The 63190-nt window shown below is 40.6% G+C and overlaps 1 protein-coding gene and 1 long non-coding RNA gene across 4 annotated transcripts; both read left to right on the top strand.

Moving 5' to 3' along the window:
- Positions 1-2628: 2628 nt before the first annotated feature.
- Positions 2629-20039, top strand: ERI1 (exoribonuclease 1). 3 transcript variants are annotated; one of them, XM_036457178.2, is made up of 7 exons: positions 2629-2899; positions 6625-6803; positions 8267-8477; positions 9753-9836; positions 13271-13380; positions 15226-15340; positions 18943-20039. In XM_036457178.2, exons 1-7 carry the CDS (start codon positions 2792-2794, stop codon positions 19183-19185), a joined length of 1050 nt encoding a protein of 349 aa, XP_036313071.1. In that variant the 5' UTR covers positions 2629-2791; the 3' UTR covers positions 19186-20039. The 3 variants fall into 3 exon arrangements, with proteins under 3 accessions (XP_036313071.1, XP_036313074.1, XP_036313073.1); XM_036457181.2 differs by lacking the exon at positions 6625-6803 and having other exon boundaries at positions 2631-2899; XM_036457180.2 differs by lacking the exons at positions 2629-2899; positions 6625-6803 and adding an exon at positions 6992-7074.
- Positions 20040-28603: 8564 nt separating this feature from the next.
- LOC118729765 lies at positions 28604-39818 on the top strand. Its single transcript, XR_004991257.2, has 2 exons — positions 28604-30089; positions 39263-39818. It is a non-coding gene; the product is annotated as an uncharacterized LOC118729765 (long non-coding RNA).
- Positions 39819-63190: the final 23372 nt, after the last annotated feature.

Raw genomic sequence — 63190 nt, 5'->3', positions numbered from 1 at the left:
AACACAAAGTTAGTGTTTAACTAACAACTATAGGGAAATAACACAAAGTTATTTCCCTATAGTTGTAAGGGAAAAATACAGTCCAGTTAGGAAGACACAGGTAATATCAGAAGTAAAATAACTGTGTTAGATTCCAATTGTATCACATTCACTATTAGGGAATTATATGTCCTCATCCATTATCCCGTGGCTTGAAGTGATCCTGTATTCATTATTTTTACAATAATGCTGAATAAAAACAACCCCAGTGGCTATAATAAGCATCTATTTTTCTTCCTCAGAGGCATGCAAGTCTGCTGAGATGGCTCTTCTTCAGGAGGTGGCTTTCCTGGGCTTGTTGGAAAAAGTCTGTTTCATCCTGCTGAGTATAGAATTCTAAGTAGACAGTTTTGTTTTGAACTTTAGGGTTATCATTTCATTTTTTTTTGACTTGCATAGTTTCAATGAGAAGTTATGAAATTTCTTATTATCAGTTCTCTGTATATAATGTACCTCTTTTAGATATTCTCTTTATCAGTTTTTCACTAGTGTGATTATGATTTACCCTATTGTTTCCTTTATAGTTATTCTACTTGGGTTTCTTTGACCTTCTTGGATCTGTAGTTTATATACTTCATTAAATTCGCAACACTTTTCCCCATTACTTCTTCAAATATTTTTTTCTTCACCCTCATCCCCTTTCTGGGGCTGTAATTAGCATCTTGTATATTGTCCCATATATCTTTGAGGCTCTGTCTTTTTTTCCCCTCCAGTCTATTTTGTCTCTGTACTATATTTTGGATTGTATCTATTGCTGTTTCTGCAAATTATCTTTTTCTGCAGTGCCTGATGTGCTAATCCTCCCACCCAGAGAGTCATGAAATTTCAGGTATTATTCAGCTCCAGAAATTCAACTTGCTTTTCATTGTAAAAACAAATACACACACACACACACATTCCTGTTTCTCTCTTGCCATCTTTTCCTTTAAATACTTGAGCATATTGAGCGCATTTATAATAGGTGTTTAAAGTCCTTGTCTATTAACATCATCATTTTTGTCCTTTTTGGATGGTTCTATCACCTATGCGATATATTTTCTTATTCCTTGGCATGTCTATTAGTTTTTGACTGGATGCCTGGTATATTGAATTTAATGTTCTTGAGTCAATCCTAGGTTTTGTCCCAGCCTTTTGGAGGGAATTAGACATATTCAACTCTGGCTGTAGGGAACTCATGATTCCTAGTCCTGTGTGAGCTCTGAGAAGGGTTTGGCTTATTGCTTCCCCAAAATTGTTCTTTCCCGGCCTTGTGGAATTTCCCCATGACGTAGTCACTGATTTTTATTCTAATAAAGATTCAAGGGTATTGATACATAGATTTCTGAAACTCTTTCTCCATGAATTCCAAGTCATAAATTCCAACCAACTGGCCTACAAAACCCCTAAACTCATCCCATTCTTCTCAGCTCAATAAGACCTCTGTCTTCTCAGTTTCCCTCAGCCTCTGAGTCCCTCTGCCCTGCCCCTTAGACTGGAAATTACCTCTAGGTGGAAAGCCAGAGTCAATTCCTGTCAAGAGAAGAATTGACAGGAGTGCCTCAGCCATGAAGACAGAAGAGAAACAGTCCAGAGATGGAAGACGCTGACAACACCTTGCTACACTAGCAGACAGGAGCTGTGTCACTGAAGGATGCCCAGGACCAAACCAGAGAGGGTCGGATCTGCATCACCACCATTTGTCCACCACCCAGATCTGAAATACCACGGCTGACATGTACACATAAGGAACTGTGTGACATTGAAAGTGGGACTCAAAAGAACTGTTGGTCCAGAAAGGAACTCACTACAGACTGACTCATTTGCCTCACAGCATAACCATGATGGCTTGTCTCAATTTCGGTTCTTATAAGGGAATTCCTTGTATCACATGATCTCACGCATCTAGGGGAAATAATGAACAACATAAATTTGATGAACAGAAACAGACCTGGAGACAGAGAAGCAGGGATCAGACTGTTGGACCTCAAAGGGAAGGTAGGGGAGGATGGGGGTAAGGTAGAGAGATCCACCAAAGGACTTATGTGCATGCATATGGGCCTAGCCAGTGGTCATGGACAACAGGGGGGTGAGGGCATACATGGGGAGGGGTTTGGGATGGGAATGGGGGGATGAGGACAATTATGTGATACCATAATAAATAAATAAAAATAAAAAAAGAAAGCCAAGGTGATAGAGGGGTCACTTTGCTTCTTTTCTGTGAGGTACAACAGTCCAGACTGCGTGTTGCCCATGGTCTGAAGACAGTTGTTTCATACAATATGTTCAGGTTTTGTTTCTTTCTTTTTTTTTTTTTTTTTTTAGTTGTCCAGACCCATTTTTCCTTGTTGTCCCGAAGAAGAAGTCTTTTATTTGCTATGTTTAAAATCCACCTCCCCTCCTCAGAAAACGTTGCTGGGATCATTTACTCTGTGGTACCCTCCAATGACGGGGGTAACTTCCATAGGAGCCCGCCTCCGCGTGGGGGCGGGAAAGCCCGTCTCCTCACTCGCGAGCGCCTCCTTCCGCCTTCCGCCCGCCCGCGCCGGCCCCGACGCCCGCGTTCCCTGCGCGCCGGCTCACTGCGCCTGCGCGGCGTGCGGACGCCGCCGCGCGCTCCCGGAAGTGGGAGGTGTCCGCCCGAGTTTGTGTGGCCGCGGCCGCGGGAACGCCAGTCGGGAGTTTTTCCTCGCAGGGAGGCGAGGTCTCGGAGTTTGGCACCGTGAGCGCGAGCGAGTGTCGGTCTCCACGGTCCGCTTCTCCAGGGACGCCCGGCATGGAGGCTGATCCGAGCCCGCAGCCCGGCGGCAAGGCCGTGGCTCCCGCGCGGCAGGAGGCGCCGCGGTCCGAGCCCGGGGAGGAGCCGCAGCCCCGACATCCCGAGGTGAGCAGCCCGCCCGCCGCCCGCGCGCCCCTCCCTCCTTTCCTCCCCCCCCTCCCCCCTCCCCCCTCCCCCCTCCCCCCTCCCCCCCTCCCTCCCTCCCTCCCTCCCTCCCTCCCTCCCTCCTCCTCCTTCCTTCCTTCCTTCCTTCCTTCCTTCCTTCCTTCCTTCCTTCCTTCCTTCCTTCCTTCCTTCCTCTTCCGCTTTTTCTGTCCCAGCTCCGGGAGCCTTTCCTCGGGGTGGTTGTCCCGGAGCTCTTGCTGGTCCGAATTGCCTTCTGGGTGAGAGTCCACAGGCACGTGAGCTGGGGTTTGAGAAGTTGAGTGGGAATTCCGATCTAAACGTGCTGTGCAGCCCCGACCGGTGTGGTTCAGTGGATAGCGTCGGTCTGCGGACTGAAGGGTCCCAGGTTCGATTCCGGTCAAGGGCATGTACCTTGGTTGCGGGCACATCCCCAGTGGGGGGTGTGCAGGAGGCAGCTGATCGCTGATTCTCACTCTCTATCCATCTCCCTTTTTCTGTGTAAAAAAAAAAATCCATAAAATATATTTTAAAAGATAGATACAGAGACAGTAAAGCAACAGACAGACTGTCAAATGACAGCAGGAAGGTTAGGGAGAGGTGGGGGAGACAAGAGATCGACTGAAGGACTTGTATGCATGCATATAAGCATAACCAATGGACGCAAAAGTCTGGGGAGGGAGGGCATGTACGGGAGTGGGGGGAAGGGACAATGGTAAGATATGCACACAAATACTACCTTAATAAAAAAAAATAAACATGCTGTGCACACTTGCTGTAGTCATTCTGCCCAGCCCGGATCGGTAATAGTCAGGCTGTGTGTTTTTCTAAAAAAATCACATTATGTCTATGTCACTGGAGACCTTTGGGCCCGTCTCCTTCCAGCCTTTTGTGTCTGTTAGAGCTTCGTCCTTCATTTTTTTTTTTTTTTTGTCCATTTATTACTGTCCCATGTAGACCCACGTGTGACTCAATTTCTTAATGATTTCGACGGTTCCCTGGTAGTTACAGTGGCGCAATTGTAAAGACGGACTTAAGAGCTTAGTTATTCATCTTCTTGAGTGCATATAGTTATTTTGACCCGCCCTGCAGAGTGTAAAACAATCTAATAACTAAAATTCATCATTTCCTGTTAATAACGAATGAATGTTGAGTGGCTCATAGAGTGAATGCTTACTTGCAGGAGGCTTCCTAGCGAGGGCTGCTTCCACCCTACTGTTGTGGAGCGAACGCCAGTGAATGACCACTGGAGTCCAGACCAAATTAAAATTTAGGGAGCCTTTAATGCCGGCGGGCTGACTGGTCTCCTTTCTCCTCACACAGAGTCCAGAGGACAGCCCCAACCGTTTGTGAACGACCGTTTTTAAACACATCCACTACACCCTGTTTAAAACAAAACAATTTAAAACCAAGTAGTTTTTCTTAAGCATGTCATTTACAGGGTCCTGGCGCCTGGTGGGGTAACTGCATCCCCTTATCAGGAAAGTTGACAGTGATCTATCTTGTAAGGCTTACTGGCCTCCTGTTCTCAAGAGAACTGACAATAATTTATCCTATAAGGCTCTTTTGTGACTTGTAGCTGGGATTTATGGCCAAGTCGACTAGGAGGAAGCAGGCTCAAAAATTCCCACTCTCAGCTAATTCTCCAAGTAGCAGCTGGAATGATCTTTTTCAGTTTACCCATCTGACTGGGTTGCTCCCCTCCTCCTTCTCTTGTTTGTGGTCCCGCAGGGCCGGGCTCCTGTGTCCATAGTAACTGCTTCAGCACACACTGCTTCCCTCCTGCTCCCTGCCTTGCCTTCTTCCAGGGTCTTGTTGTACTGCCTCTGCCCTGCATGTCTTCCTGGGGTTTTTGCACGGTTACCCCATTCTCCTTTACATGTTACTCTGAAGAAGGTCTTCCAGGGGCCTTTTCTCTAGAGAACATTTCTTCTTTCATCTCATTTCCCTCTTTAGTCTGTGGCACTGTCAACAACAACATCATGTAAGTCAGTTTAAGAATAATGTTTAAAGCTTATTTTAATAAGAGAAGTATAATTGAATATGCTTCATGATATTTCAGTCTAAAAACTTTAAGATGTGGTGACTTAGTAAGGCCTGGGTCTGTGTTCCAGATTGGTTTTAGTGACTGCCATATTTGTTAAAGATCTGTTGTTGGATACTCTTAATAAATGATGATGTGGGTTTTTTTTTTTTTATATACAATATATTTTATTGATTTTGTACAGAGAGGAAGGGAGAGAGATACATAGTTAGAAACATCGATGAGAGAGAGTCATCGATCAGCCTCCTCTTGCACACCTCCTACTGGGGATATGCCCGCAACCAAGGTACATACCCTTGACCGGAATCGAACCTGGGACCTTTCAGTCTCCAAGCCAACGCTCTATCCATTGAGCCAAACCGGTTTCGGCTGTTGTTTTTTTCATTCTCAAGCAGAGTGTTTTTTTATTTTTTTATTGGAAGTTAGCTAAGTAAATTTCCATTATTCCTAATATCAATTGTATTTGTAAATGAGTGTTGCGTTTTTATATTTTTAACAAATAGGTTTAAATTCCATCAGAACTCTTCCTTCAGAAGAGTATTAGTCTAGCTAAATTCTGCTATTTTAAGGGTTTTTTTTTTGTGTGTGTTTTTTTTAGTGTCTGGATGCAGTTTTATTTTTAACATTTTTATTGACTTAAAAGGAAGGGAGAGGGAGAAATATCAATGAAGAGAGAGAATCATTGGTTGCTGTGCCTCCTGTATGTCCCACACTGGGGATCAAGCTGGCAACCTGACATGTACTTTGGAAATCAAACAGCGACCTCCTGATTCATAGGTCTGACACTGAACCACTGAGCCATTCTGGCCAGGTAAAAAAAAAACCCAAAACACCCCATTTTTTTATTTAAGAAAAGAAGAAAGGTTTATAACATAATAATATAGTTATCCTGAATAACTGTTATATGTGACTTTTGGTAATTGTCTGCTTGAAACTGAATACATTTTCTTTTTTACCTTGGGTACTAGGAAATTTTGAATTAGATTCCTAGTCTCTGCTGTTTTTAAATTGGGCAATTTCTGTTAGCCTTGTGAAATGAAGTCAGGTGAAAAAATCCTCAGGAAGGCATTGCTTTATACATGCATAATGTTGTAATGAGTAATTTAAAAATTAGTTTGTAAATTTTAGAATATTGTTAGTGAAAAGGTCTGTTCTATAATCTGTGGTAGTAATAAGTAAAAATACCACTTATTAATAGCCAAGATGGGTATGGTATTAGGAATCTGATACCACATAATCTCATTTAATCCTTATAATAATCTTGCCTAAATACTATTTACCATTACCAATACCAAATGCCATCTGAGACAATTATTATTATACTTTGTTTTATAGATAAGCAAATGGATAACCAGAGGTTAATTAGTAACTGCCTAAGGTCATGCTGCTGGTAAATGGTCAGCTGTGGCTCTGTACTCTCAACATCAGTGCTCTTTCTACTTAGCTTCATTGTTTATGAGGAACTTCTTGACTCAGGAGAGAACACTCTGAATTGTATTGGAAACACATCTCTTCTTATTCTGCCTTCCTTCCAGTGATTGCAACAGGCATGCTTCATTGAACATGGAGCACAAAGAGACACCATCTTCAGAAGTTTGAATCTTTAAGATGCTTGTACTAATTTTAAACTATGTCTTTTTCTTCTTCTTTTTTTTTTTTGTAGAAAAAGCAACGATGTAGATATGATGGCCAAGAAACAAAAGGATCTAAGTTCATTACCTCCAATTCAAGTGATTTCAGTGACCCAGTTTACAAAGAGATTGCTATTACAAATGGTTGCATTAATAGAATGAGTAAGGATGAACTCAGAGCTAAACTTTCAGAATTCAAGCTTGAAACCAGGTAAATAAAATTATAAGCATAGTACATGCTCATCCTAGAAAATCTTGAAAACATTGAAAAGGTTAAAAATAATCTTACCATAAAGAAATAACCATTATTAAAAATTCGAATAACAACTGTAATTTATATTCTTATCTGTACTTGAATCTGTGTGTGCAACTCTTTTTTTCTGTCAATCTTTTAGGAGATTGACTAGTACTGGGAGTTGAAGTATCTGAATATTTTGACAGCCTACCAGTAGTGTATAGGAATATCTATTTTATTATGCCAAGTGTTTTAAGTTCTTTCAGTTGCTCATTTGGTTGCTGGATAATATTTTATAATGTGATTGAATAATTTCTTTTGTCCATATGTATTACTAGAGGCTCAGTGCACAAAATTTGTGCATGGGTACAGTCCCTAGGCTTGGCCACAATCGGGGCTGATCAGGGCCTTCTGGCTGCTCACCAGGGGCCTTCCTTCATTCTGCACTGCTCTCTGGTGGTCAGTGCACATCATAGTGATGGAACTCCCGAGGGGACACTTTGCATATTAGCTTTATATATATATAGATTTTGTAAGGAGGGTTATTTGAAACCAGGTTATTTTATTTTATTATTTTATTTATTTATTTATTTATTTATTTTTACATAATTTTATTGATTTTTTTTCCCCTCTCCCTCCCTCACATCCCCTCCCTCCCCAGAGTTTTATGTCCATTGGTTGTACTTATATGCATGTATACAAGTCTTTCGGTTGATCTATTATCTCCCCCAGATCCTCCTCCCCTCCCTGCTGTAATTTGACAATCTGCTTGTTGCTTTACTGTCTCTATATCTATCTTTTGGTTCATCAGTTTATAATGATCTTTATTATCCACAAATGAGTGGGGTCATGTGGTGTGAAACCAAGTTATTTTAAAAAGTCATTCACCTACCAGAAGTATTTTTTTGTTTTGTTTTGATTTCTAAACTAGGCAAAATAATAGTATGCATTATATATATGGAATGAAAGTTCAGTGCAGCTTAGCCATCTGTGTGTGTGTGTGTGTGTGTGTGTGTGTGTGTGTGTGTTGTGTGTATCTTCAGTGAGATGTATACATACTTAAGATTTTATTAATTTTCTTGCAAAACAAATTATTTTGACTTGGGGTAGGGGGCAGGAATGAGCTTTGGAAACCTTGAAAGAAAAACTTGAAAGTTTTTTTTTTTAATATATTTTTTATTGACTTTTCACAGAGAGGAAGAGAGAGGGATAGAGAGTTAGAAACATCGATGAGAGAGAATCATCAATCAGCTGCCTCTTGCATACCCTCTACTGGGGATATGCCCGCAACCAAGGTACATGCCTCTGACCGGAATCGAACCCGGGACCCTTCAGTCCGCAGGCCGACGCTCTATCCACTGAGTCAAACTGGTCTCGGCAAGAGTTCAGATTCTTGACCATGAAGTCCACCTAAGAGTTAATTTTATTATTTTCCTTAGAGGAGTAAAGGATGTACTAAAGAAGAGGCTGAAAAACTATTATAAGAAGCAGAAGCTGATGTTGAAAGTGGACAATTGTGCTGACAGTTACTACGACTACATTTGTATTATTGACTTTGAAGCCACTTGTGAAGAGGGTAACCCACCCGAGTACATACATGAAATAATTGAATTTCCTGTTGTTTTACTGAATACTGGTACCTTAGAAATAGTAAGTGAGTTGTTATATTTTAATTTTACTTTTAATAGTAGCTATTCTGGGATTGGTTAGTAAGGCAAAGGATCTCAGTTGCTGTTTCAGCTAGAATTAGAATTCTAAGTGGGCCCTTTGCTGTGTGCTTTGTATTAATTTGATTAATAGAAAAGCTATAATAAAATAATTTTAAAGTCTGCTTTCTTCTTTTCCAGTAGCTAAAATTATAATGGCTTTTCTGTTTGCTTAGAACACATATCTGGCTAGACTTCAGAATCTCCTGGGTTGTGAAAAAAAGTGCTGATGCCTAGCCCTTAACTCTGAGATCAGGATTAGTTGTTCTGGGCTGGGGTCCCTGGCGTCAATAATTTTTAAAGCTTCTCGTTAAAATTTTTCTCAACTTTTCCTTTGAAGGAGTTGTGACGATGTCAGGGTTGAGAACCACTGTTATAGGCTAATGTATCCGCTGGTCTCTGAAAATGATAATTTACAGAAATCACCTTTCAACTCAGAACTGGCCATCTTTCTGGTGAAAAGTTTATGGGGAAACAACTCTCATAACCTAGGCTTCTAAACCATCTAAATATATTTGCTTTAGATACTAGTTATCCATGTTACTAGTTCAGGAAATCACCAGGAATTCTCCATAATAATACTGTTCGCCTTGTAAAATCTGAGAGAGAATATATCATAACATTTCATCTATCCAAAAGCTACTCCCAATACTATGAGATATAGAGTCAAATTTTGACTTCAGAGTTCAGTTTAATGGAATCTTAGTATAACAGTAAGGACTATTGAGGAGTAAATGAGAGAGCAGTAATCTGGAGATAATTTAAGTGAAGACTGGTATTTAAATGAATAATAATTTGAAAAACTTTTAGTATCTTGAAGTAGAGGTTGCATTTAATAATAGTCTGACAGTTTTAAAATAATACAAACAAAATTATCTACATCATGTTTCTCTGGAAAATGTTTATTTAAACTTCAGTTTGCCGGCTTGCTTGCAGACACTTGCTTTATTGTAAAAAGTTTAAAACAAACATAATTTTTAAAATAAAAAAATCACAGTGTTTCTGGAGAATTTATCAGTGCTGCCCTAATCAAAATGGAGTATGAGGGGGGAAATCAGAGTGCTTTGGGAATAGGGAAGTACCCTTAAATTGTTAAAATTCGAAGTTCTATGCTACAAGCACCTATAGTTATAATCTTGTGTGGTTGCATCAGGCATGTATCATGTGTCACATATCTGAAGTCATAAAAGCACATTAACTTGCTGTCCTTTTTTCATAGGAAGATACATTTCAGCAGTATGTGAGACCAGAGGTGAACACCCGGCTTTCTGATTTCTGCATCAATTTAACTGGAATTACTCAGGTTATCATTCTATGTTCCTTTTTCAAGAGTTTGCAAGTTGTTTTAAAATTAGTGATTTATTTCATAGTTTAAGTTAATAGGTTTTTAAAATCTATGCTTGCTCGGTAAAGATTTTTCATATTGTAATGTTTAAGAAACAGAAAAGCAAATTTTACATCTAAAACTTTTCTCAACTTTTCCTTTAAAGGAGTTGTAATGATGAATCTAAAGGTTCATTTGTTTGCAGTGTTAGTAAAATAATTATTACTGTGCTGAACTAAAGTTTAAAAAATATATCTGTTTTCAACCTGACTTTATATACAGTATAAAGTGCTAGAAGGCCCACTGCATGAAATTCGTGCAGGGGAGGAGGAGGTCACTCAACCTGGCCTGCACCCTCTCGCAATCTGAGATCACTGGGTCCTAACTGCTCGCCTGCCTGCCTGATTGCCCCTAACCACTCTGCCTGCCTGATCAGCCCTAACCACTCTGCCTGCCTGCCTGCCTGATCGCCCCTATTGGCTTGCCTGCATGCCTGATCACCTCTAACTGCTGCCTTGCCCCCTGCTGCTGCAGCTTCATCCAGAAGGATGTCTGGAATGATGTCTGGAAGGTCGTTTGGCTGTGCAATCTAATTAGCATATTACGCTTTTATTATTGTAGATAAGAAATATTTTATTGATGATTACCTTTATTCTAAGAAAATTTAAATGGGAGCAGATCACCTAGAGATGGAAATAATGACTGATAAGGCCTTATGCCTCTCTTTTGGGAAAATCTTAGTATCTTCAATTATTTAAGGGGTATTTGTGTGACCCTGCTATTGTTCCTGGAAGTTTAATATAGGGTAAAGGGTGAGAATAAATGCCGAATAGGCAAAGGATAGGTTTTGTCTGTTGGCTCAGAGCTCCATCTATGCCCTTCAGGGGAAACTGTATTTCCTAGATGTTCCTGGCAGCTAACTTCTCACTGCGGAGCATGGATGCAGTGGAGAAGCTCTGCTCTCTGCCCCTAACTGGGCTCAGCAGGGGTGGGAGCAAGGACAGTGCAGTCCGCAGGCTGCTGTCTTCCTTGGCAGCACTGTTCCAATGGCAGCAGCAAGTTCTCGGCAGCCTCAGAAAGGCTTGGTCTGGCTCTTTCATCCATGAGAGTGAGAATGGCTTCCTATAGCTATTAATCTCTAACTTCACTTTTTTCTCGCCTTTCCTTTACAATCCTTTGGTAACCAATTCCCAATATTAAATCCTATCTGTTTGAAATACCTAGTGGAGGCTCTATTTCTCCACTGATGCAGGTGAACCCACAGCCCAGCCTATGCAAAGAATAATATGAATGGGGAGGAGGAGAAGGAGGAAGAGGATGAGGAAGAGATCATTGATAAGCCAGAAAAAAAAAAAAAAAGAAGAAATCTTATAATAGGACGTTAGGGACAGCATGCTATGAGTTATTTTTTTTTGTTTGTTAATCCTCCTTAGAGAATATTTTCCCATTGATTTTGAGAGAGAAAGAGAGAAAGAGACATCAATGTGAGAGACATATAAATTGGTTGTTTCCTGCATCTGCCCAAACAGGGCTGAGGATCAAACCTGCAACCCAGGTTTGTGCCCTTGAACCTGAGACCCTTCAGTGGGCAGGTGGATGCTCTAACCACTGAGCAATGCTGGCCAGGGTATGCTATGATTTCTGATGTTAGCAGTTGCAGGTGGTGATAAGGCTCAGAGTACAGCCTTGAAAATAGTGACTGAGATGAAGTGAAAGTATAGTTTCACTGTAATTGATGATCTTTTAATTGGGATGTGATGGTGCTACTTTACGTAGTTCATTCAAATGACTGTCAAAATAAGGAATAATAATTCCAGGATATGAGTTAGGGAAAAGGATGAGGGCATGTCAGACTGTGCTGCGGAGGCTCGGAGCAGGAGCTGTGTGTGTGTGTGTGTGTGTGTGTGTGTATGCGTGTATGCGTGTGTGTGTCTTCTGGGGGCCTGTTGGGAGGGACCAGGCCTGCAAGGGAGGGCAGTTGGGGGTGATCAAGCCTGCAGGGGAGGGTAGTTAAGGTTGACCACGCTGGCAGAGAAGGGAAGTTGGGGGCTACTGGGCCTGTAGGGAAGGGCAGTTGGGGGGGACCAGGCCTGCAGGGGAGGGCAGTTGAGGGGGGGAACGGACCAGCAGGGGAGAACAGTTGCCGGGGGGAATAGACCAGCAGGGGAGAGCAGTTAGGGGCAATGAGGCTGGCAGGGGAGGGCAGTTAGGGGCAATTGGGCTGGTAGAGGAGCAGTAAGGCATCAATCAGGCAGGTAGGTGAGCAATTGGGAGCCAACAGTCCTGGATTGTGAGAGGGATGTCTGACTGCCCATTTAGGCCTGATCCTACCCTCGAGGGGGTCCCTGATTGGAGAGGGTGCAGGCTGGGCTGAGGGACTCTCCCTCCCGCCCCCCGCCCCCACGAATTTCTTGCACTGGGCCTCTAGTGTGTGTGTGTGTGTGTGTGTGTGTGTAGAGGTAATTTTTTTTAGTCTCTGATTTTTGGTTGTATTCTAATGTGGCAGGCCCTTTGTTCATTTATTTAGCTCCTTTGTTAATTTATTTATTCATTCACTCAACAAATATTTGAGTGCCTACTCTACTATTTGACAAGGTACTAGGGCTACAAAGATGGTCAAATCAGTTAACAATCTATATTCAGGAGGAAACAAAGAAGAAACCAGTGGTCACAATATGGTTACGAAGGCTGACAAGTCAGGGTATCATAGGCATCTAAAAAAAGAGGGTTGTCCTGAGCGAAACTTAGTCACGTTGGTGAATGTGGGCCAAGTCACCGTAGGTCAGTAGGTGGAAAAGAATGACTGGGCATTTTAGGTGTAACAGCAGGATTGTAAGTAGTTCACGATGGTTCACAGACATATGCTCCCATATAAACCTAAGGTGGTAGCTGAGGCCTGCCGTGTCATGAAGAGTCTTGTGTTTGTGTGTTTTTTTAATCCTAAAAGCCTTGGGGAGTGTTTGGAGGATTTTAAGTATGAAAGACTTACATTTTAGGAAGCTCAGTTTGGCAGTGGTATGGAGTATGTGGTAGAAAGATGTGCGCTTCGAGATAGATTAGCGTAGAGGGCTATGGCTTTCAGCGAGAATAGATTTCCCTTTTCTCTACTCCAGAGAGTGGTAAGCTACTAGGGTGAGGCCTACAAAAAGAGAACCATTGGGGACTATTTTAAATCTTAATTTTGGGAGGATTATGTGCTTCACTTGAAAGTGGTCCCCTAATATTTGGCTATAAACAATTTTTAATTATCTAAAAAATGAAATGTTAGGTGTAATTCAGCCAAGGAAATCATGAAGAATTTAAAACATTATAGATAAGCCTCTCACTCTGTTCCTTTCCCTCCAGTGTTTGTGTCTGGGTATGACTACATGTAGCTACTCTGATTTTTGTATATTTTACTTTTATATCCTCAGGATCAGGTAGACAGAGCTGATACCTTCCCTCAGGTACTGAAAAAAGTAATTGACTGGATGAAATTGAAGGAATTAGGAACAAAGTATAAGTATTGCATATTAACAGATGGGTAAGTAGGAAAATTTATAATATTTTTACCTACTTTTTAAGATTAAGGATGTCCTTATTTAACTTTTAGAATAACCATAAGAATATTATTTACTAAAGGAAACAATATTTTTCCTTTTGTTATAATTGAAAGCCATGAAAAACAGTCTACTCCAGGACTGGAAGGCTAGAAAAAAAATACATATTAATATGTAAAACTAAAACTATTTTCAAAGGACACTTGCTTGCTCAGAAAAGTCCAACTCTTCAGTCTTGTGTTCAAGGATCTCTCATCAAATGTTTCCCTCCCTGTGTAGCCTAAGGCACCTGCCTTTCTTTTTTGCCTTAGTCAGGCTGGCCCGTGAATCACATGGTTTATCCTTTTCCTATGTGCTTAGCCTCTTTCTCCTGGAAGGCTCTCCTCCTTTACCACTTCCTTGTTGTTATTCAAAGCCTACCACATGTTTACTCTGGACACTACAATTCACATTGGTTTTTTTTTTTCCTTGAAGTCATATAAAAACCTCTCTGATGTGTACCATTCATATTAGCATCTGACTTAATATTCTGATATCTAAACTTTATATACATAAGACTTAGGTTTGCAAAGAGATTAAAAATCCTCTCAGAGCAGGAACTTTGGCTACTTGGTGGTCTTTCGTTTAGCGCTTACTGTAGTTTTGAGTTAAAAATTTGTGCTCCAAAGGCATTTGTGAAATGAAAGACTAACTGGGAAATGAGGAACATCAACAGAAGCTGTGCCAACACAACTCCTCCCATGATGCTATTCAGGTTCAAGAAGGAAGTTCTCAACAGCTTTTATTCCAAACTGTGGACACTGCATTTTTAGATTGTACACTACAGCCATGATGTCACTTCCTTAAAGGATTTAGAGACCTTCACAAAGAACAAGGAAAGAGCATTGCATTTAATCACATTGTAATGACGTTTTAACAATGCACATTTGGGAAAATTTCAAACACGAATGATCAACGTTCCTACTCAAGTATACATATGTTTTTGTTGTAACACAGGGTGTGTGATTCTGTAAAAACCTCACATTCTGGGACAGAGCATTCAAAACCTGTGCAATTAACCAGAGCACTAATAAAGGCAGTAATTGATAACTCCAGACGTAATTTGGACAGCCAAGCAAGCATCTCTGTAGGTGGGGACTTCACCAAAGTTGCATGAGAGGATATTACACATGTGTGGAAGCAATGGGATCCTGGGGACAGGCCCTTATTTTTAATTTTCTAAAATACATTTGCAAGTACAGTAGCTGAATTGAGAGCTGTGTTTTGTTTTTCCTGCTGAAGGTTATAAGTTTGACTGCTATTATTCTGACTCCCTCTGACTAGTAAAGCCCACATGTGGAACCAACACAATTTAATTACACAGGTTGATTAGTATTATGGGAACATACTATAGCAGACGAAATTGTAGTCTAACTACCTGATACCAGCTCCTTTTATCTCTTTCAAGTATATTTTTGTTCATTTATTTTTATTGTATTTCAAAATGTACCCTTACAAAACTTGCCAATATGATAAACCTGACACTAAAAGTAAGCTTAGCAGAATTATTTTAGAATTATCAGGTTTGCCTAGATAATCAGAACCATAAAAATAAGATCACCCTAATAGATTAGTTTGTGGAAAAAATTTGATATACCCACCTTTTTATTTTTTGTTAAAGTTTATTTTTGAATTAATATTTTAGAAGAACAGATTTTAATTTTTTAAGCTCTGTTATGTGTAAGAAAGGTGTCGTATAAATAAAAAACATAAAATGCATTAAAATACTCATTTGTAAAAATAGGATAGCATTTATTTTATCCATTTATTTCCTATTTTTGATTTACAAGTTCGTGGGATATGAGTAAGTTCCTGAACATTCAGTGCCGGCTCAGCAGGCTCAAATATCCTCCTTTTGCTAAAAAGTGGATCAATATTCGAAAGTCATATGGAAACTTTTACAAGGTACAATTTCTATATTTTGATAATATTTTTAAGCTGTTGACAAGTTTATTATTTTTTGTATGCACATTAAGTTAAGATTTACTAGGTGCTTTTCACAGGAAAAGGCCATATAATTAGTTGTTACTTTCAGAATCCAAATTAGTTACGTTCATATGAGTTTAGAAAAGAGAAGCAGTTTTTTCTTTTAATCTGTTACCTAAGTAGATTAATATGATCGTCAATAAAAGATTTGAAACTGTTGGGGTATTCAATATGTGGATTATTTGTGGAACAGTTAATCACCACTGGATTTTAATTTTATCAAATTTAATACTTGTAAAAATTTATTAAATGAAAAAAATTTAAAATATAATATTGCAAAGCTGTTAACAGTTGGCAGTTTTCCACCATGGCCTTTATCAGTACAGGTTTCTGTTCTCCTGAGACAAACACTTTCAACTTGTTAAAGCTATTTCTTCTAATACTGACCTTAATATTCCTAAATTATGTGTTTGTACTATTTCCTGAATTTCAGTTTGAGGTATCTATTAATGGAAGATGAAGATTTAGCTTGGAAAGCCACCATTTTGCATATCCTTCTCCCTGCATCTTTCTTTCTTTTTTTTTTTTAAAATATTTTTTTTTATTGATTTTTTACAGAGAGGAGGAGAGAGGGATAGAGAGCTAGAAACGTTGATGAGAGAGAAACATCTACAAGCTGCCTCCTGCTCACCCCCTACTGGAGATGTGCCCACGGTCAACACACATGCCCCTGACCGGAATCGAACTTGGAATCTTTCAGTCCGCAGACCGACGCTCTGTCCACTGAACCAAACCGGTCCTGGCTCCCTGCATATTTCTGATATAGTTACATTACCTCTACAACTGAATCATTATTCAGTGTTTATATTCCCACTAGAGGCCCGATGCAAGAGTAGGCCTTCCTTCCCCCATGTGCTGGCACTGGCTTCTCTCACAGCTCCGGCTTCATCTGGAAGGTCGTCCAGAAGGACATCCAGAAGGATGTCAGGTCTAATTAGCATATTACACTTTCATTATTATAGATGATGATGGGTTGTGTTCATAGCTTTTCCTCAGACTTATTAATTAACTTATTTAGTTTTCTTATCCTATTCCTTTCCATTCTGCAAATCACCTCTTAGCAACTGTACTTAGAACATCTGGGTAGTCTGTTTCTCTCTCCTTCTTCCCCCTTGCACCCCCCTCCCCCTTTTGGGTAATAACTTCCTGGAGTCTTTAATTCTATTCTGATCTGAACTTTTGTTCTTTTGTTGTTCATACTTCTAAAATCATCTAGGAGATTTCCTTTTCTTCTCTCTCATCTTTCTTCCTTTACTTCTTCATTTTGGTGAAGCACATCCTAAAGCAGGTTCATGAGAAAAGTTGTTTGTTTCAAAATGTTTTTTGTGTGTGGTTTTAACATTTCTTAAAACTGAGAACTATGAGTATAGAAAAGTGGAGTTTGACAGGTTGTTTAAAGTGAAATCCCTTGTAATTTCCACTTGCTCACCCCCTCCCCTTTCCTCGGAAAGCTCCCCCAATCCATACCTTTAATAGGAATCATTTTCTTGCTTTTCTGTACAGCCTTAATATGTATATATTTATGTTTATATCACAAAGGTAGGTTTTGCCTATTTTTGAACGTGACATCATTAGCACCATACTGTTTTGTTTATTTTGCTTTTCCCTCTCAACGTTATGGTTGAGATTTTCCATGTTGTATATATGGCTGTAGCTCATTTATTTTATTGAGAATCCCATTGTGTGACTATACCAGAGTGTATCTGATGCACTTGCCTGGCCATTGGGTTTCGGTTTGAGGCTTTTATGAACAGTAGTGCTAGGAACATTCTTGTGTATGTCTTCTGGTGTCTTTGTGCACTCATTTCTCTAGCTTATAAACCTAGGAGTGGACTTGCTGGGATATAGGACATGTGTGTCATTGGCATTACTAGATAACGCAAACAGAGTTTTCCAAAGGAGTTACATCAATTTGTACGTTTCACCGGAAGAATATATGAATTGCTAATTGTTTCGTGTTTTTGCCAGCATCTAGTATTACCATACATTTAAATGTAAGTCTACCCTCGGAGGTTTGGCTCCATGGATAGAGTGTCATCCTGGACCAAGGGCCCTGGGTTCCATTCTGGTCAAGGGCATGTACATCGGTTGTAGGCTCCTGTGCCTGTGCAGGAGGCAACCAATTGATGTGATTCTCTCACATCAGTGTTCATTGTTTCTCTCTGTCTTTCCCTCTTCCACTCTCCCTAAAAATCAATGGAAAAATATTCTCGGGTGAGGACTAAAAAAATTAAATTGTTGGATGTGTGATGCCATCTTGTCGAGGTTCTAAATTGCGTTTGCTAATTACTTAGGAGGTTGGGCTTCTTTTACAATGATCATTTTGGATTTCTTCTCTTATGGAGTCCTGGTTTAAATCTACCCATTTAAAAACATTGGTTAGTCTTTCCTTTTGTAGTGAGTAAGCAGTACAACTGAAATTGTGAAGATGACCAGCTGATATAAACATTTATATTGTATAAATGGTGTAGGTGATATAAACCATTTATATAAAATGTAAAACCTAGCCGAAACCGGTTTGGCTCAGTGGATAGAGCATTGGCCTTTGGACTGAAAGATCCCAGGTTTGATTCCGGTCAAGGGCATGTACCTGGTTGCGGGCACAAACCCCAGTGGGGAGTGTGCAGGAGGCAACTGATGGATGTTTCTCTCTCATCGATGTTTCTAACTCTCTATCACTCTACCTTTCTCTCTGTAAAAAATCAAAGTATATTTAAAAAAAAAAAGTAAAACCTAACAAATCTTTCTGAGGAGGATATACTAAAGATAGAACAGTGATTCTCAAAAGTGAATTTTAATGAGTGTGTGAGATTTTTATATTTATCTAAATGGAATGGGTATTTAAATAGGCTGAAAAATACGTGACATTGTCTTTCACTCTTTTTTAAAAAAAATCACTAAGGATATGTTTTCCATTGACTTTAGAGAGAGTGGAAAGGAGAGGGAGAGAGAAAAACAAACAATGTGAGAGAGAAACATAGATCTGTTGCCTCCCATATATATCTCAACCTGGGATTTAACCCACAGCCCTGACTGGGAATCGAACCTGAGACCCTTTGGTACACGGGATCATGTTCCAACCAACTGAGCCACACTGGCCAGAGCGTCTTTTATTCTTGATCTTAATTATTTTTCATCCAGAAATGCCAGATATGTTTCGTATTTCTGTTTAGAAGTCATTCAAGTAAAATAATATATTATATGTAAAAAAAGAATTAGTTTGGGTTAAAATGGTAGAACTTCAGTTTAGAACAACACATTTTCTTTCATAAATTATTTGTTAAATTATAAAACTGTAAACTTTTTAAATGTCTTGAGGATTCTACCTGTCAATATATATTTTCAACCAAAGCACTAGAGCCCTGGAGGTTTATATTATTAATTTACTTTAATTAACCAGGAGTATTTGCCCTTTGTTTAACTTTATTTAGCTATTATAATACTATCAGTTTTGTTTTTTTTTTACTTCATAGTCATTGTTAGAATAATAAAGAATTATTTATTGCTTGTTTATTTTTCAGGTTCCTAGAGGCCAAACCAAACTGACAATAATGCTTGAAAAACTAGGAATGGATTATGATGGGCGGCCTCACAGTGGCCTTGATGACTCAAAGAATATTGCCCGAATAGCAGTTCGAATGCTTCAGGATGGATGTGAACTCCGAATTAATGAAAAAATGCATGCAGGACAGTTAATGAGTGTGTCTTCCTCTTTACCAGTAGAGGGCGCTCCACCTCCACAAATGCCACATTCTAGAAAATGACAAGCATTTTTGCCTTTTGCCCATGGATCATTCACTATAACTGCAGTTGCTACAAAGGGGTAGCAGATGAATACTTACTGAAGTGCAAAATTTAAGCACCTTAGATATAAAACCTTATTTACAGTTATAGGTACATATATGTGAACAAATTCTGTGGAGAGGGCATATTGAATTATTTGTCACCAGCACTTTTATATGACCAGTAATTGTTACACAGTAACAGTTCCTTTAGAATTGAATTTTATAGTTTAAGGTGTCTAAGATGTGTTTGTTTTGATTTTAAATGCAAAGGTTTATTGAGTTTCCCTTTAATTGTCATCTCATAGAATTAAAATAAATAATGTATTTCTACATTAACATCATTAGATCAAATTATTTCTTAAATTGCAGAAAAGATTGGAAGGTGGACCTTATATAGCTTTTGGTTTCTAAGCATATTATAGTCCTATTGATTTTTGAAGTTTGTATGTGAAGTTCATCTGTTTGTGGTGAATTTCATAAAATACTTGATACACATATTTGTCTGTGTTTGTTTCAATTTATAATTGTAAGACTTGTGATAGATTATAAGGTTTGGTTAAAAATTCAGTACTGATGACAATGCAAAGTCAGAAGAAAATACCATTTAAAGGACTATCAGGGCTATACTCAGATTTTATAATACACAGATAAATCAGTGGGACTTGGGGACTGGGCTCTTTGATTCCCCTCCTTCTCATGACATATATCTGCCCTAATTCTTAAATCGAAGAGAACATGCTTTGAAGTAGACTTAAAACTAAGGATCATTACTGAATTTTTCATTTGTATTTAACATTGTGAGTGAGATTAATAAAGTCAAGTAGTGCTTTCTACCATGTTTTATGTTTTATTATTAAAAACCGACTTTACATAGTGACTACTAACTGTTAAACAGTTAATTCTTAACTAGTTGTAAAAACAAAAATGTGTTCACAGAATTGAGAAAGGAAAACTCTTTTTATTTAGAAGCTAAAAATATGTATTTTCAGACTTGCATTTATCCCTATAGCTTTCTTGAACAATTTGTTGGCATCTTTTTTTTCCATGGAGCATTTTCATTGACATTGTTTTTTTCTTTTTAAATAATTTCTTTTTTTATTTTAATGATTTATGTGTTATAATCAAATAAATTTTATACAGGATTTTCAACCCTGATGGATAAGATAAAAGTAGGTATTTCCCTTGGTATGAAACTATACACAGTGCTTATGTAAAAGTAGAATCAGCATAATTAGGGAATAACAGGTGGACAATAGAAGACACAGGGCTATATGATGCCCTTAGACAAACTGATGTGGATTATAGTAAAACATCTAGAAGTTTTAGGTTTTTACAGTAAACTGGAGGTGAAATGAATATATGCTTAGATTTTTGAACAAAAAAAAAAAATCACCATATAATATACCATATGATATTACTGAAAGTTTTAAAGAATTCCCTTAAAGTCCTATTGAGCTACTGTGCCATGGCAGAGGAGTAGAGAGTAGTAAATCACATTGAAATGTGGATGCTAGGAGATACATTTGACATGCTCCTTGGGTGATTTTGCCACATTAACCACGTTACCATTGAATTCAAATTCATGTCATGGCAAAACTGGAATTACCTCTCACCAGCTTCCAGAGTGGCTCATCAGTAGCTGAAGCTACAAGTGGGAAACCTGAGAATGGCAAAGAAATATTACATTTCCCTCTTGTTTCTTTTACAGTCACAGTGCTAATTTCTTTGCTGATTTTTCTCTTTTGCTAAGTACCGAAGTACCAAGAAGCTCCTTTTGTATTTATTGTTAAGACCTCAACATTATAAGCTCTTACTATCCTTTGGCTCAAGCAAATATTTTATCTGGTGATGCTTTATAGTCTTAATTCATTTTTTAGACTTTATGCAGAAATAATGAATAAATATAATTGTATATATTTAAAGTGTAAATGTGATCATTTGATATGCATTGTAAAAGGATCACCGAGATCAAAATAGTTAACACATGTATTCACCTCATATTAATTTTCCCCCCCTTTTTTTGGTAAGAATGCCTAAGATCTCAGCAACTTTCAAGGGTATAATAGTGTTTAATTAACCATCGTCACCATGTTGTGCATTAGATCCTCAGAATTTATTCTTCATATAACTGAAAGTTTGTACCCTTTGTCCTACGTCATCCCATTTCTCCCATCCCCAGCCCTTGTTGGTTTGTAGTTGTTTATTGTTTTTGTGGGAAGATGAGCATTGGAACTGCCTATCCCTTCATCTTGCTCACCTCACCTTCTTCTGAACTCATTTTTAATTGCTTTGTTGAGTCTCTGCCCTTCCCTCTAATTGGATATATCTTGTGTCAAGTGGACTTTTGTTTTTAATACATTTTTATTGATTTTAGAGAGGAAGTGACAGAGAGATAAACTAACGATGAAAGAGAATCATTGATTAGCCACCTCCTGCATACCCTGCACCAGATGGAACCCACAACCCAGGTTGGGAATTGAACTATGACCTCCTGGTTCATAGGTCAACATTCAACCATTGAGCCACGCAGGTTGGGCCAAGTGGATTTTTCATTGGATTTGGCTGAAACTGTTAATCATGCCTGTTCTGATGAGATGAAATTAAACAGAGAACACTGCTTTCTAGTTTTTGATTTTTGCAAGGGAAATGCTTAAGAGATGAATGCCATCTAGTGTTTCAGAAAACCAATAATAATTTATTCTTGTCAGGTTTTATTTTCTTCAGCATTGTAATATATACTATGTACTATAATGATATTAATAGTCATTATTTATTCTTTACAAAAAACCCTTTTGTTTCTTCTTTAACAATTAGCTATGTTAATTTTTTGCTCTCTACTTTTCACTTGTTCTGATATGTTTGATACTAGGTTTCTGTTGTATTATTTCAGGTGCATAATCTTTAGAACCAACTGAGTAATATACCAGAGCTCTGTATTTTTTCTTTGGTTTGTTTTGTGTTCTTTTGGATAAAATACTTAAAAACATTTGCTGTGAAAAAATCTTTTTGGAGGTCTTTTTTTTTCTTTTGCACCAAAATAAACCTGTTCACCCTGTTTCTTAGGGACGAGTTTCTACCTGGATTGAAATGAAAAACCATAGGAGTCAGTAACATAAGAGGGATGTGGTATCATTGAAGACTAGTTTATGGTCATTTTTTTAAAGATGGGGCCAGTTGTCTTGCTCTCTTTAATACATCATGATGAATATTATCCCCAGTGATCATGCAAAACAGAGTAGTTTGGGGGAGAGGAAAAGAAACGGTAGTAAACTTGAAGACAGAAGGAAGCAGGCTGGTCAAGATAACTATGTTTGGCGTAGGCTGTAGGTGGGGTCACCAGAGCAACTACCTGCCCTTGATGTGAATAAGCCTGTATGTGCCACTAGATTGGACAGATTGTGTTTTGACGGAAGACTCAGTATCTGAGCTCTGAAGAAGCGTGCATTTCTTGAGAGCAGTGACTAGGACTTCTCCATCTTTGATTCCCACGGTGATTCTAAAAGTGCCTTGCCCATAGTCAAGTTTAGTGCTAGTAAATGAATGACAGGCTTTAAATATCCTTGTTAAAAATTAGAAGTTTCCTCTTCTGCACCTGTATTTCAATCCCCTGCCCCCAGAAAGCTTCCAAAGCCCATAAACTGGTTAATCTGGAGCAGGGGCTGGCAGACTTCCTCCCATAGGCCAATCTGGCCCCCTGACTGTTTTTCTATGGCCTGTAAACTAAGTATGGCTTTAAAATTTTTAAGTGGCTGAAAAAGGTAAAGAGGTAATAATATCGGTATCCTTTACTTTCTGAAAATCCACATCATGCCTCTTCATTTTTATAGAAAACCTACATTAGTACCTGTTTCCACTAGCTGAATGAAAACCAAAGATTTTTGCTTTTATGAGAAAAGCTGTTACCATATTAAAGCAGGTCTTTGGTAAAAGCAAAGTGGCATAATGTGAAATTTTGGGAAGTGGGTATATACTCTTCACTTTATGCCGTTTCAGGTCATGATGGTGTCATAGAAATGCTGTACCTTATCATATGAAACTATGAAATTTCAGTTTTTGCAAATAAAGTCATCTTGGAACACAGCTACCATGCTCATTTGCACGCTGTTTGGTTGCTTTGTGTCACAACATCAGAGTTGAGTAGTTGCAAACAGAGACCATCTGGCTAGCAGGGCAGAAAATATCACTGTCTCCCTTTGCAGACAAGGTTGACCTATTCCTCCCTCTTTGACCTTTGAGCAAAACAAAGTTCCATCAAATAAATCACTGCAGGAAGGATGCTAAGGTACAATAAGAATTTCTCCTAATGTGGAATTCTGCAGGATTATCTCCATTTTACAGATGGAAAAATTGAGGTTCAGTGAGGTTAGCTTGCCAAAGTTGAAGTAGTGTGAGTTTCAAACTTAGAGCAGGCTTAGTTGAGCCTTGCACTTTTACCCTTTGCTGTGCCACCTCCCCTGAAAGACTTCAGCTCATTTGGTATTCTATGAACACATATGTTGTCCTACATAGTCTGGACATCTTCCTGTGCATTTTAAGCTAGACACTCATAGTCTGATTATACTAAATGTATATCAGGAAATAATTTGATGTTCATTCTTTGAATGGAACAAACATACAAATACTGTTAACTTCAAAGGTAACAAGCTTGCAAGTCTTGTTGGAGACGGGTCAGTGGGAAAAGAAAAAGATTTATGTTCTAAAATTTCCCCAGCATGCTGAAAGGACTGTAATGAGTCTATAATGAGACAGGGGTCAAAGGATTTCAGCTTGGCTGATGAGGGGCTGAGGGGTGGAGGTAAATGTTTTTATGAATCGTGCAGCAAGATAAGTAAGAAAGAGGCTGATGTCTGAGGCATTAACTAGATCTGTTTTTGAATATTCTCAAGGAAAATTTCTTTGGGTGAATACTGATAAATCATTGTGGATATAGTATGATCAATGACCAGGATAGAATATATAGAATACTAATTCTTCTTCCTCCATACTGAGCAAGAGATCAAAATAGGAGAAAATGTATGATTTTTCTGTATAGTTGGTGCTGGCCGATGAGTTGGAGATTGAGCCTTCCCCTTTATGTGTTCATTCTTGCCTGCTGGCCCTGCTCCTTCAAACAAACTGGCTTTCCCTTTGGATTTATTGTCAGTGGGACAGTGATTATCACAGGGAATGAAACCTGGGAATTACCTGTGGTTTACCCTCCCCTTTTAGCACAATGACCGTTATTTTTTGTTCACAGTATCCTTGCAACAGGCTGCTTCTATCCTATCTAACAGGCTATTGCTGAAATGGAACTGACTCATCTCTCTTGCTTTCTCTTCTTATATAATATGATTGTTATTTTTTAAAAAAGATTCCTAAAATGCTGCATATTTATCTCAGAAACCTTTACATTTCTCATAGGATAACACACAGCACTCCTTTGGCATTTAAGACCTTCCGCAGTCTGGTTTCGATCTTCCAAGTTTCATAGCAGCCATCTGCTCTGGACTCATCACTATTCCTGTCACTGTCATACCTGCATCACACCTACACCATCCTACTTCTGCCCCAGAGAAACATCAATGATGAAAAACATTGATTGGCTGCCTTCTGCACACCCCTCACTGAGGATCGAGCCTGTAACTCGAGTATGTGCCCTGACCTGGAATTGAACTCTGACCTGTTCACAGGTTGATGTTCAATCACAGAGCCATACTGGCTGGGCTGTTTATTACTTTTTTGTTGTTGTTTTGTTATACTCATTGGTCCCTTAATTTGTACTACACAGATTTGTATTGATCTCAGCATCTTTTCTGTTTCTCCAATGAGATTATAAATTCCTCAAGTTTGGGTTTTCACATGTTGTATCCCTAGAACCTAACATATAAGGGATGCTTGGTTAAAAAGGATTAGTGGTGATAAAATATATTCTATAAGGTCAGCACCTTTTCCTGAAATTGCAGAGGGTAGAGAGCGTAGGTCTTGATTACTCTGATAAAGAGGGAATTGCTGCTGGGGTAGAATTAGAGATATGAGCTGTTCCCTTTCCTGTAATGGTTCATGATGCATTTTTTAGAGACCCCAAATCAATAGAAGAAATGCTTATGTCTATGCTTGGCTTTGCCTCTAGGGGCCAGGAAAAGCAAACAAATGTTAAGCTCTCCTTCCTAGTTACTCAGTCTATGTATGCTGATAAAAAAAGAATTTACTCTTGTATTTTTGGCCTTGAAAGGGTCATTGCTTAAGATTCCTTTTTCTAAAGCAACAGTGATTTTTAAACTTCTTGTTTTTCACAAGCACTCCCTGTGCAAATCATTAAAAAAAATAGTCTTAAAAAAGATATTCTGTTCCTTTGCACATTAAATGTTGTTCTTAAACACTGGCAAAAGATATAATTTCCAGCATAGAATAAACATTGACATTTTTAAAAAGTGTTCATCGCTCTTCCAGATATAAACAGTCCTAATACCATCAACCATACAGAAAATACATAAAGATGTTTAAAGTTTTACATCTTTTCTTTTTCTCTTTGATCTTATGTTTTCATTGCAATTTTCCCACAAGATTTTATTCTATTATGATATAATACCTAGATGGGACCCAAAAATTTATTTGTGAAAATATAGGGTAATATTACTTGCAATAACAATAATAATTTAAATATATATATTGTATTTTATTGACTTCAGAGAGGAAGGGAGAGGGGAGAGATAGAAACATCAATGAGGGTGGATCATTGCTAGACTGCCTCTTGCACTCCCTCTACTGAGGATCCAGCCTGCAACCTAGGCATGTGCCCTTGACTGGAATCGAACCTGGGATCCTTCAGTCTGCAGGCTAACACTTTATCCACTGAGCCAAACCAGTAGGGCTAATAATTTTTTAAAAGTATGTTTTAGTTTGTACTATCACAGAAAGGACAAAAGTAAAGGTAGTAAAACTTATTTTTTAAGGTACTAAAACTTACTGTACAAACTGTTCACTAAATTGAGGAGGTCCTGACTGATCATAATGCTGTCACATTCTAACCACCACCACTAATACCACATGCCTTCTCCGGAGAAGTGTTGGGAATGGGGGACTGGGTTGGAGGATGTGGGCCAGTTCCACTAGACCAGATTTTCATATTGTGAAGTTTGTTGCCATAGGATTTACTATATATTTTTATACCTGAAGGTCATATTGTTTACTACCGTATTTCCCCGAAAATAAGACATCCTCCGAAAATAAGACCTAGTGCATGGAAAGATAAGCCATCCCTTGAAAATAAGACCTAGCGCAACTTTGGGAGAAAAAAATTAATATAAGACACTGTCTTATTTTCGGGGAAACAGGGTTTCATACCTTTTTGCAACTAAAATGACAAAATATTTTTTAAAGGAAGAAGGTCTGGGGGGATAAATGGTGATGAACTTGGCTTGGGGTGGTGAACATATAATACAGTGCACAGATGATATATGGTAGAATTGTGCACCTGAAACCTGTAAATTTTGTTAACCAGTGTCGCCCCAATAAATTCAATAAAAAGGGGGGAAACAAGTCCTCTTTCAATGAGATTAGTTTTTCTGGTTAGTTTATGTGCACTTGGATGATTATGGCACTGCTAGAATGAAAGAGGGGTTCAGGGTCAAATTTTTTTTATGCCTTTCATTTCTCTCTATGCGATGCTGAAAATAGCTCCTAAATAAAGAGATGGGAATGGAAGTAGCATCATTAAAATAGTTTTATTCACCGAAACCGGTTTGGCTCAATGGATAGAGCGTCGGCCTGCAGACTGAAAGGTCCCAGGTTCGATTCCGGTGAAGGGCATGTACCTTGGTTGCGGGCACATCCCCAGTAAGGGGTGTGCAAGTGGCAGCTGATCGATGATTCTCTCTCATCGATGTTTCTAACTCTCTATCCCTCTCTCTTCCTATCTGTAAAAAAATCAATAAAATATATATTAAAAAAATAGTTTTATTCAATTCCTTAAGTTCAGTACTAAAAGTCACATTGTTTTTGGTCAGCTTTCAGTGATCACAATTAGCTTATTGTTCATTTTTGTTGAAAACAGAGAATTGGAAGCTGCCTGACTTTTAGAAGACTGTTATTTAGAATTGTACATTCTCAAATTTGGCCACTTAAACCCAATAGGCTTTACCAAGACTCAAATAATTACTAATTGTACCTGTTAGTTTTTCACTTAGAAAAACTATTTGATCCAGTAAATTAATCCAGTTGGAAAATCCAACCTGCTACCTTCAAAACACCTTTTCAGATATATTTGGATAGGATTAATGTTCTAAATATATTTTTATCATAATATATATTTCATTAAGTATATAATTCATCAAAACCAGATTTAATCCGCTGTCACAAATAACCAACTTAGACTTCCTTTCTGTCAGAAAAAGTCTGACTTAAAAATTCAAATGCTGTGTTAATGAATTTTGAAGAATATTATAAAAATCATTAAGACTATCACAGAACACCCCTTGCAAAAGATTAATCAAAGCAGTAAAAAAATCACAGAGAATAACTGTTTTTTTTTTTTGTTGTTGTTTTTAAAAACAAGATAATACAACATGTTATTTTTCATTAACTGGTGTGGCAACTAAAATCTTAATTTACTTTCTGTAAATAGGTGATACTGATAAGTTCATGAGACTAAGTGGAGCTTCATTGTATTTAGAATAAATATGTCATGATAACATCATGAAAAGCATTTTCTGTACGTTTTATTTAGTGCATCATAAAAATTCTGGTAGTCCTGAAAAGTATTCCAAGTTGTGTTTAAAATTATTGGCATCACTAAACTATTCTTGTTTCGACCATTCAAAAGTACTTTCCGGTCAGTGAGTATGGTAAGCATGAATATTTTAAATTGGGAAAATTACGTATGAGAAAAACTATTTGTAGCATTCTATATTTCTTGGCTGCTTTACTGGTGGGGCTTCCATCAAGAGTGACGTATTTCTTCCCTGGCAGGAATCTGGCAGTGGCAATGGCCCACTTGTTACATAAAAATCTTGACTTCCACAGTACCCCATTTTACCACATATCCCACTTTGTACATCCTAACGATTCTCAAACACCCCATCTCCAAATCTCTCTTAATAGAAATACAGAACAGGGAAGGCTAAGGAGCCCCAAGGAAGCAACTTGAGCCTCGTGAAAACTTGAGTGCCTCTGGTTTGTCGAAGGGAAGAAATATTGTGGATGAGGTGTCCTGTTGTTTTTCACATTGCTCAGTTTCAGGGAAGGGTATGTGTAAAAGGTGAGGATGTTACCTTGCTCCAGGGCCCCCTTGAAGACTGAGGTTTCATGGACAGGGTTAGACATACTCCCTATGAAGACTTTCATAAGTTTTTTTTTTTCCTGTATGTTTGTAAAATGTTTCCACCAGTGATTTGTGTTGTGTTTTTTTCCCCTCCACATTTGATAAAAGCTTTTATTCAGGACTTCCTTCACGGGCACCGGGGAAACTGGGTTAATCTTTTGTAGGGGGAGTGTAAAACAAATGGACCTGCGTGAATGTCAGAGAGCTTATCTGTCAACCAGCCAACACCAAGCCTCTTGAGTTCCCTTTATCTGATAATGTCAAGGAACCTGGGTTAGCATTCTTCCCACCTCAGTCTAGTGCTTATTCAGGCCTGGGCCGTGTTGAAACTGCTCACATGCTAGGTGTATATTGTGTTAAGAAACAGTTCCCGGTGCAGACAGCTGAAACCCAATCGCTCGCTCTGCTGAGTGTCCCAGTGATTACACGGCCCTTCTGTGAGCTTGCGCCAAATGTACAATATAAAGGACACGGTGACCACGGCTTCTCATTCATTCTGTGTGTCCAGGGACAAGAATGTGGGAACGTCAAACAATAACTCAATGATGGTTCAGGAAATTCAGGAAATTCAGGTAAAATATAATAAGTAGGCCTTGGGTCATAAAACTTGCTTGAAGTCCTACATTCCTTATAAAGGCAACTTCCTTCTCTTCTACCGCCAGTTAGTGTGTGGGGAGGAGAGAGGGAAGGGGAGCTTTTGAAAATTAGATGTGATGAAGTACTAATGTAACAATTTAAACATTTTCATAAGTATTTTCCCCCCCTCTTAACTATACAGATTAATGGGACGCAATAAGGATCTTAACGCTGTTTTAGACACCGCCGTTCTTTCTTATGGAAAGGTTATTAATCCACTCAAAGATCACTCTCCTACAACATTTTTTATGGCCTTTTACAAACCAGAGTGAAGTCATTTATTCCAAGGCTCTATTTGACTGTCAGGTTTGGAGAGAAAATTTACTACTTCTGTTCAAGGTAGGAGGGAATAGAATAAGGCGAGCATTCGGGATTTCTCAGGGCAGAGAGGAATCTCTGTAGAAAGAAGGGGAGTTACGTGGGGACTGTGTAACCAGAAGGCTTCATTCAGTGCATGTTCCCCTAAGCTTATGTCCTCGGACCTCACCTTGATTTCTTGTCTTCTGTGACACATAGGATACTCTCACTTCCCTGCAAATGGTCTCTAAAATCTATCGCCCAGACCTCTATTTTGAGTTCCAGAACTTCTTTTCTACCAGCTTACTGGATATGTTATGAGTATGTCCAGCATTTAGAGTTGATATATTAAGAAACAAACACATGGCTATCCCTTCTCCCTCCTCCCATCCTATCCTTCTGCCACCTGCTCATCACTCACACTCAGAATCTGGGGTAAAACTGCCAGTTACCTGTTCTTTATGCTTACGGGGATGCTTCACTTGCCCCCTGCAGGCTGCTGTGGCTTTCTGCCCTTGGAGGAAGCCTTGATGTATTGTCCTTTGCATCTGGAAGGAAAAGTTTGCTCAGGAAGCTGGAGGAAAACCTTATGCTTGCAGAAGGTGACACCTGAGCCTGCTTGAATCAGCCGGTCCTCCTTTTGCTCCCAAAGGTAGGGTCATGTATCTGCCTGGTACATGTCATCTCTGCAGGCTCTGGACTAGTGCAGCCTCTGGAGAGAGAGGCCTGGCCCTGCCCCCTTGTGGTCTATGTTTCATGTCCTTTGTCAGTACAGGTGGGTTGATTCTGCTCTTAGGTCCACGTTCATCTCTTTAGGTTTCTAGCCTTCAGTGGAGAGAGGCTGCATAATTATGGTTCATTTAAAATTTAGTTTTCGACTTCACCACTTGTCATTGATGCAAACCATTTCTGATATCCTCTGGAGCTCTTGTGTCTCCTTAAGAAGTGCTCCTTTAAGACGAGAGAAGAAGGTTTTCCTGTGTGAGCTGTCAGATATGTAGATGGTATGTTGGAAAATTTGTATACTGCACTCTCTCCTAACTGCCCAATTTCAGACTCAGCTTGTGTGGTTCTTTTTGTGACTCGGTTATGACTATTCTGAGAGTTGCGGCTGGCTCCGTCACCTGTCTTGATAAGTATTTTCAGACCCCACTGTGTAGGGCCACTTCTAAATCAGCACAGTGGACTTCCTGGAAGTTCAGGAATGTCTTGTGGAAAATGGGGACAACTGTGGGAAATCTGTTCCTCAGCCATGGCAAGTGGATGAGATGCAAATGGGCCTAGGCTTACTTTCTGTTAGAAACTTTCAAATAGCTGGTCTAGGAAATCATTCTGTACTGGATAACCAGTAAGAGAAGGCTAGGCACTATATATTTAGCTCAGATCAATATAATTATATTGCTTATATTCAGCCAACAAATACTATTTCATTCTAATTGAGAAAGTGAGGTAGCCACTCAGTTATGAGGCATACGCAGGGAACGATAACTAGTTATATAAAGTACCTAGTTAACTAAGCAACTGACTGTAACGTAAGTTTAAAAAGGGACTCAAGTGCAGCCTGGTGTTCCAGAGCATAGGTTTTGGGTCAGATCTGGGTTTTGATCTTGGTTCTGACACTTACTGGTGGTGTGGCTTAGGTCAGTTACTTAACCTTTCTGACTCCCAGTTTTTCCCCATGAAGCATTCTTTGTAGGCTTATTGTGGGAATTAAATGAGGTAATATCTGAATCATGCCCCTCTAGTGAAGAACAGCTGATTGAGCTAGAGTATCGTAGAGTGAAACACACGTAAAACATCTTCCAAATTTTTTAGGGTGTTGTACTAGCATGGCACACTGGATGCATCCCTCAAATTTCCATGATTAAGAGATGAGCACCCCCAGACCCTGGAATAGTACTGAGATTGTTGGCAAAAGCAAAACGTCTTTGACTGTGGGAATAAGGGGATGCGAGGGACAGAAGGGCTGGCATGGGCCAGATTAGCAGGCACGTCCTACATCTGTTCAGTAGGACAGTTCACACCAACCTTCATGTAGGTTTAGGTACCAAAGTGCCAACTCCCCATCATCAAGTGGAGGTGATGGAGACATAAAATGAGTACAATCCACTATGTGGTCAAGGTACGCAGGTGGTATTTACAGGGGCAGAAGCGAAGATCAGGGGACTGAGGAGTCAGAGAAGCTTTCTCTCAGTGGAAACACAAGTTCAGTCTTCAAGAGCAAGCCAGTAGACGTTACAAGGGGTGATCGTTGGCCATGCAGCAGAGAGAGCTTGTGTAAGAAATAAAAACGTGGGAACATAAAACACAACTTGATTCTCTACGATTGTGTTTTCCCAGCATTTTCCCTCATTCTGAAGCCCTAGGCTCTAACCTGTTCTTGACTCACACTGCCGCACACTGCCGCATCATCTGCTTGGCTAACACTCAGCCGGATTTCACCTGGTAAGCACGGTTCTTGAAATTGTGTCTAAAAGTGCTGAACACAGCCGAAACCAGTTTGGTTCAGTGGTAGAGCGTTGGTCTGCGGACTGAAAGGTCCCAGCTTCGATTCCGGTCAAGGGCATGTACATTGGTTGCAGGCACATCCCCTGTAGGGGGTGTGCAAGAGGCAGCTTGTCGATGTTTCTCATCGATGTTTCTAGCTCTCTATCTCTCTCCCTTCCTCCTCTCTGTAAAATATCATTAAATATATTTTTAAAAAATAAATAAAAGTGCTGAACACGAAGCCTTGGAGAGCAGTGATGTTAGCTCCAGCACTGAGCCTGCTTCTCAGATTCCCACCAGACTGGTTCTTCCGCCAGTGCCCAGTGGGATGGGGAGTGCCCCGTCCCACTCACGTATATTTGCCCTGAGATGAATTGCGCATTCCAGCCCTATAGTAATAGCCTCCACAAACAGACAGCTTAAAAGCCAGTCTCTCACGAGTCCTTAGGAGAAAGATTAATGGGTGCCCAAGACTTGGGTTTCATTGGCTCTCCACTCTCATTTATCATCAGAATCTCTGGAGGAATTTTTAGTGCAGAGTCCCCAGCTCCTACTGCTATAGATTCTAAGGTGGAACCTGGGTCTGTATGTAAAAAATAAAAACAAAAATCTCCCACGGGGGGACTCATCCTCAGCCAGATCGGGAAACCTCGGTGGAGAAGATGGCCACTTGCCGTCTGTCCACAGACCCTCGCTGGGGGAATCTGACCCACCGGGTTCTCTTTCCCATGAGTTTGTACTGAAAGCCACTAGTCATCCCGGGCAGAGGTGAGGAGCGTACCCCCTGAGTGACAGCAGTGCTTCTCCCTGTGGACGGAGGCAGTGAAAGCCAGGGAGCGAGGGAGACAAAGAGAGCACACATGGGAAGCGTCCGAGATGAAACACGCAGAGGTGTCCTGGCAGCTCTCCAGGCCTCAGTTCCTTCCTGGGGCCTGGCCACACTCCTGTCGTCGCTGCCATGAGATGCTCCTTTATCCTTATAATAAATTCCCCTCTGTGGCTGCAGCCGGCACAAGCTGGCTTCGGTTACCTGCAATTAAAGAGCCCAACGACTCCGCGTCTCACGAAAATAGCTTCTAGGAAGAACAATCGAGGCATACACTGTCCACGCAGGCCGGGGTGCAGTATCCACTTTCTTCCCAAACGGGGGCTGGAAACGGGCTCGGGGGAGGGAAAAACAAAACACTCTCGCTATTGGGTCGTTTATTCAGCGGTTAGCTCGGTACAAGGAGTGCCCCTTTCTGTGAAAAAGAGAAAGACACTCGATCGTGGGGAGAAAGGAAGCCATGGGAGTAACACCTGGGCCAGCAGGACCCAGAGGCGCCTCCCTCGGGGAAGAGGAACCACAGCCGACCTCGTGGTACAGACGATGCTGAGGCCGAGCCAACCTGCCTTCTGAGTCAGCCCGAGGCTGGCCAGGGTCTCTGAACTGGGCAGAGACTGTGGACTAGTTGGGGTGAGACAATCAACACTGCCCAGGAAAGGAATAGCGAGCACAGCCCCTCTCAGGTGGGAACAGAGGCAGCTGCTCTTTCCCAGAGGGAGAGTCCTCACCCCTCCCGGATGTCCTCAGCATCCCTCTGCCCCCGACAAGGCACTTCAATACTAAGGTGACCAGATTTTAACATTGGTAAAGTGGGACACCATTGACCGTGTGTGTGTGTGTGTGTGTGTGTGTGTGTGTGTGTGTTCTTGATTAAAAATTTGGTCTATATGGAGCAACAAAAATTGTCATAGAATGCAAAAATAGTATTGTAATATATATTTTTAAATTTCAACATAAGTACAATTTACAAATATAATAAATAAAAAAATAATTAAGTCGTCAGTGTCACTTTCAAGGCCGGTGCTAGACTTTTTGCCGCCACTATAAAATATAAGTAATACGAGTACTGTCTGCTAAATTCAAGAAAATTTATGTATTTATGAAATCAATAAATAAATTACCTAAATTATCTGAAAAGCTCATTTGTGATGACATCAGTTGTTTAACTAGTTTGCTAGCACTCCGTACGATGTGCATCGTCTGAGAGACAGTTGCAAAATGTTTTCTTCGTTGCCAATCCCCAAAATGCCATTGTTCATTAAGTCCAAACAATGGTGGTCGAATTCTAACAACTGATCAACAATGCGAGCTTTGATAAGCAGTTCTCCATAATCAGTTCTCAATAATTATTTGTGATTATTAAAGTTTAACATTATAAAATTAACAAAAATAATGTAAAACTCATATCCTGGCTAAATAGCCACATGGCCGCCGAAAACCGTATATTCCCTTCCTGTTCTCCCGCTGTTCCCTAGCTGGTCATGCATTCTTTCCAAAAACTGGGACTTTTTTTAAAACGCTGCGGGACGTGGGACAAATTGTTAAAAATCGGGACTGTCCCACCAAAAGCGGGACTTCTGGTCACCTTATTCAATATCCTTCTGCTTTCCAACAGGAAACATGTTTAAGTCTCCAGCCGCCACCACGCACCTCAAACAAAGCCAAACGTACATTCACCTGCCAGGGGACGGGGCATTTAGAGCAGCGTCCTTCGGTGGGTCTGTGAACTCAGTGGCTTACTCCACAAAAAAGCCTGAGGCCACGGAGGCCACTGGGACCAAGCAGCCCTGCTCTGCTGGGTCCTGTGGCCTCAGAGAGACCCTGAACCTGGCCAGCCGATGCCCGACCCCGGAAGAGAGACCGGAAATGAGTGACAGGAGTGCGGAGGCAGAAAAAGCCATTGCAGAGTGCAAAATCGGGTCTGTAACATCCTTATGCCCTGTACTAGTGACCTTCACATTACTTCCCAAGGCCCCTCGGGGGTGTGCATAGCACCCTAAGGAGAGTGGGGTCTGAGTGTCGCCCCGCCACTGGCTCTCAACAGAGCAGCTCCACCTTGATCTGTTTATTCACTGGCTCCTTGCCATTTTGTTGGCAGGATGGATTCATAACTCATCACGCCAACAGCTCCCAGGGACCATGCATGCAGGCACATGCACCAAGCCGGGCTCGGTGTTTCAGGCGCCTCGGCTTGATTCCTTCAAACAACTCCATGGGGTAAATTCTGTTTCTGTCCCCAGAGTCCAGCTGAGGAAACAAAAATCAAGTATCTTGTGAAGATGACAAAGCTAGTATGTGGGAAAGCCAGGGGTTGAATGCAGCTCCCTCCACCCCTGGAGCCTTGGCCAGTGTCCTCCTGGAGGGACCACAAGGAGAAACCTCCGACAGAGGAAAAGGAAAAGTCAGCCATGCACTGGAGCAATCACTCCCAACCTCCACTGCACATCGACTCACTAGGAGGCTTTAAAGATTGTGGACACCAGGCTCTTGCCTCTGGAGACACTGTTTTAATGGATCTTGGAAGCAGCCTGGGCACAGGGATTAGTTTTTTAAAGACTGAGAACCCCTGCCTTAGAGAAACAGTGATAGGAATTCAATAATTAAAATTACATGTCAACGCTGACTGGAGGGTGTCAAAGACAGGAATTTCCCTCGCGGCAAAGTGCTTAGCTGATGGAATAAGAAGTGTCCTGTGAGAAAGAGAAAGAAACACAGCCAAACCTTTCCTCTCTTCCTTCCTCACGGCTTCTCTAGGCACTTGAGTGCATATGGCGGTCACTTATTTGGTGCAGCCGACACAGCAAACAACTAAAATAAAGAGAAGATGGAAGGACATGAGAAAACTGGGAACTGGGGTCTGCTGTCTACAATTCTGTCTTTTATGTACTCAGCCCTGGACTGGGGTATGGTGAGGTGAGGGAGGCCTCAGGTACAAAATTTAAGGGGACTCAAATAAAACCCTTCTGTCTCAAGATACATAATATTTTAGTGCCATATTAAAAATCTATCAATGCAGAAAACATCCACAATGAACAGAATGTCAATGATTCAATCATAGCCAGAATCTGACAGGGCTGAGGCTAGGTAAGGGGGTGGTGTGAGTGGTACAGGTGTGGGGAGGATTTCCCATCTTTATTTAAAATAAATATTTTTAGAGAAACCAAGATGGCGACATAGGTAAACAACTAAACTGTTGCCTTGCACAACAATTTCAAAACTACAATGAAAAGACAAAATGGACGTCATCCAGAGCCACAGGAAGGGTGGCTAAGTGGAAATTCTGTAACTATAAGGAAAGAAAAGCACACTGAGACTCAGAGGAGCTGCAGGAGGCAGAGGAACTGAGATGCGCACGTGTGCAGAGAGGACTGGCAACTGAGTGTTCAGCTGGCTTTCTCAAGCAGGAAGGAGAAAAAAGCTCCCAACTGTGCTGAACTCTAGTTCTGGGCAAGATTCTGGAGACCCAAACTCATTCAGGGAGAAACTGGACAGGGCAGGGCTGATGGGAAACCAATGCTGTTTGATCCACCCTGAGACTCCACCCCATCTAAGCTGAGCACAGAGGCTTTTGCAAGTTTTGTCTCATAAGGGTGTCTCCAGCACAGAAGTTCTTCCAGCATAGACACAGCTGATCCTCACAGCCAATTGGCCTGGAGGTCAATTCCTCCCAGTGATACCAACAACAATCAAGGCTTAACTACAACAAGACTATACACACAACACACAAAGGGGTGCATCAAGAGTGTCCACCTCAGGTAACTGGGAAAGCTGAGCTACTGGGCCCTATAGGACACCTAGCACACAAAGCCACTCTATCAACTCGGGGAAGCAGCCAAAATGTGGAGACAAAGAAACAGATCACAAATAAAAGAAAAGCAAATGACTGGATATAGAGTTCAAAACCACGGTTATAAGGTTCTTCAAGAATTTTCTAGAAAAGGCTGATAAATTTAGCAAGACCCTTGAGGATATGAAAGAGACCCTCGAGGATATGGAAAAGGACCAAATGGAAATTAAACATACATTGACTGAAATAAAAAATATTATACAGACAACCAACAGCAAACCAAAGGAATGCAAGAATCAAATCAAAGATTTAAAATACAAAGAAGCAAAAAACACCCAACCAGAAAAGCAAAAGGCAAAAAGAAGAAGAAAAGGTAAAGATAAAAAATATGAACAACAAATACATATCTATCAACAAGTGAATCTAAAAATCAAGCGAATAAAAAAATCTGATGAACAGAATAAACTGGTGAATATAATAGAATCAGGGGCATAGAAAGGGAGTGGACTGACAATTCTCGGGGGGAAAGGGGTGTGGGGATGTGGGAAGAGACTGGACAAAAATCATACACCTATGGATGAGGACAGTGCGGAGGAGTAAGGGCAGAGGGTGGGGTGGGAACGGGTGGAGGGGAGCTATGGGGGGATAAAGGAGGAACAATTGTAATAATTTGAACAATAAAGATTTATTACATTAAAAACAACCCCCCAAAAATAATTACAAGCATTATTGGATGAAGATGCATATCAAACTCAAAAACAACTTGCAGAAAGATTAAACGTTGATCAGCAAAAAATTTCCAATCGTTTATAAACAATGGGGAAGATTTTAAAGGAAGGAAAATAGGTGCCACCTCTACTGAATGAAAGACAAATGGAAAACAGAAAAGTCATCAGTAAAATGTTGCTTCAACGGCACAAAAGGAAGTATTTTTTGCATCGAATTGTGACTGGAGATGAAAAGTGGATTTATTTTGAGAATCCCAAAGGCACAAAATCATGGGTTGATCCAGGTCAACCATCAACATTGACTGCAAGGCCAAATCTCTTTAGAAAGAAGACAATGCTCTGTGTTTGGTGGGATCAGGAAGGTGTGGTGTATAATGAGCTTCTAAAACCAGGTGAAACATTAATACAACAAATAATCAATTTGAATCAGGCTTTAATGTTGAAATGACCAGAATTTTCTAGAAGACACAGCAAAGTAATTTTGCTTCATGATGACGCACCATCACACACTTCAAAACCAGTTAAAGACACGTTAAAAAATCTTGCCTGGGAAATATTAACCCATCCGCTGTATTCACCAGACCGTGCTCCTTCAGTTTACCACTTGTTCTGATCGATGGCACCCGCACTTCTGACCAGCACTTCAAAATATACGAAGAAGTGGAAAATTGGGTCTCTGAATGGTTTGACTCAAAACAAGAAAAGTATTATTGGGACAGTATTCACAAATTACCTGAAAGACGTGGGAAATGTGTAGCTAGTAATGGACATTACTTTGAATAGAGCACTTGGGAGGTATCTCTTGAAATTATCGTGTTTTCTTTGATTATAAAATCTGCTATTATTAACAGGTACACCTAATATGTGTGTGTGTGTGTGTGTGTGTGTGTGTGTGTGTGTATATATATATATATATATATATATATATATATATATTTATATATATATATATTCCCAAAAAACATATACACATCTTAACAGCTGATAGCTTAATTTTGAAAATGAAATGCATTTTAATAAATACTGTCTTTATAATTATTCAAAGTGTGTGTTTTGGGGACATCCTATATATTATCACTTTGCAAACTTTCTGGTACATTCCAAGTGCTAAAAACATGACAAAACGTTTTCTAAGTTTATTCTATAACACATGTGTCAAACACAAGGCCCGCGGGCCAAATCCGTCCCGCCAGGCCTTGCAATGTGGCCCGCACCGCGCTGTCATCACTGCACTCCGCTGCGTTTCCATCACAATGACAGTTTATGACTGTTCAGTAAACCATTCGGCCCGCGATTTAGGCTGGATTTTAGATTTTGGCCCCTTCTCTGATTGAGTTCGACACCCCTATTCTAGAAGCTCTACCTTCTTATCTCAGTCCACTTTCAGAACATTTCACCATTCACGGATACCTCCCCAGCAGGTAGGCCCAATCAGCCAGTTTTTTGGTTTATTAACACATCCGGCAAGTTGTCATTAAAATGGGTCAGGATTAGAGAAGAAATGGAGAAGCCAGGATTCTAGTTGCAGGTTTCGGACCAGCTGGATGGTGTTAGGTACATCCCTTCCCATTTCTGGGCCATTTTATTTCTTCCTTATGAAGAAAGCACGTCTTTTTCACACATGGCTTCATGAGAATGTTTTTTCTACTGTAACTGCTTACAATTCCTGATAATAGTATCTGTCCTGTTGTTCTCCTGTTGCGGGGATCAAAGAGATACGGTGCAAAAGTGACTCTCAGCTGCACACTCAGGTGGACATCAACTTTGTCAGGGAGTACTTCTTCAGGTGAGCTCAGTTCACCTGGTTCTGATACTGGACTCCAATAAGTCTTAGGAGTCGATCCTTTATTTGGGACTTTAAAAACAATAGCAGAAAGGATGAACCGAGAGTAACAAAACTTGGACAATGAAATGAACTACATATGATTTGCTAAATTCTCAATTTAAGTAGAGAGAATAACATGCCTTCTTGTAGTAACCACACTACTTTCCCTCAGGGCATCGGGGTCACGTCTAAGACCGACTGCCTCTTCATCCTGCCTGCAGCTGCTTCGTCCGTTGTCCTGAGTTTGTATATTTTGATTTTCTGGAGTATCCCAGGTAATTACGCATTCTCCTCAGGGATGTGTTTGAATAATCAGGTCTTTTTCACACACGGCTTCATGGGAGTGTTGTCTTTTCTACTATAATTGCTTACAATTCAAGCTTGAGATGCTGTCGTTTGCCAGCCATCATTAGAGAGTGAGCACGGTGTAATGACCGAGAACATGGCTCTGAGGCCATGCGGTGCTGCCAAGTAAGTGGCCTTCTGTTAAATGGAGCGAAATAGCCCTGATCTCAGAGGGTGGTAGTGAGAAATGAAAGAATTAATGTTTATGAAGTTACTTAACATAGTGCCTAGTAAGTAGTAACCCACTCAATAAATGCAAACTATTATTGTATTGCTCCTATTTAACTTCACTATTACACTGTGCAATTCTGACATAGAGGTTTGTTCTATGGGGCAATGTCTGTGAATTCCAACTACTGCTCCCTATTAAACTTCCTGGCAATGTCTTTTATCTCTCTACTTCCTGCTTTCTTCCTCTCCTCACAGCGGCAATGGGAATAGTTGCATAGACCAATTCTAGGAAGTCATTCCCTCTTGGTTCATAATATTAAACATACACCCACTGATTGTAGCTACTGACAATTCTATCACGCGGCAGTCCTCTGTCCATTTTGGATGGTCTATAATAGCACTTTGTAAATGATGAAGAATAAAGTTCTAGTAAAAATAGTTGACATTTGATTGGGATTGATAACATTCAGTTATTTTGCAGTTTATGGAAGCTAACTCATTTTTGTAAAAGGGCAACTACAGTGTTTCTCTGAAAATAAGACATCCTCTGAAAATAAGACCTAGTACATGGAAAGATAAGACATCCCCTGAAAATAAGACCTACCGCAACTTTGGGAGAAAAAATTAATATAAGACACTGTCTTATTTTCGGGGAAACAGTGTAGTATCCATATCTAAAAACAGTTCTCAGTTGCCCTGGCTGGGTAGCTCAGTTGGTTATAGTATTGTTCCCATACACCAAGGTTGTGGGTTTAATCCGGTCAGGGTACATATAAGAATCAACGAATGAATGCATAAATAAGTGAAACAACAAACCTCTCTCTCACTCTCTCTTCCTAAAATCAATATATATAAAATTAAAAATAAAACAGTTCTAAGTGGTTGAGAGACAGAGGCTATAAAATCCTGCTACCAGAGCAGGGACCTTTTGGGCTAGCTGACGACAGGATGGTCAAGTTAGAAGTGTGACATCATAATTGCACAAGTACATATTTGAGGATTACAATTATTCATTGAAACAGAATATTAAAACAAAAATCTAATAAAGGGCCAAAACCGGTTTGGCTCAATGGATAGAGTGTCAGCCTGCAGACTGCAAGGTCCCAGGTTCGATTCCAGTCAAGGGCATGTACCTTGGTTGCAGGCACATCCCCAGCAGAGGGTGTGCAGAGGCAGCTGTTAGATGTTTCTCTCTCATTGATGTTTCTAACTCTCTATTCCTCTCCCTCTCTGTAAAAAAATCAATAAAATATATTTAAAAAAATCTAATAAAGAAAGGGTTGTGATATAAAATAGTTGATTAACATTCCTGTGCTAATTTATTTTAAAAATTATTTTTCTAATTTAAAAGGAATATATGGCAATATACAAATTTGAGATAGATGAATATATGTGTATATATTTTTAAAAAGTCACTTATTATACCATTACCTAAAGATGGCCAGCATCTAATTTTTGTTTTGAGTTGGAAACAAGCGTATACCATTTGAGAAATGACCTACCGTTTTAGCATATGCTCTCTGTTCGTCACAGCAGCTCTGAGGTGGGCAGTCTATATTCTCAATGGAAACAGCCTCTGAAAGCCTGGCATTTTGTCAAGTTCACAGAGTTGGTAATGGGAAGAACCAGGATTTGTATTGGAGTCTTTAACTTCAAAGTGAGCATTGTCATCAGACACAGGAAAGTAGATATTGTGTGTTTCTTTTATTTGAAGTTCTAAAAGAGAGAAAACTAATCTGTGGGAATAGAAATCAGATCAGTGGCTGCCTGGGTGGTGTAGGCAGGGAGGTGTTGGGCAATGATTAGGAAGGGACATGAGGGATTTCGGGAGGAGTAGAAATATTTTATATCTTGAGTTGGGTGTTGTTTACACAGATGTCGACTTCTGTCAAAACTCTTAGAAGAATGCACTTAAGATCTGTACATATCACTGTATGTAAATTATACCTCAATTTTAGAAATAATTTTTTACTTTAAAGGGATATTAAATTTGGAAAATGGACAATGCTGTAATATATTAATAATGCAAATATGTCTTTACGTTTTAAAAATATAAGCTATTTTAAGTATCTAAGCAGACTTCTTCCCTTTGCTTGTGTATTAATTTCCTGTTGCTATTCTAACAAATTACCACACACTTAGTAGCTTAAAATAACATAAATTTATTATCTTTAAAATTGGTCTCACTGGGCTCAAGTCAAGGTGTTGACAGGGCTGTGTTCCTTCTGGAGACTCTAGGGGGGATCCATTTCCTTGGTTTAGAAAGAGGAATTAAAAACGATGGTTCAATGAGAAGATTTCCAAATGACCCATAAACATGAGTGTACTCAGCCACCTTAGTAATTCAATAAAATGAAATTAAAAAATAATGTCTATCAATAGCAAAATAGAGTTGTGATTTAACCATGTAATGGCATACTATACAGCTATGAAAAAAATGAACAGGAAATATAAACAATAAGGGATTGTTATTTATACTCAAATGTAATAATGTGTGGAATTAGCCAGTAACAAAAGAATACATATTGAGTGATTCTAATTATGTGAAGTTAAAAGAAAAAAACTAAACTTATAGTGTTGAGGGATGGGAATATATAGAGGAGCAAAGCAGTCAGAATAATAAGGAAGGAAGGGTGGAGAAAGGGGATGCATGGTTTTTTGGAAAGAAGACAAAAAGGGCTTTAGGGATGCTGGCAATTCTTGTTTATTGACCTGGGTAGTGGTTATTTGGGTATTTATCTTGAGGTCATCATTGTGCTGTGTCTTTGTATGTATACTCTACTTCCCAATTAAAAAGTTAGAGAAAAACACCACAAAGTGGGTCAAGACAGAAAGGAAAACCAGAGCTCATTAGAAGGCATCCAAGAACCTAGGATGCTATTGGAACGGTGAAGCACTGAATTTAACTTCTGGTGTGCAGGGGCCAGTGCAAAAAGGGAAACACACCATATAGTTCATATTGTCTGATAAAAATCAGCACACGCTTGCCTGGAGAGACAGATATTTCTCTGGCTCTAAATTGTGGGCAGGATATTGTGCTCATTACATAAGAGGTAAGGACAATGTATTCTGTTTTGGATTTTCTGAAGACCACAAGTGTTCCTCAGATGCCATTTCTTGTCTGAATTCTTGATAAAAGCTGAGAGCGCAGCATTCAATCATAGCTCAGTGAAGGCATTTCTGAGGGGATCTTATGTTAACACCATCCTGTGGCTTTCACAGTAGGAGCTCTAAAGAAATTCCAGCTGTTCCTTGAATGCAACCTCTGTAGGTATCCTCAACGATGATCCCAGAAGTGTCTGAGGCTGACTCACTCTATGGAGGGTTTCCTTGGTTTTTACCTATGGCACCATTGGCTCACTTCCTTGACCTCTACTTGGCTTTGACCACAACTCATCTCCTATTGCTGAGCATGCCCGACTCCCCATTTTGGGGTTGGGGCTACTAAGTATTTCTAAGAGAGGCTGGCTCTGCATTATGTAATGAATGTAAATTGGTGCAATATTTTCTTTTGCTCTCCTGCTTCTCAAAGAATATGAACATGAACCCAAGCCTTGGATAGGAAGACCCTTTTCTCTGTAGTCCCAAGATGTTGCTTCAGTGTCAGGGAAGAAGCTGTTTGGCTCAGAGAGAAGAAAGATAACATACAAAAAAAAAAGAAGAAAGAAAGAAAGAAAGAAAGAAAGAAAGAAAGAAAGAAAGAAAGGAAGAAAGAAAGAGAGAAAGAAAGGAAGGAAGAAAGAGAGAAAGAAAGGAAGGAAGGAAGGAAGGAAGGAAGGAAGGAAGGAAGGAAGGAAGAAAGAAACAATATTTGGGAGAATAGGAGTTGAGAAAGAGATAAGGACAGACACTGAGAGACTAAGTGACAAAGACCTAATGGTATGGAATAATGATTTCCATGTCTGGAGTCCCAGAGTTTCTTGTCTTTCTGATCATGGATGAACAAAGAGCCTTTCTTTTAATCCATGAGGTACACTTATGTAATATACTTATATATATCAATACTAGAGGCCTGGTGCATGAAATTCATGCCTGGGGAGGATTCCTAGGCCTGGTCGGCAATCAAGGCTGATTGGGGCCTTCCAGCTGCCACCTGGGGTCTTCCTTCCAGCTGCTGGCCAGGGCCTCCCTTCCCAAGATTCCAGCTTCCAGCTGGGACCTTCTTTTGTTCCATGTCGCCTCCTGGTTGTCAGTGCATGTCATAATGAGCAATTGAACTACTGGTCCCCCCGTCAAAATCCCGAGGGGACAATTTACATATTAGGCTTTTATATATATATATACTAGAGGCCTGATGCAGGAAAATTGTGCAAGAGTATGCCTTCCTTTCCCCAGCTTCCAGCATAGGCTTCCTCTGGCACCCGGGACCCAGGAGCCCTGGCTTCAACTGGAAGGACGTTGGGTCTAATTAGCATATTACATTTTTATTATATGAAATCCATGCACAGGTAGGGGGGATGTCCCTCAATTCAGCCTGCACCCTCTCCAATCTGGGACCCCTCTCACAATCCAGGACTGCTGACTCCCAACTGCTTGTCTGCTTGTCTTCCTAATTTCCCCTAACTGCTTCTGCCTGCCAGCCTGATCACCCCTAACCACTCCCCTGACAGCTTGATTGATGCCTAACTGCTCCCCTGCCAGCCTGTTTGTCCCTAACTGCCCTCCCCTTCAGGCTTGGTCACCCCTAACCACCCTCCCCTGCAGGTCTAGTCACCCTTAACTGCCCTCCCCTTCAGGCCTTGTCCCCCACAACTGCTCTCCCCTGCAGGCCTAGGTCCCCCCCAACTTCCCTTCTCTGAAGGCCCAGTCACCCCCAACTTCGCTCCTCTGTCAGGTTGGTCACCCCTAACTGCCCTTTCCTGCAGGCTTTATCATCCCCAACTGTCCTCCCAACTGTCTTCCCCTGCTGGCCATCTTGTGTCTACATGGGGTCAGGCATCTTGTGTGTTGGAGTAATGGTTGATTTGCATATTGCTCTTTTATTAGGATAAATTTTTTTAAAAATCTTCTTTAAACAAATCTGAGTCAGGTTTCTATCTCTTGATACTGGAAGAATATGAATGAACACCACTATTTTGAGAAGAATCAACTCCTACACTTAATCCATTTGATCTAACTCTCCCAGAACCCGCGATCTCCTGGGATCCTGGCCATGCTCTCCCACTAAAGCCAGCTATGTTCTGGGCAAAGTAGCACATACCAGCATTATTGATTATTAATTGAGAAGCACACTAAGTGCACACATTTTGAGGTGCATGCTTTGCACAAAGAACTGTGTTAAGCATGTATTATATTGAATATTTGCTTCAGAATTGTAAAAGCCTGGGTCATGGCTGTCAAGGAAGTTAAACTCAGTATCTTGAGGCTACATTTAAGAAAACTGAAGTAAAGGGATTTTACCCAGAAAACATTTCAGAACTGTGATATAATAAAAAATACATTTGGTCTTTGTCCTAGGTTCCTGGCACAGAACTTCAAAAACCCTTGGAATTTTCTGAGTGATACAAGTATCTTTTGTTCTTCATAACGAGCTTCTTTCTGGCTCAATCTGAGTGTAAAGAGGTGACTCATGATGAACCCTTAGATAATTTCAAGGGAGGGACTGGTCACAGCAAAAATACCGGGCAGGAGGTTGGAGGGTTAGAGCTTTCAGACTCACCGCCAACCTCCAGGGAGAGCAGAGGGGATGGAGATAGAGTTTAATCCATCCCCTGTGCCTAAGCAATGAGACCTTGATAAAGATTTGAACAAGGAGGTTCTGAGGAGCTTCTGTCTGATGAACTCATCGGGGTTCTGATGAGCATCTGAGGGCTCATCAGTTCTGGGCTCTGCCCCCACCCCCGCCTGCTCCGTTACTTTGCCTTGTAATACATCTTTTTCATTTGTGTTGTGTCCTTTAAGATAAATCTGTAGTTATAAATACAGTAGTCCCTCTTATCCAAGGATATGTCCCAAGGTCCACAGTGATGCCCGAAACTGTGAATAATACCGAACCCTCTATGTACTATGTTTTTTCCTGTACATAGATACATTTTCACTTAAAAGAAGCACTTTATGGCTTCTCTGTGGCATATCTAAATCGTCAGCATCACTAATCTTGCACTTTGGGCCCTTATTAAGTAGAATAAGGGTGAGCTGGACGTAAGCACTTTGACTTTGTGACAGTTGATCTAATAATCCAGTTGGCTATTAGGTGACGAGTAGGTAGGGAATATCTACATTGTAGAGACCCCGAACAAAGGGATGAGTCATGTCCCAGGTGGGACAGAGCTGAGTGGCTTGCGATTTAAAACTTAGGAATTGTTTATTTCTGGAATTTTCCATTTAATATTTTAAATGGAAATATTTAAATATGAAGTTTGACCAGGGGTAAATGAAATAGCAGAAAGCAAAACCATGGATAAAGAGGACCTATTGTACAGCTCATTGCTGGGTTCTGTGAGTTGTCCTAACAAATTATTAAACTTGAGGGGGGTCTTAGAAACTCCCAAATTTTTGGACTTTAAAAAAAATTATGTGCAGCAGAATGATTTGATGTTTGTATAGAAACCAGAATTTGAAGTCAGCCAGGGAGAAGTGCAGGTGGCTAGGGGCCCCACCTACACGTCATGTTTCTGGTGTCTGAAGTGGGGACGATCTTGTGAGACAATTAATTCCTTCCTTCGCTTACAGGTCCAATGCTTACTCTGGTGGTTCGTGTCAGAATTGGACTGGACTGTGGGACACCCAGTTGGTGTTAGAGAATTGCTGAGGGACCAGGTAAGAACTTCGGAGGTACCCACCCTAAAAACTCTCTTCTGAAAAGCGACCAAGCAACCAGTCTCAGCTGTCTCCACAAAGGCACTTCAAGAACAGTTGAAGACCGAGCATAATATTCAGCAGATCCTTCTGAAGTGAAACAACATATATCCATAGAGGTGAGTAAACAACAACATACAAGGTTTTTTTTTGTTGTAGTTGTTTTTTAAATATATATTTAATTGATATTTTACAGAGAGGAAGAGAGAGGAATAGAGAGTTAGAAACATCGATGTGAGAGAATCATTGATCAGCTGACTCTTGCACACCCCCTGTAGGGGATGTGCCCGCAACCAAGGTACATGCCTTTGACCGGAATCGAACCCAGGACTTTTCAGTCCGCAGGCCGATGCTCTATCCACTGAGCCAAACCGGTTTCAGTAACATACAAGGTTTTAAGGCCCAATATGCTCCCTGGTGTGAAAATGTGCTTCTATTCCCATGTTCACATATGAAGTTTATCTGATTCGTGATCTATTCTGCCAGAATAGATCTAATTGTTTTACTATATAAAAGCAACACCATGAAATGGATGTATTAAAGGTAGTATAAATTTGTAGTGGTAGTGGCATTTTGGAGTGTATTTAAAATAACCTGTGACTGAACTCATTTTTGGCAGATTTCTATTATAAAACAATCCAGAGGGCCAAATTAGATCCATCAAAATATACCATTATGTACCCACTTAGGCCCAATTTTCATTCAATTTTTTATAGGATTCAGGTTTACTTTTCTACAAATACATTTGTTGTCTAGCACCTCCATTCTTTCATTTCTGTTTGTATTTACTTTTTAATTATTTGGAGGGAGGTCACTCTGGGGCCTCATTCATACATGTCCCTCGGCAACAGCGGGGTCTCAGGGCAGGTCACTGGGTGTCTACATTTGTACGGCTCCTCAGCTCCAAGGAGAGATAGCGAATAAGAGTTGGGAAACATAAGTTTCTGGGCATTGGAATTATTGTTCTCAGATACAGGAGAGAGAAGATCTGTGGTCAGTCTGACGATCTGGGATAAGATGGATGGTGTCAAACAACCTGGAATCAGGAGCGGAGCTCTGTCATGGGTCCACCCCTGTTGATATCCAACTAACCTCTTCCCCCATCTTTTTTCCCTGCTCTGGTGGGATGGAGGTTACATAGCATCACATTTGGACTTTTCCACATTGTTAAGTTATTAATGAGTCATTAAAAATGGAATCAAGTTGATGAGCCATGTATAGTTTGCTTAATCATCTACTTATGATGGACCATTTAGGTTGCTTCCAAATTTTGCTTTTATAAATGCAGTGGTAATAAAATCTTTGCCCATAAAGCTTTTTCCACATCTAGGGTAAAAATGCACAAATTAATTTCTGACTATGATATTTTAAAGCTTTTGACACACTCACCAAATAAGTTTCTAAAAAGGCTCCAATTTCCAAAGGGCAATGTCTAAAAGTAATTTTTCTTTGTCCTTTTGCCAGCCCTGACTATTATAATTAAAAAAAAAACAAAAACCTTTGCTAACTTAATAGTTTAAAAATGGTCTTATTGCTTTGTTATGTATTACTTCAATTATTCTTGAAGTTAAACTTCCTTTCCTAGTTAGCTCCTTATTTTTTCTTTTTCATACATTTGCCCAACTCTGGTCTGTTCTTCTCATAACTTCTAATTGCAGAAGGAGGCCAATGAGCAATGTCTCAGGGGTTGGCTAATATTTCAGTAGTCACATAGACAACACAGCATGCAGATCAGAAATTCAACAGTCTGGGGATCCATGCTTAGCAATCACACTAGTTTGTGGTTTGCAAAACAAGGATTAGCCATTTACATTTATTCACATTTTCTTTTTTCCCCTTTAATTAATTAGTTAATTAATCAATTATTTTTTAAATTCACATTTTCAACAAATAATTATTATGGGCCTCCTATGTGCTGAACACTGTTTTAGACACAGTGGTAAATAACAGACAAACATTTCTCCCTTACTTTCTAATGAGGAGAGGAAGAGAGTGAACATATTAAGTCAAATATTTTGAGGGTTAGAAGGTGTAAGTACTAGGGTAAGGGACTGCTGGGTAAAGGGGGAATGAGAGCATTGGGGGAGAAGGGGTACCTGCAGCATTTTTAAAATAGGGTGAGAAGGTGACATTGAGAAGGTGACCTTGGAGCAAAGACTTGAAAGAGGTGAGACAATATGTTTGGAATTCTGGGATTAGATTGTTTGGGGCAGAGGCACCAGCCAACGTAGCAGGTCTGTCTGCTGTGTGTTAAGAACAGCAAGGAAGCCAGGGAGGCTGAAACGGAGTGGCAGGCAGGTGGAGGAATAGCAGTTGAAGTCAGGAAAGGCACAGGCAGATGTAAGGATTTGGGCCTTCCTCAGAGTCAGATGCGTGACCCTGGAAGCTTGGACTAGAAGAAATATACAACCTGTCCTGTGCTGCCTTAGAAACAGAGGGCAGGGGGTCAAGGGCAGAAGCAAGGAGATCAGTTAGGACACTGCTGCTAGTATCCAGAGGCCTTATTGGGCCTCGGAGGTGCTGAGAAGGCCTGGGAATCTGGTAGAGCCAGGATTTCCTGAAGTGAATGTGAAGTGTGAAAAAGGTGGAGTCAAGGACTATTTCTTTTTTAAAGCCTCTTAGGTGGCTTGGTGGGCAATGGAGCTTTAATGAATGATTTTATTAAAATTAGAAGCACAGCCCTAATGGTTTTGGCTCAGTGGATAGAGCGTCGGCCTGTGGACTGAAGAAGGGTCCCAGGTTCGGTTCCTATTAAGGGCATGTACCTTTGTTGTGGGCACATCCCCAGTAAGGTGTGTGCAGGAGGCAGCTGATCGATGTTTCTAACTCTCCATCCCTCTCCCTTTCTCTCTGTAAAAAATCATAAAATATATTTAAAAAATAAAATAAAATTAGAAGCACATTTGCTCATGGAAAGAACTCCAGGTATTGAGGCCATGGGAATTAATCCCTGCTCTGAGAACTCAGAAGGGGAAGAAGTGGTTTTATCCATTTTAATGACTGACAAAAATGATAACAAGATTGTGGTATTTGGTTTACCCTTTTATGGTTTTCATATATTCCTGTTTAACTTAGTTGGATTAAAATAAATATTTGCTATCTAGGCAACCAGTGTGGTTCTTCTTTTTTCTTTTTTTTAAATCCTCACCCGAGAATATGTTTCAGTGAGAGAGGAAGGAAGAAAGAGAAAAATGAATGTTGATTGGCTGCCTCCCCTATGAACCCAATTGGGGATCAAACCTGCAACCTTTTGGTGAAGGAACGATTTTCCAATCAACTGAGCCACCCTGCCAGGGCCAATTGTGGACCTTATATAGCACTTATGCCTGGTGTCATTTTAACTCACCAAATGCGTGCAGTGATTTGATTTAGAGTTCACATTGTTCTGGGTTGTTAGGCATGCTGAAAGTGGGCGATAAACCAAGGGCAGAAAGAAATCAAATGAACTGTTTTGTGCAGATGTAGGCCGTTTGGTTATTCAAGATGAGGTCCATTATGAATGATGGATATATAATGCTAGCCATTATTTTAAAATGAAGGGGTGTAACCTATTTTATGCATTCTAATTTCCTATCTGAAATGAAAGAAAGAAGAGACACTGAGACGTGACTGCTCTGCAAGTTGACAGCGGAGCATCTGATTGAGTGTCTCAGTGACAGCTTCTGTCTCTGGGAAGCTTGGGTATCCTGTAGCTTCACTGTTCTGGTGTCCTCAGTGATTTCGGCTGAGCTGTGAGAATGGGTGTGAATGAACAGTGAAGTGAGGGGTGAGGGACGTCCCTTGGGCTACAGTCATTCCAGTGGCCCCGCAATGTGGCAGGCGGGAATTAATGCCAGAGACCCGGATAAGGTCCCCATTGCTATGTAAACTTGGGCAAGTCATTCAACATTTTGAAGTCTCCATCTATTTGTGAAGAAATAATTCTCGTTGCCTAAAGTTGTTGGAGGCTCAAAAGTGAAAGCAATAGGACATAAAATTGCTTTGGAAACACTAAAGCTTTCTACAAATATAAGTCTTGATTATTGATTTAGCTATAAGGTGCATTATTCATACATATAAAATATATTACATGTAAAGATTATAGACACATTCTTTTATTACTCTAAAATCTGTATTAAGTTTTCTGGGCATAAATTGTCATTATTTTATATTACGATTTTTCCTCTCGTTGGACCAGTTCATTCTAAAGTTCTAGTGGGATTTAATCTTCAGTCTATATATTTGTGTGTGTGTGTGTGTGTGTGTGTGTGTGTGTGTGTGTGTATGTTAATAGTAGAGGAAGGGAAAAGAGAAGAAATGGGCTTACAGAAGGTGGATGAGGCCTTAGAGACAAGCTTGTCCAATTTCCTCACTTGAAGTGGAGGAGGATTGGGTCGGTGGTTAGGTGACTGATTGCCAAGATTGCTCAGCCTTTTAGAGCAGAACTAGGGCTGGAAGCCAGGTCGATGGACTCCCACTCCAATATTCTTTCTATCCCATTTGGCTGCTATCCTGTGTTATGCAATTTTTCAATACCTATTAGCCCAGAGAATTACAGTATCTATATATTCCATAGGATTCTCTCCCAACTCCTCCAAGCAAGAAGTATCTACCAAACCTTGAACAATTTCATTTAAAGCTTCATAACTAAAAAGGTAGAGGATGCAGAAGATAAATATTTTCAGAGCCATAGCTAATCCAGAATTGTTCTTTTCCTTACCATTAATGCATCTCCTTAGAAATTCAAGTCCCCCCCCCCCCCGCCTCAATTATCTTTGAAATCTTATTACATGTGGTTGACCTGAATAACTTTGAATAACTTTCTGGAAGCTCTACCTTACAACTGCCTTTACCTCTCCCATGTTATCCCTCAGGAAGGCCAGGAAAGGTGGGCTTGGTTTTGTGTTTTCCTTTCTCTCTGGGCTCTCCTTAATAGGGTGATGGGAAGCTGACTGTTTGAAGTCCTCTTGGCCACAGGGGTCTTTCATGACACCAAGATAAGCAACCTCCTCTTTCACCTGCAGGCTCCATCGTCTCTATGGTTTACTTTTCTTCTGAGGATTTATCACTGTCTGAATTTATCTTCTCTCTTCACCTGTGTGATTTTTCATTGTCTTTCTCTTCATGAAAATGTAAGCTTCTTGAAGGAAGGGAGCTGGCCTGTGTTGTTTTTCACTGCACAGTTTAGGCAATTTAGACCCAATCCCACAGGGATCCCGGATTGTGAGAGGGTGCAGGCTGGGCTGAGGGGCCCTCTGTGTGCGCCATCCCTTCCCCGCCCCCCCCCCTCCCCCCGCATGAATTTTGTGCTCTGGGCCTCTAGTGGGTATTATAATTTAATAAAAATTCCTTGTTAATATGTTAGGCAAACATTTTTTGAAAATTCTTATTATTCTTATTTTAATTTCTGTGTTGCAATGTATTTTAGAAAGATCTTTTATTGAGACTTACATTTTTTTTTTTAATTGTGATAACATAAAGAAACATACTTTAGTGGTCAGGAAAACTCAGTAACTTTTCCCTGAGAAGGCATCTGTCAGGTATGAAGATCAAACATGTCTGCAAGCATTTTAAGAAGTATAAACTAGTTATACCCTCATAGTGATGTGTTATTCTCAAGATGAGTGTGCAGAGGACAAGGATGGCTTAACTCAAAGAGCATATTTAAGGTAGTGTAAAGAGACCTCTTTATGCTTGGTGAGGCATCGGTGGTGTTTAGAACTGGCAGAACTGCCAGTGTGGACAGAAAGGAAGAAGTTGCTTGGCTTTTCCCTAACCACTTAGTTACCCACAGAGAATTCCCAGTGAATGCCCATGAGGACTCCTTCTCATGAGGGACCAATTAACCCACTCGCCCAGTGCATCTGGTCCTTGCAGAGGCACACGGAAAGAACACTTGGTATCTGAAAAGGTCTGGCTCCAGTCTCACGAGAGGAGGTCAAATAGGTCAAAGTTCATTTTTTTTCGTTTAAACTGTGGCTCTGTGAAATGTGTCTTCTAACTTGGGGCTGATGTCATGTTGAATCTCTTTTCCTCAGCATTTTGGCAGACCATGTGCATAGGGCCTGGCGGGGGTGTGGTGGTGGTAGTCGGGGCGTGGGCAGAGAACCATTCAAGGGCATTGTGGTCAGCTTTGTCACTCCGCAGCTCTTCAGAGACTGCAGGGTGACCGGGCTCAGTCCTCTCTCTACTCAGTTCCTCTGGGTGTTTTGGTCTGTTGATTTTCCAGTGTCTGTAACCCAAAGCAACACATCTTTCTTGGCATATTTGAAAAAGGAGCCACTGCTAAAGTGATTGGACTCTAAGGGCAAGTCCTTGAGTTTACACAATATAACACAGGACATTATTCTACACCGAGGATTGAACGGTTACAGACATCTGCTAGGTCAGCCTTTTCCTAGCCACTTTAATAAAACTAATGATAACCAGTAAACTCGACTCAGTCATCCCTCCAAGGAGCTTTGGTGTTTAATAAATACTTTTCCTTTCCTACGGTTTATATTCTAGCTATTACATTTGGAAGTAGAAGGCACACCCATCGTAAAATGGCTAACCTTTAAGCTCCCTTTTTTGGAATTCAGTATAATTAAAAGCAGAAAGCATTTGTTAAATTTCTATGAATGCCAACCCTATGTGAGGAGTTGCTTTTGGGGACACCCAAAAAGTACAAGTCTTGTCAGTGATGTCCTAATTATGTAAAGGAACAAAAAAACCTTTGCCAGCCTCCAGTTCCCATCTGAGAAATGCTTCCTACAGAGAGAACAGGATAAATGACCCTTTTAATTGGTCCCCCATTCTGCAGGGGAACATGGAAAATGCTCCCTTGTGATTTTAGTCTACAGCTTCTACCTTCCATTCGCATTCCTCACACCCGTAGTTGGTGAGCGCCAGCAGGGCAAGGCCATTGGACTTTGGAAACAGTGGTATCTAGACAACGAGAGAGGCACAGCTCCCCAGGAGGCGTGAAACACGGGAATAGCACAATTTCAAGCTTCCCTGTGGTTCTGTGCTTAACACTTGATAATAACTTTCTTTGCCAGAATCAGTAGTACCCAGTCCTTACCTCCTAGCCCTGTGAGGTTGTTGTCTTAAAGCTTATTCTCACACCACATGACTCTTCTCTCTAATTTCTTATAGGCTTAGAAAAGAAAAAAAGCTTTATTGATATATAGTTTACATCACATACAAGTCGCTCATTTAACGTGCCTATTCACAGAGATGTGCAGCCATCCCTACAGTTGATTTGAGAACAGCAGGAACCTAAATATATATATATTATTGAATTTTACAGAGAGGAAGAGAGGAGAGGGACAGAGAGTTAGAAACATCGATGAGAGAGAAACATCGATCAGCTGCCTCTTGCACACCCCCTACTGGGGATGTGCCTGCAACCAAGGTACATGCCCTTGACTGGAATTGAACCTGGGACCTTTCAGTCCACAGGCCGACGCTCTATCCACTGAGCCAAACCGGTTTCGGCTACTTTCTGTTTCTTCTTTTACTCTCTGAAGCCCCCAGGAGTCAGCACTTTGGTATAAATGTCTACTGTTTTGTAATTAGCTTTTGGGCAGGTGTACTCCCTCTTTAGTTAGAGCCACGAAGGAACAGAACCACCTGCCCCTGAAAGTGGCTCCCCAGAAGGAGGCTGAGCATGGGGTTCGCACAGAGTGCTCTCATGGGAACTGAAAATCTTGCCCCAGAGCTGGGAGACCCTCCTCAGCCTGAAGTTCTTCCGTGGAGATCAGACTACAGCATTCATCTTTTTGCCTCTTTGCAGTACAAAAGCATTTTGTTGTTCAGCTCTTCCCTGCACGTTCAGTCTGTGGTTTTCTTTCATTCACAACCACCATCCACCCTGCTCACCTTCAAGATTTTTCATCTGTATCTACCACAATCATCAGGGAACAAACGTATTATCCTTTTGTCTGGCTGTCAGTCAATTTGAATATAAGTTATCTTCTCAGCCATGAACTGTATCACAGCTCTGTCCTTGGGCTTGGAAGAACAGGGAGTCAATATTATTTATCTTCACTGAAGGCTGGATCTTAACAACCTTATAGTACCATTAATCTGTCAAGTCATCCCCAAACTGCAAGGCATTATGTATTCTCTAAACTGAGACTTCTTTTCTATTGAAGGCTATTGTCCCAGCCTCTTATGGTTCTGAATACTTCCTGGGAGGGATAGCATAAGAGAGGGCATGTGTAGGGATGTTTAGGAGCGGGGAGAGCCCCTTTCATCTCTGGTGGGCACATTAGGAAACAGATGATGGTGGAGATGGGAGATACTAGTCAATAACAAGTAGAAGAGTGTTCATGATTTTTTTCTTTTGGTTTTCCAGTTCATTTTTCATTTAAAAAATTACAAGTAATTTTTTTGCCCAGCCAGTGCGGCTCAGCAGTTCAGTGTTGACTCATGCACCATGAGGTTACTAGTTCAATTCCTTGTCAGGGCACATACCTGGGTTTCTGGCTCAGTTCCTGATGGGGGTCATGCAGGAGGCAGCTGATCAATGTTTCTCTCTCTCTTCCTCTCTTTCTAAAAATCATTAAAAACATATATATTTGTAAAAAATTAAAAATAAATTACAAGGTTTTTAATCATTTTATATTCAGTTTTTTCTATAAAGACATATGTTGTCAGATTTTTTAAAATGTCACTGAATAATCTTTTTCTGGTGTGAGATATCTGTGGTATTAGAAAGCCTCTTACTTTTTAAATAAGCTTAGACATACATCACCTTTTCTCACTCTGGACTGTGAAGACTGAGACAAAATTGATCCAGTAAAACTTCTGTTTTAGGGTCTTTCACTTATTAATAATTCACCTCATGAAAAATATAAACATTTAGAGGCTTTCATAAAAAACCATGATTCAGTAAACACTCACTTTATTTTTATAGTGCCCATTTAGATTTCTGTATCTTCCTCTCCCCTTTATAACTCCTGAAGCTTTAATAATATAGGGCGTAGTCTGCTGGTGTGGCTCAGCGGCTGAGCGTCCTCCTGTGATCCAGGAGGTCACTGTTTGATTTCCCATCAGGTCACATGCCCAGGTTGTGGGCTTGATCTCCAATCGGGGGCGGGGTGTGTGTGTGCCACAGGCAGCCGATTCATGATTCTCTCTCATCATTGATGTTTCTATCGCTCTCTTCCTCTCTGAAGTCAACAAAAGCATGTTGACTAGAAAAAAACAGTAACAAAGGGCATCGTCTTCTTGGTTTACATTAGTCCTTCTAAGGAAAAACCTGCATTTTTCTCGTCTTTCTAATCTTCAGAGCCATACAGCCACGTTCTCTCCTCCAATGCCACGGGAAGTAACCCAGGGCAGCGGCAGAGGGTGTGGCACATTTACTTGCATTCATTGGGTCCGGGCTCAGTAAACACATGGTCCACAGAAGTCCATCTTCCCTCTCCTGAGTCACATCTGAGCCCGCAACCCTATAAGGGAATGACTCCCTGCTCGGTGATGAAGTGCCAGGACCGACATCCTTTCTAATGAGTCACAGGCAATACAGATTGTTTTCAAGTGACTCTGCCTCGCGGTCCGTGAAAGAAGAGCCTCTTCGAACCAAAACATCTTGTTTCATCAGCCAGCTCCGGCAGACCTCTCACTCTTGGAAGCAAAATGAAATGTGTTTCCCCACAAAGGGAAAATCCAATCTGTGCTTATTTTTCCTCGGGCGCCGAGTTCCATAGTAAGGGGAAACGACGGAGGCACACACTGCAGAGTGTAGGCAGGGTTTGGGGACTGAGAAGCTACGGAGGAGTTTTGTATACAATGATAATGAGACATCCAGAGGTACTGGAAACGGAGAGCTCCCATGGAAACCGTAGGTGGTGGGACTTGTGTGTACAGCAGTTGATCATGGTTTTCATTTGGAATAGCACCGGCCCTTTCTTAGGAGAAGTGGGACTTATTAGTGTTTTTTTCCTGTTGTGTTGCTGCTAAAGAGACTTACAATATGGGCTTAGTGAATCTACAAATGATCCCCAGGAATGCACTCATCAGTCACGGACAGCTCAACCTTTCCAGCTCAGGGAAAATGGATAGGAAGGAACAATGTAATGGTCCTTGAGAGCTTAACTATCATTACCGTGAAAGGAAAAAAAAACGAAACTTTTAAGAAAATGCAAACAATCATGTGACACATTTTAGGGTGCAGCAGAGAGGGTGTGAATTTCAGGCTGGCACCTATAAACTTCCCTAAGGGGGAAAACACACAATGTATCAGGTTCAACTATAAATCAGAGCAATCCCACGTCAGCATGAGATGAAGGATTTAAATGTGGCCAGCGCTCCAGGCTGCGACATCATAGACAAGTGAGAACCCACTTGGACCTTGGACTTGACCTTCTCTCAAGCACTCCCAATCAAGTTACCCAGGAAGACAAAGAGTCCGGGGGTGGGGAATTAGATTTATCCATCTATTAAGAGTTTGTTTGTTTAAATCGTTCAAGTGCCTTTGGTAATGCCATGTGCTTCTCTTTTTTATGAGAAAAAGAAAATTATATCCAGAGAAGATAGCTGAAGAGCCTGATAAATGACTGACACTTTCAGGCGTGTTTAGCAATAAGGGAAGGAGAGGGAAAGTGTGTTCTGTAATTCCTCATTCCCCAATCCACAGCCCGGTGTTCGTGATCTGAGCATGTGGAGTTGCTGATTTGAACTACTTGGCTACTCACTGAATCATGTTCCCTTCCTTTCCCTGCTACTCAAAGCTTTCTGTAACGTGGCTTTAAAGTCCTTGTCCACCTGTGTCATGAGAATAATCACCTTTCTCTTCCCTCCTACTATGGTGACCAGATTTTAACATTGGTAAAGCGGGACACCATTGACGGTGTGTGTGTGTGTGTGTGTGTGTGTGTGTGTTCTTGATTAAAAATTTGGTCTATATGGAGCAACAAAAATTGTCATAGAACGCAAAAATAGTATTGTAATATATTTTTTAAAATTTCAACATAAGTACAATTTACAAATATAATAAATAAAAAAAAATTATGTATAGTCGTGTCACTTTCAAGGCCGGCACTAGACTTTTTGCCGCCACTATAAAATATAAGTAATACGCATACTGTCTGCTAAATTCAAGAAAATTTATGTATTTATGAAATCAATAAATAAATTACTTACCTAAATTATCTGAAAAGCTCATTTGTAATGACATCACTTGATTAACTAGCTTACTAGCACGCAGTACATTGTGTATCGTCTGAGAGACAGTTACAAAATGTTTTCGTTGTTGCCAACCCCCCAAAATGCCATTGTTCATTAAGTCCAAACAATGGTGGTCCAATTCTAACAACCGATCAACAATCGGTGAACTTTGATAAGCAGTTCTCGCTAATCAGGTCTCAACAATTATTTGTTATTATTAAAGTTTAACATGATAAAATTAACAAAAAATAACATAAAACTCATATGGCTAAATAGCCACGTGGCTGCTGAAAACCGTATATGCCCTTCCCGTTCTCCCGCCGTTCCCTGGCTTGTCCTGCATTCTTTCCAAAAATCGGGACTTTTGTTTAGTCTTTTAAATGGTGGGACAAATTGTTAAAGATCAGGACTGTCCCGCCAAAAGCGGACTTCTGGCCACCTTACTCTAACTCCTCGTGCATTTTCCTTCGCGTCCATCTCCTAGTACCTTCTCTATCTGCTCAATTCCTTGACTTTTGAAAACTTTTAGAGCCTAGAGGAAATTCCACCTTTTTTTCAACGAATGCCTCCAGCAGACAAATAGCATGCCTCCCCTTGTGCAAGAATGTCTGCCTTATGTCGAGATGCCTGCCCCTGCGCTGCCTGCTCTGCAGATTGTGAAACAGCCCAGAGGAGATGTGACAGGTCACCGGGAAAAGAGGGGAGGAGGGATGCCAGGATGCCGACCTGTCCCCTCTAGTGGAAAGAGAACCATGTCCTTGTGATGCATCTGCATCTCAACCTTATGGACCTCGGTCAGACTGCATTCTTCCTGAGGCCTGCTCCAGGATTGCAGGTACAGGGAGACAGCGAGGAATGTGGGAAGGGCAATAGCTGCTCCAATAGAAGTGGGAGGCCTGGTGGCCCCTCCCCCTGCAGCAGCCCCGGTGAGGAGATGGGTGAGGAGTAGCGGATGAGAACATGGACACGCAGCCCATGAGGTTTGTCCACAGTCTAAAATTAGTAGCTTTGCTATTTAATAACCGTTTCAGTTCTCCTCTGTCAATAACACAGTGCCTCTCATAAAACAGGGACACGTGAAATGCCAAAAGAATCCAAACCCAAACCAACAATGAAAATACCTGCTTCAACTGCTGCTTCTGTGCTCCCACAATGCTCTGGTGGCTGATCTGACACCAACCGCAGGCTGTCTGTTTTCTGATGTTATGTATTCATAGGACACTCGCAGCTTGGAAAGCATTTTCACAAACGGGGGCATTATCTACCTGGGAAGTTTTGATTCTTCTTGCAGGTAACGCGGGCTTTGAGAGTTTAAGTAGCTTGTCCAGCACCACAGAGCTCCTATTTGGTAGAGCTGGAATACAAATGCAGGCTTTTCTGACCCTAAATCTGGATCCTACTTCCCTCCAAGGGTTGTGCTGTGGTTTAGTTAAAAAAAAAAAAAAATCTATGGGGTATGAGAGCAATTTTCAAATTCTAAAGAACTACCCGGATGAAAGGAGGGATTTACCCATCACACTGTCATCTCGGAGAAGCCAGAGACAAGGCCATTTTCATCTTTGCATATAAATGCCCGTTCTCAGGCCCACCCAGAGCAGCTGAATTCGGGTCTCCAGCAGTCTGTGCTGACAAGCCCTGCAGGCATTCGGATACGTGCTCCAGTCTGAGAACCTGGACGGCAGGAGAGGATTATCTTTTCTCTGTGGGGCCCTTGCACCTCAGAGGCTAGGCAGCATTATGGGATCCTTAGCAAGTATGCAAACCTCAGCTCTCAGAGGAGAGGATGGCTTAGAGTGCTGAGTGAGCAAAGATTTTATTGGCGATTAAAAAAACCATTTAAAAGACTAAACTGGCAAGATTATGAGCTCTGAAGGGTGTTGTCTTACCTGGAAGGCAGATGTCAAGGGAAGCTTTAAGGAGAGGAGGTAAGAAGACAGGACTTTGAAAGGAAAATTCTTTATGGGTGTCAGAAAAACTCATGGGGAGGGGGGAAAAGATTTATTATGACTGTTAATTCAGGAAAGAAACGACATTAATTTAAAAAAAACACCAAAAACCGCTGACAGCAGGCCTTTGATAAGTGGGTAGAACACGCCAGGGGGATCACTAAGTGTTGAGAGCACGCATGAAGGCCCAAAGGACACGGTTAACCCCTTAGTCTAGAAAATGGACTTGGAGACCTGAGTTCCTATGACCATTTTATTCTGGAAACACTGATGTGAATTCAGCTATAAGCTGTTTCATTCTCCCCTAACCAATGTATTGTTCTAAAGAGAAAAAACAAAACAAACAAACAAACAACAACAAAACCGCACCACAACAACACTGTAAAAAGTTCCCGGTTTTTTTAAGCTAGTGCGGATAACGCAAAATGTTGGCTGTTGCTGGCATTTGAAATGTGTACAGAATTAGCTGGCAGAAAGAATTGCTCAAATTCAAATGTCTGTATAACCCGAGCAGTCTGCCATCTGAATGGATGTGCCCTTCATGTCTCCAGGAGCTTTCTGGGGTGAATTTTCACTTAATGTCCAACAGTAATACAGCCCAGAATAGGTGACTACTTACAATGGAATGCTACACTAAAATGTTTACCAGTGAAATACCAGGTCTGGAATTTCCTTCACGATAATTTATGGGAAGGGATGGTGTATTTCAGATGAAAATAAGATTGGCTGTGAGTTAATTGTTGAAGTTGGGCCTGTTTACATGGAGGTTCTTTATACTCCTCTGTTTACTTTTGTATATGCTTGAAATTTTCTATGATAGATAGTATTTTTTTCAGAGTGGATGCTAGATATCACGGTCCTAGAATCCCCTAGCCATCACTGGCACCGCAAGTTTTCTCTGGCCACCCTTCCCTCTATGGTAAGGTGACCAGACGTCCCGCTTTTGGCGGGACAGTCCCGATTTTTAACAATTTGTCCCACGTCCCTTGGCGTTTTAAAAAAGTTCCGATTTTTTGAAAGAATGCACTACAAGCTTGGGAACGGCAGGAGAACAAGAAGGGCATATACAGTTTTCGGCAGCCATGTGGCTATTTAGCCAGGATATGAGCTTTATATTATTCTTGTTAATTTAATAATGTTAAACTTTAATAATAACAAATAATTGTTGAGAACTGGTTATGGAGAACTGCTTATCAAAGTGCGCATTGTTGATCAGTTGTTAGAAGTCGACCACCATTGTTTGGACTTAATGAACAATGGCATTTTTGGGGATTGGCAACGACGAAAGCATTTTGTAACTGTCTCTCAGAAGATATACATTGTACTGCGTGCTAGTAAGCTAGTTAAACAAGAGATGTCATTACAAATCAGCCATTCAGATAATTTAGGTAAGTGATTTATTTATTTATTTCATAAATACATACATTTTCTTGAATTTAGCAGACAGTACTCATATTATTTATATTTTATAATGGCGGCAAAAAGTCTAGTGCCATCCTTGAAAGTGACATGACTATACATAAATTTTTTTTATTTATTATATTTGTAAATTGTACTTATGTTGAAATTAAAAATATATATATTACAATACTATTTTTGCGTTCTATGAAAATTTTTGTTGCTCCATATAGACCAAATTTTTAATCAACACCCCCCCGTCCCAACCTTCTCCTGGTCAATGGTGTCCCGCTTTACCAATGTTAAAATCTGGTCACCTTACTCTAGGGCCCTGCATACTGATAACACTCAGATCTTTCTTCCCCTCTGCCACCTACTTCTTCACCTCTCTCCCCTTGTTCTGTGATCCACTAAAATCCTGTCTTCCTCACCTAAGGGGAATGCTTTAAAAAATCCTGTTTTATGCAAAGCAAATAATTTTTAAAAAGTTCTTTGTTGAGACTTCTCATCAGCCCATATTCAAAGTATCTATTGTTTTGTAACCTAGCATACCCACTTATATTGTTTTTCTGAACAAAAGCCATTCTAACCTCATGAAGAATTCTTCCTTCCTCCTAGGGAAAAATACTTAAAATTATTTTAATAATGTACTAATGTCTTTAATCTGAAGTCAAAACTTTTGGGTAAGGGTAGTGCCTTACGCAGTGGTCGGCAAACTCATTAGTCAACAGAGCCACAGTTTGACCACTGTCCTAACCCATCTGTAAAACCCCTACAAGAACTCTGAAAGTTGTTTAACCTCAAGAGTAGAAGTCATGAAAGGCAGGCATTTTCTATGACTCCAGGAAAGGGAATGTAGTCTCTGTCTAGGAACTTCCATCAGGAGAGGTTCAGCTATGAGACTTGACCCTTGATTGGCCTCTGGTTTAGAGGAACAGAAGAAAAGAAATCCCCAGAATCCCCCCAAACTCTTGTTTTCTACGTATTTCTTTTCCTTTAAACTCCTCCTACTCCTTTTACCAGAACTTCTGGCAAGTAACATGTTGACTCATGGTATTTTATCACTTCCTTCCTCTGGCTCACTTCCAACGGAGATGCTAGGGAGTTGTCAACTGACCAATAGGCAAGGTGAGACAAAAAAGGGCTTCCCTGTTACAAAAACTGTACAGTCCCGAACGTGCAATGACAAACTGAGACAGAGTTAGTTTAAATGAGGAGGTATTTCCTGCCTTTCAGCATGAAATCACTCTTTGTTTTCTTTGAAGTCCAGATTCCATGGTGCCCATCTGGATGTATTGAGCAGTAGTAGCCAACCTTTTGGACCTCACGGATCACCAGCACTTCACGGACCACCAGTTGGTGACCACTGCTCCAAAGGTTTCCTTAAACCATGGTGGCCAACCTTTCAGAACTCACAGACCACCAGTGGTCCGCAGACCGCCAATTGGCGACGGCTGGTATCGAGGATGCAGCTACAGGCATGACCCATACATCTCAGGATCTTCATTTCAACCCCGTTGGAAGGCTATTGAAAGGAACTTGTGGGGCAGCTAAGTCTAGCTTCATCGTCTAGAGAGAGCTTGGGGATGTGTAGGCAAATGGCTTCTCTCCTTCTCACTTCAAGGGCCGAAAGGTCAGTCTGACAAGCTTGACTAGGGTCAGAAAAAAAATGCCAGAAATAAAAGAAAAGTTGGTGGTGAAATACCTGGAGAGTCATAATTACAGGAGTCTAGTTCAGTCAGTTCAGACTGAGACAAGGTGTGGTGTGACTTGGAGAATGGTGGGGAGGAGGGAAGCTCCTGCATTCTGTAAGCCATTGAAAGTAGAGTTGCCAGCCCTGGCTGGTTTGGCTCAGTGGAGAGAGTGTTGGCCTGTGGACTGAAAGGTCCTGGGTTTGATTCCAGTCAAGGGCACTTGCCCGGGTTGTGGGCTCAATCCTCAGTGAGGGGTGTGCAGGAGGCAGCCAATCAATGATTTTCTCTCATCATTGATGTTTCTATCTCTCTCTCCCTCTCCCTTCCTCTCTCTAAAAATCAGTAAGAATATTAAATGAAAGAGTTAACTAGATAAAGTATGGAATGCCTATTTAAATTTGAATTTCAAGTAAAATATGGGCTACCCACTTAAATTTGAATTGTAATTAAATAACAAATACATTTTTTACTATAGGCATGTCTTAAATATTACATGGGACACACATATACTAAAAAATGTATTTGCTATCTACATGGAATTCAAATTTAACTGTTTTTTTATTTTTTTTTATTTTTATTTGCTTGTGACCTGGAGAGTAGCTTAATCATTCT

The sequence above is a fragment of the Pipistrellus kuhlii genome, unplaced genomic scaffold, assembly GCF_014108245.1.
Source record: "Pipistrellus kuhlii isolate mPipKuh1 unplaced genomic scaffold, mPipKuh1.p scaffold_m20_p_3, whole genome shotgun sequence".
Classification (NCBI taxonomy): Eukaryota; Metazoa; Chordata; class Mammalia; order Chiroptera; family Vespertilionidae; genus Pipistrellus; species Pipistrellus kuhlii.
This window is presented reverse-complemented; position numbering and strand designations above follow the sequence as displayed.

Bases quoted from the DNA above. Each gene is read 5' to 3' on its own strand.
- ERI1 (XM_036457178.2), top strand. From the start codon at position 2,792: ATGGAGGCTGATCCGAGCCCGCAGCCCGGCGGCAAGGCCGTGGCTCCC. The intron at 2,900-6,624 runs GTGAGCAGCCCG...TTTTTTTTGTAG, and splicing joins CGCAGCCCCGACATCCCGAG to AAAAAGCAACGATGTAGATA. The intron at 9,837-13,270 runs GTTATCATTCTA...TTATATCCTCAG, and splicing joins ATTTAACTGGAATTACTCAG to GATCAGGTAGACAGAGCTGA.